Source organism: Pseudophryne corroboree, chromosome 3 (genome assembly GCF_028390025.1).
Source record: "Pseudophryne corroboree isolate aPseCor3 chromosome 3, aPseCor3.hap2, whole genome shotgun sequence".
Taxonomy (NCBI): Eukaryota; Metazoa; Chordata; class Amphibia; order Anura; family Myobatrachidae; genus Pseudophryne; species Pseudophryne corroboree.
The window spans coordinates 718,236,020-718,308,108 of NC_086446.1; the positions used below are offsets into that span (position 1 = coordinate 718,236,020).

Sequence of the window (72,089 nt, forward strand, 5' to 3'; positions counted from 1 at the left end):
TCCACTGCACTTGAGACAGGTGCATTCCACCTCCTATATCGTGCTCAATTGTATAGGCTTGAATGGCCTTTTGCTGCTCCTCCAACCTCTGAAGCATATATAGGGTTGAATTCCACCTCGTTACCACTTCTTGCTTCAGATGATGGCAGGGCAGGTTCAGTAGTTTTTGGTGGTGCTCCAGTCTTCTGTACGTGGTGCCTGTACGCCGAAAGTGTCCCGCAATTCTTCTGGCCACCGACAGCATCTCTTGCACGCCCCTGTCGTTTTTTAAAAAATTCTGCACCACCAAATTCAAGGTATGTGCAAAACATGGGACGTGCTGGAATTTGCCCATATTTAATGCACACACAATATTGCTGGCGTTGTCCGATGCCACAAATCCACAGGAGAGTCCAATTGGGGTAAGCCATTCCGCGATGATCTTCCTCAGTTGCCGTAAGAGGTTTTCAGCTGTGTGCGTATTCTGGAAAGCGGTGATACAAAGCGTAGCCTGCCTAGGAAAGAGTTGGCGTTTGCGAGATGCTGCTACTGGTGCCGCCGCTGCTGTTCTTGCGGCGGGAGTCCATACATCTACCCAGTGGGCTGTCACAGTCATATAGTCCTGACCCTGCCCTGCTCCACTTGTCCACATGTCCGTGGTTAAGTGGACATTGGGTACAACTGCATTTTTTAGGACACTGGTGAGTCTTTTTCTGACGTCCGTGTACATTCTCGGTATCGCCTGCCTAGAGAAGTGGAACCTAGATGGTATTTGGTAACGGGGGCACACTGCCTCAATAAATTGTCTAGTTCCCTGTGAACTAACGGCGGATACCGGACGCACGTCTAACACCAACATAGTTGTCAAGGCCTCAGTTATCCGCTTTGCAGCAGGATGACTGCTGTGATATTTCATCTTCCTCGCAAAGGACTGTTGGACAGTCAATTGCTTACTGGAAGTAGTACAAGTGGGCTTACGACTTCCCCTCTGGGATGACCATCGACTCCCAGCAGCAACAACAGCAGCGCCAGCAGCAGTAGGCGTTACACGCAAGGATGCATCGGAGGAATCCCAGGCAGGAGAGGACTCGTCAGAATTGCCAGTGACATGGCCTGCAGGACTATTGGCATTCCTGGGGAAGGAGGAAATTGACACTGAGGGAGTTGGTGGGGTGGTTTGCGTGAGCTTGGTTACAAGAGGAAGGGATTTACTGGTCAGTGGACTGCTTCCGCTGTCGGCCAAAGTTTTTGAACTTGTCACTGACTTATTATGAATGCGCTGCAGGTGACGTATAAGGGAGGATGTTCCGAGGTGGTTAACGTCCTTACCCCTACTTATTACAGCTTGACAAAGGGAACACACGGCTTGACAAATGTTGTCCGCATTTCTGGTGAAATACTTCCACACCGAAGAGCTGATTTTTTTGGTATTTTCACCAGGCATGTCAACGGCCATATTCCTCCCACGGACAACAGGTGTCTCCCCGGGTGCCTGACTTAAACAAACCACCTCACCATCAGAATCCTCCTTGTCAATTTCCTCCCCAGCGCCAGCAACACCCATATCCTCCTCATCCTGGTGTACTTCAACACTGACATCTTCAATCTGACTATCAGGAACTGGACTGCGGGTGCTCCTTCCAGCACTTGCAGGGGGCGTGCAAATGGTGGAAGGCGCATGCTCTTCACGTCCAGTGTTGGGAAGGTCAGGCATCGCAACCGACACAATTGGACTCTCCTTGTGGATTTGGGATTTCGAAGAACGCACAGTTCTTTGCGGTGCTTTTGCCAGCTTGAGTCTTTTCAGTTTTCTAGCGAGAGGCTGAGTGCTTCCATCCTCATGTGAAGCTGAACCACGAGCCATGAACATAGGCCAGGGCCTCAGCCGTTCCTTGCCACTCCGTGTGGTAAATGGCATATTGGCAAGTTTACGCTTCTCCTCCGACAATTTTATTTTAGGTTTTGGAGTCCTTTTTTTACTGATATTTGGTGTTTTGGATTTGACATGCTCTGTACTATGACATTGGGCATCGGCCTTGGCAGACGACGTTGCTGGCATTTCATCGTCTCGGCCATGACTAGTGGCAGCAGCTTCAGCACGAGGTGGAAGTGGATCTTGATCTTTCCCTAATTTTGGAACCTCAACATTTTTGTTCTCCATATTTTAATAGGCACAACTAAAAGGCACCTCAGGTAAACAATGGAGATGGATGGATACTAGTATACAATTATGGATGGACTGCCGAGTGCCGACACAGAGGTAGCTACAGCCGTGGACTACCGTACTGTACTGTGTCTGCTGCTAATATAGACTGGTTGATAATGAGATGTAGTATGTATAAAGAAGAAAGAAAAAAAAACCACGGGTAGGTGGTATACAATTATGGATGGACTGCCGAGTGCCGACACAGAGGTAGCTACAGCCGTGGACTACCGTACTGTACTGTGTCTGCTGCTAATATAGACTGGATGATAATGAGATGTAGTATGTATAAAGAAGAAAGAAAAAAAAAAACACGGGTAGGTGGTATACAATTATGGACGGACTGCCGAGTGCCTACACAGAGGTAGCTACAGCCGTGGACTACCGTACTGTACTGTGTCTGCTGCTAATATAGACTGGTTGATAATGAGATGTAGTATGTATAAAGAAGAAAGAAAAAAAAACCACGGGTAGGTGGTATACAATTATGGATGGACTGCCGAGTGCCGACACAGAGGTAGCTACAGCCGTGGACTACCGTACTGTACTGTGTCTGCTGCTAATATAGACTGGATGATAATGAGATGTAGTATGTATAAAGAAGAAAAAAAAAACCGCGGGTAGGTGGTATACAATTATGGATGGACTGCCGAGTGCCGACACAGAGGTAGTTACAGCCGTGGACTACCGTACTGTACTGTGTCTGCTGCTAATATAGACTGGATGATAATGAGATGTAGTATGTATAAAGAAGAAAGAAAAAAAACCCACGGGTAGGTGGTATACAATTATGGACGGACTGCCGAGTGCCGACACAGAGGTAGCTACAGCCGTGGACTACCATACTGTACTGTGTCTGCTGCTAATATAGACTGGTTGATAATGAGATGTAGTATGTATAAAGAAGAAAGAAAAAAAAAACACGGGTAGGTGGTATACAATTATGGATGGACTGCCGAGTGCCGACACAGAGGTAGCTACAGCCGTGGACTACCGTACTGTACTGTGTCTGCTGCTAATATAGACTGGATGATAATGAGATGTAGTATGTATAAAGAAGAAAGAAAAAAAAAACACGGGTAGGTGGTATACAATTATGGATGGACTGCCGAGTGCCGACACAGAGGTAGCTACAGCCGTGGACTACCGTACTGTACTGTGTCTGCTGCTAATATAGACTGGATGATAATGAGATGTAGTATGTATAAAGAAGAAAGAAAAAAAAACCACGGGTAGGTGGTATACAATTATGGACGGACTGCCGAGTGCCGACACAGAGGTAGCTACAGCCGTGGACTACCGTACTGTACTGTGTCTGCTGCTAATATAGACTGGTTGATAATGAGATGTAGTATGTATAAAGAAGAAAGAAAAAAAAACCACGGGTAGGTGGTATACAATTATGGATGGACTGCCGAGTGCCGACACAGAGGTAGCTACAGCCGTGGACTACCGTACTGTACTGTGTCTGCTGCTAATATAGACTGGATGATAATGAGATGTAGTATGTATAAAGAAGAAAAAAAAAACCACGGGTAGGTGGTATACAATTATGGATGGACTGCCGAGTGCCGACACAGAGGTAGCTACAGCCGTGGACTACCGTACTGTACTGTGTCTGCTGCTAATATAGACTGGATGATAATGAGATGTAGTATGTATAAAGAAGAAAGAAAAAAAAAACCACGGGTAGGTGGTATACAATTATGGATGGACTGCCGAGTGCCGACACAGAGGTAGCTACAGCCGTGAACTACCGTACTGTGTCTGCTGCGACTGGATGATAAATAATGATATAAAAAATATATATATATCACTACTGCAGCCGGACAGGTATATATTATATAATGACGGACCTGCTGGACACTGTCTGTCAGCAGAATGAGTTTTTTATAGAATAAAAAAACACCACACAAGTCACACGACGAGTGTTTAACTTTTTCAGGCAATCACAATATAGTATACTATACTGGTGGTCAGTGTGGTCAGGTCACTGGTCAGTCACACTGGCAGTGGCACTCCTGCAGCAAAAGTGTGCACTGTTTAATTGTAATAATATGTATGTACTCCTGGCTCCTGCTATAACCTATAACTGCTCCCCAGTCTCCCCCACAATTAAGCTGTGTGAGCACAGTCAGATATTATACATAGATGATGCAGCACACTGGGCTGAGCACAGATATGGTATGTGACTGAGTCACTGTGTATCGTTTTTTTCAGGCAGAGAACGGATTATATTAAATAAAACTGCACTTGTGGTCACTGGTCAGTGGTCAGTCACTAGTAAACTCTGCACTCTCTCTCTAGTACTCCTAAGCTCCAGTAAATCAAGTGTCTCTGTCTCAATCTCACTCTCTCTCTTCTAATCTAAATGGAGAGGACGCCAGCCACGTCCTCTCCCTATCAATCTCAATGCACGTGTGAAAATGGCGGCGACGCGCGGCTCCTTATATAGAATCCGAGTCTCGCGATAGAATCCGAGCCTCGCGAGAATCCGACAGCGTCATGATGACGTTCGGGCGCGCTCGGGTTAACCGAGCAAGGCGGGAAGATCCGAGTCGCTCGGATCCGTGTAAAAAAAGCTGAAGTTCGGGCGGGTTCGGATTCCAAGGAACCGAACCCGCTCATCTCTACTAATAACTAGTGATGAGCACCGGAAATTTTTCGGGTTTTGTGTTTTGGTTTTGGGTTCGGTTCCGCGGCCGTGTTTTGGGTTCGAACGCGTTTTGGCAAAACCTCACCGAATTTTTTTTGTCGGATTCGGGTGTTTTTTTCAAAAAACCCTAAAAAACAGCTTAAATCATAGAATTTGGGGGTCATTTTGATCCCAAAGTATTATTACCCTCAATAACCATAATTTCCACTCATTTTCAGTCTATTCTGAACACCTCACACCTCACAATATTATTTTTAGTCCTAAAATTTGCACCGAGGTCGCTGGATGACTAAGCTCAGCGACCCAAGTGGCCGACACAAACACCTGGCCCATCTAGGAGTGGCACTGCAGTGTCACGCAGGATGGCCCTTCCAAAAAACACCCCCCAAACAGCACATGACGCAAAGAAGAAAAAAAAGAGGCGCAATGAGGTAGCTGTGTGAGTAAGCTAAGCGACCATAGTGGCCGACACAAACACCTGGCCCATCTAGGAGTGGCACTGCAGTGTCACGCAGGATGGCCCTTCTAAAAAACACCCCCCAAACAGCACATGACGCAAAGAAAAAAAGAGGCGCAATGAGGTAGCTGTGTGACTAAGATAAGCGACCCAAGTGGCCGACACAAACACCTGGCCCATCTAGGAGTGGCACTGCAGTGTCACGCAGGATGGCCCTTCCAAAAACTACTCCCCAAACAGCACATGACGCAAAGAAAAATGAAAGAAAAAAGAGGTGCAAGATGGAATTGTCCTTGGGCCCTCCCACCCACCCTTATGTTGTATAAACAGGACATGCACACTTTAACCAACCCATCATTTCAGTGACAGGGTCTGCCACACGACTGTGACTGAAATGACGGGTTGGTTTGGACCCCCACCAAAAAAGAAGCAATTAATCTCTCCTTGCACAAACTGGCCCTACAGAGGCAAGATGTCCACCTCATCATCATCCTCCGATATATCACCGTGTACATCCCCCTCCTCACAGATTATCAATTCGTCCCCACTGGAATCCACCATCTCAGCTCCCTGTGTACTTTGTGGAGGCAATTGCTGCTGGTGAATGTCTCCACGGAGGAATTGATTATAATTCATTTTAATGAACATCATCTTCTCCACATTTTCTGGATGTAACCTCGTACGCCGATTGCTGACAAGGTGAGCGGCGGCACTAAACACTCTTTCGGAGTACACACTTGTGAGGGGGCAACTTAGGTAGAATAAAGCCAGTTTGTGCAAGGGCCTCCAAATTGCCTCTTTTTCCTGCCAGTATAAGTACGGACTGTCTGACGTGCCTACTTGGATGCGGTCACTCATATAATCCTCCACCATTCTTTCAATGGGGAGAGAATCATATGCAGTGACAGTAGACGACATGTCCGTAATCGTTGTCAGGTCCTTCAGTCCGGACCAGATGTCAGCATCAGCAGTCGCTCCAGACTGCCCTGCATCACCGCCAGCGGGTGGGCTCGGAATTCTGAGCCTTTTCCTCGCACCCCCAGTTGCGGGAGAATGTGAAGGAGGAGATGTTGACAGGTCGCGTTCCGCTTGACTTGACAATTTTCTCACCAGCAGTTCTTTGAACCCCAGCAAACTTGTGTCTGCCGGAAAGAGAGATCCAAGGTAGGTTTTAAATCTAGGATCGAGCACGGTGGCCAAAATGTAGTGCTCTGATTTCAACAGATTGACCACCCGTGAATCCTTGTTAAGCGAATTAAGGGCTCCATCCACAAGTCCCACATGCCTAGCGGAATCGCTCTGTGTTAGCTCCTCCTTCAATGTCTCCAGCTTCTTCTGCAAAAGCCTGATGAGGGGAATGACCTGACTCAGGCTGGCAGTGTCTGAACTGACTTCACGTGTGGCAAGTTCAAAAGGTTGCAGAACCTTGCACAACGTTGAAATCATTCTCCACTGCGCTTGAGACAGGTGCATTCCACCTCCTATATCGTGCTCAGTTGTATAGGCTTGAATGGCCTTTTGCTGCTCCTCCAACCTCTGAAGCATATAGAGGGTTGAATTCCACCTCGTTACCACTTCTTGCTTCAGATGATGGCAGGGCAGGTTCAGGCGTTTTTGGTGGTGCTCCAGTCTTCTGTACGTGGTGCCTGTACGCCGAAAGTGTGCCGCAATTCTTCTGGCCACCGACAGCATCTCTTGCACGCCCCTCTCGTTTTTTAAATAATTCTGCACCACCAAATTCAAGGTATGTGCAAAACATGGGACGTGCTGGAATTTGCCCAGATTTAATGCACACACAATATTGCTGGCGTTGTCCGATGCCACAAATCCACAGGAGAGTCCAATTGGGGTAAGCCATTCTGCGATGATCTTCCTCAGTTGCCGTAAGAGGTTTTCAGCTGTGTGCGTATTCTGGAAAGCGGTGATACAAAGCGTAGCCTGCCTAGGAAAGAGTTGGCGTTTGCGAGATGCTGCTACTGGTGCCGCCGCTGCTGTTCTTGCGGCGGGAGTCAATACATCTACCCAGTGGGCTGTCACAGTCATATAGTCCTGAGTCTGCCCTGCTCCACTTGTCCACATGTCCGTGGTTAAGTGGACATTGGGTACAACTGCATTTTTTAGGACACTGGTGAGTCTTTTTCTGAGGTCTGTGTACATTTTCGGTATCGCCTGCCTAGAGAAATGGAACCTAGATGGTATTTGGTACCGGGGACACAGTACCTCCAACAAGTCTCTAGTTGGCTCTGCAGTAATGATGGATACCGGAACCACGTTTCTCACCGCCCAGGATGCCAAGGCCTCAGTTATCCGCTTTGCAGCAGGATGACTGCTGTGATATTTCATCTTCCTCGCAAAGGACTGTTGGACAGCCAATTGCTTGGTGGAAGTAGTAAAAGTGGTCTTACGACTTCCCCTCTGGGATGACGATCGACTCCCAGCAGCAACAACAGCAGCGCCAGCAGCAGTAGGCGTTACACGCAAGGATGCATCGGAGGAATCCCAGGCAGGAAAGGACTCGTCAGCATTGCCAGTGACATGGCCTGCAGGACTATTGGCATTCCTGGGGAAGGAGGAAATTGACACTGAGGGGTGGGGTGGGGTGGTTTGCGTGAGCTTGGTTACAAGAGGAAGGGATTTACTGGTCAGTGGACTGCTTCCGCTGTCGCCCAAAGTTTTTGAACTTGTCACTGACTTATGATGAATGCGCTGCAGGTGACGTATAAGGGAGGATGTTCCGAGGTGGTTAACGTCCTTACCCCTACTTATTACAGCTTGACAAAGGCAACACACGGCTTGACAAATGTTGTTCGCATTTCTGTTGAAATACTTCCACACTGAAGAGCTGATTTTTTTGGTATTTTCACCAGGCATGTCAATGGCCATATTCCTCCCACGGACAACAGGTGTCTCCCCGGGTGCCTGACTTAAACAAACCACCTCACCATCAGAATCCTCCTGGTCAATTTCCTCCCCAGCGCCAGCAACACCCATATCCTCCTCATCCTGGTGTACTTCAACACTGACATCTTCAATCTGACTATCAGGAACTGGACTGCGGGTGCTCCTTCCAGCACTTGCAGGGGGCGTGCAAATGGTGGAAGGCGCATGCTCTTCACGTCCAGTGTTGGGAAGGTCAGGCATCGCAACCGACACAATTGGACTCTCCTTGTGGATTTGTGATTTCGAAGAACGCACAGTTCTTTGCTGTGCTTTTGCCAGCTTAAGTCTTTTCATTTTTCTAGCGAGAGGCTGAGTGCTTCCATCCTCATGTGAAGCTGAACCACTAGCCATGAACATAGGCCAGGGCCTCAGCCGTTCCTTGCCACTCCGTGTGGTAAATGGCATATTGGCAAGTTTACGCTTCTCCTCCGACGATTTTATTTTAGATTTTTGAGTCCTTTTTTTACTGATATTTGGTGTTTTGGATTTTACATGCTCTGTACTATGACATTGGGCATCGGCCTTGGCAGACGACGTTGATGGCATTTCATCGTCTCGGCCATGACTAGTGGCAGCAGCTTCAGCACGAGGTGGAAGTGGATCTTGATCTTTCCCTATTTTTGGAACCTCAACATTTTTGTTCTCCATATTTTAATAGGCACAACTAAAAGGCACCTCAGGTAAACAATGGAGATGGATGGATACTAGTATACTTATGGACGAGCGACTGCCAGTGCCGACACAGAGGTAGCTACAGCCGTGGACTACCGTACTGCGTCTGCTAGTATAGACTGGATGATAATGATATAAAAAATATATAATATCACTACTGCAGGACAGGTATATATTATATAATTACGGACCTGCTGGACACTGTCAGCACTGCAGACTCCTAAACTACTAGTATGAAGAAGATAGAAAAACAAACAAACACCACAGGTAGGTATACAATTATGGACGAGCGACTGCCAGTGCCGACACAGAGGTAGCTACAGCCGTGGACTACCGTACTGCGTCTGCTAGTATAGACTGGATGATAATGATATAAAAAATATATATATATCACTACTGCAGGACAGGTATATATTGTATAATGACGGACCTGCTGGACACTGTCAGCACTGCAGACTCCTAAACTACTAGTATGAAGAAGATAGAAAAAAAAAACCCACCACAGGTAGGTATACAATTATGGACGAGCGACTGCCAGTGCCGACACAGAGGTAGCTACAGCCGTGGACTACCGTACTGCGTCTGCTAGTATAGACTGGATGATAATGATATAAAAAATATATATATATCACTACTGCAGGACAGGTATATATTATATAATGACGGACCTGCTGGACACTGTCAGCACTGCAGACTCCTAAACTACTAGTATGAAGAAGATAGAAAAAAAAAACACCACAGGTAGGTATACAATTATGGACGAGCGACTGCCAGTGCCGACACAGAGGTAGCTACAGCCGTGGACTACCGTACTGCGTCTGCTAGTATAGACTGGATGATAATGATATAAAATATATATATATATCACTACTGCAGGACAGGTATATATTGTATAATGACGGACCTGCTGGACACTGTCAGCACTGCAGACTCCTAAACTACTAGTATGAAGAAGATAGAAAAAAAAAAAAACCACCACAGGTAGGTATACAATTATGGACGAGCGACTGCCAGTGCCGACACAGAGGTAGCTACAGCCGTGGACTACCGTACTGCGTCTGCTAGTATAGACTGGATGATAATGATATAAAAAATATATATATATCACTACTGCAGGACAGGTATATATTATATAATGACGGACCTGCTGGACACTGTCAGCACTGCAGACTCCTAAACTACTAGTATGAAGAAGATAGAAAAAAAAAACCCACCACAGGTAGGTATACAATTATGGACGAGCGACTGCCAGTGCCGACACAGAGGTAGCTACAGCCGTGGACTACCGTACTGCGTCTGCTAGTATAGACTGGATGATAATGATATAAAAAATATATATATATCACTACTGCAGGACAGGTATATATTATATAATGACGGACCTGCTGGACACTGTCAGCACTGCAGACTCCTAAACTACTAGTATGAAGAAGATAGAAAAAAAAAAAACACCACAGGTAGGTATACAATTATGGACGAGCGACTGCCGACACAGAGGTAGCTACAGCCGTGGACTACCGTACTGCGTCTGCTAGTATAGACTGGATGATAATGATATAAAAAATATATATATATCACTACTGCAGGACAGGTATATATTATATAATGACTAGAGATGAGCGGGTTCGGTTTCTCTGAATCCGAACCCGCACGAACTTCATGTTTTTTCACGGGTCCGAGCAGACTCGGATCCTCCCGCCTTGCTCGGTTAACCCGAGCGCGCCCGAACGTCATCATGACGCTGTCGGATTCTCGCGAGACTCGGATTCTATATAAGGAGCCGCGCGTCGCCGCCATTTTCACACGTGCATTGAGATTGATAGGGAGAGGACGTGGCTGGCGTCCTCTCCATTTAGATTAGGGTTGAGAGAGAGAGAGAGAGATTGACCTGAGGCTGTGATACTGTAGAAGAGAGTGCAGAGTTTAGTGACTGACGACCACAGTGACCACCAGACAGTGCAGTTGTTTGTTTTATTTAATATATCCGTTCTCTGCCTGAAAAAAACGATACACACAGTGACTCAGTCACATACCATATCTGTGTGCACTGCTCAGCCCAGTGTGCTGCATCAATGTATATATATATCTGACTGTGCTCAGCTCACACAGCTTATAATTGTGGGGGAGACTGGGGAGCACTGCAGTGCCAGTTATAGGTTATAGCAGGAGCCAGGAGTACATAATATTATATTAAAATTAAACAGTGCACACTTTTGCTGCAGGAGTGCCACTGCCAGTGTGACTAGTGACCAGTGACCTGACCACCAGTATATATAATATTAGTAGTATACTATCTCTTTATCAACCAGTCTATATTAGCAGCAGACACAGTACAGTGCGGTAGTTCACGGCTGTGGCTACCTCTGTGTCGGCACTCGGCAGCCCGTCCATAATTGTATATACCACCTAACCGTGGTTTTTTTTTCTTTCTTTATAGTCATACTAGTTACGAGTATACTATCTCTTTATCAACCAGTCTATATTAGCAGCAGACACAGTACAGTGCGGTAGTTCACGGCTGTGGCTACCTCTGTGTCGGCACTCGGCAGCCCGTCCATAATTGTATATACCACCTAACCGTGGTTTTTTTTTCTTTCTTTATACATACATACTAGTTACGAGTATACTATCTCTTTATCAACCAGTCTATATTAGCAGCAGACACAGTACAGTGCGGTAGTTCACGGCTGTGGCTACCTCTGTGTCGGCACTCGGCAGCCCGTCCATAATTGTATATACCACCTAACCGTGGTTTTTCTTTCTTTCTTTATACATACATACTAGTTACGAGTATACTATCTCTTTATCAACCAGTCTATATATTAGCAGCAGACACAGTACAGTGCGGTAGTTCACGGCTGTGGCTACCTCTGTGTCGGCACTCGGCAGCCCGTCCATAATTGTATATACCACCTAACCGTGGTTTTTTTTTCTTTCTTTATACATACATACTAGTTACGAGTATACTATCTCTTTATCAACCAGTCTATATATTAGCAGCAGACACAGTACAGTGCGGTAGTTCACGGCTGTGGCTACCTCTGTGTCGGCACTCGGCAGCCCGTCCATAATTGTATATACCACCTAACCGTGGTTTTTTTTTCTTTCTTTATACATACATACTAGTTACGAGTATACTATCTCTTTATCAACCAGTCTATATTAGCAGCAGACACAGTACAGTGCGGTAGTTCACGGCTGTGGCTACCTCTGTGTCGGCACTCGGCAGCCCGTCCATAATTGTATATACTACCTAACCGTGTTTTTTTTTTCTTTCTTTATACATACATACTAGTTACGAGTATACTATCTCTTTATCAACCAGTCTATATATTAGCAGCAGACACAGTACAGTGCGGTAGTTCACGGCTGTGGCTACCTCTGTGTCGGCACTCGGCAGCCCGTCCATAATTGTATATACCACCTAACCGTGGTTTTTTTTCCTTTCTTTATACATACATACTAGTTACGAGTATACTATCTCTTTATCAACCAGTCTATATTAGCAGCAGACACAGTACAGTGCGGTAGTTCACGGCTGTGGCTACCTCTGTGTCGGCACTCGGCAGCCCGTCCATAATTGTATATACCACCTAACCGTGGTTTTTTTTTCTTTCTTTATACATACATACTAGTTACGAGTATACTATCTCTTTATCAACCAGTCTATATATTAGCAGCAGACACAGTACAGTGCGGTAGTTCACGGCTGTGGCTACCTCTGTGTCGGCACTCGGCAGCCCGTCCATAATTGTATATACCACCTAACCGTGGTTTTTCTTTCTTTCTTTATACATACATACTAGTTACGAGTATACTATCTCTTTATCAACCAGTCTATATTAGCAGCAGACACAGTACAGTACGGTAGTTCACGGCTGTGGCTACCTCTGTGTCTGCACTCGGCAGGCAGTCCATAATTGTATACTAGTATCCATCTCCATTGTTTACCTGAGGTGCCTTTTAGTTGTGCCTATTAAAATATGGAGAACAAAAATGTTGAGGTTCCAAAATTAGGGAAAGATCAAGATCCACTTCCACCTCGTGCTGAAGCTGCTGCCACTAGTCATGGCCGAGACGATGAAATGCCAGCAACGTCGTCTGCCAAGGCCGATGCCCAATGTCATAGTACAGAGCATGTCAAATCCAAAACACCAAATATCAGAAAAAAAAGGACTCCAAAACCTAAAATAAAATTGTCGGAGGAGAAGCGTAAACTTGCCAATATGCCATTTACGACACGGAGTGGCAAGGAACGGCTGAGGCCCTGGCCTATGTTCATGGCTAGTGGTTCAGCTTCACATGAGGATGGAAGCACTCAGCCTCTCGCTAGAAAAATGAAAAGACTCAAGCTGGCAAAAGCAGCACAGCAAAGAACTGTGCATTCTTCGAAATCCCAAATCCACAAGGAGAGTCCAATTGTGTCGGTTGCGATGCCTGACCTTCCCAACACTGGACGTGAAGAGCATGCGCCTTCCACCATTTGCACGCCCCCTGCAAGTGCTGGAAGGAGCACCCGCAGTCCAGTTCCTGATAGTCAGATTGAAGATGTCAGTGTTGAAGTACACCAGGATGAGGAGGATATGGGTGTTGCTGGCGCTGGGGAGGAAATTGACCAGGAGGATTCTGATGGTGAGGTGGTTTGTTTAAGTCAGGCACCCGGGGAGACACCTGTTGTCCGTGGGAGGAATATGGCCGTTGACATGCCAGGTGAAAATACCAAAAAAATCAGCTCTTCGGTGTGGAGGTATTTCACCAGAAATGCGGACAACAGGTGTCAAGCCGTGTGTTCCCTTTGTCAAGCTGTAATAAGTAGGGGTAAGGACGTTAACCATCTCGGAACATCCTCCCTTATACGTCACCTGCAGCGCATTCATAATAAGTCAGTGACAAGTTCAAAAACTTTGGGTGACAGCGGAAGCAGTCCACTGACCAGTAAATCCCTTCCTCTTGTAACCAAGCTCACGCAAACCACCCCACCAACTCCCTCAGTGTCAATTTCCTCCTTCCCCAGGAATGCCAATAGTCCTGCAGGCCATGTCACTGGCAATTCTGACGAGTCCTCTCCTGCCTGGGATTCCTCCGATGCATCCTTGCGTGTAACACCTACTGCTGCTGGCGCTGCTGTTGTTGCCGCTGGGAGTCGATGGTCATCCCAGAGGGGAAGTCGTAAGCCCACTTGTACTACTTCCAGTAAGCAATTGACTGTTCAACAGTCCTTTGCGAGGAAGATGAAATATCACAGCAGTCATCCTACTGCAAAGCGGATAACTGAGGCCTTGACAACTATGTTGGTGTTAGACGTGCGTCCGGTATCCGCCGTTAGTTCACAGGGAACTAGACAATTTATTGAGGCAGTGTGCCCCCGTTACCAAATACCATCTAGGTTCCACTTCTCTAGGCAGGCGATACCGAGAATGTACACGGACGTCAGAAAAAGACTCACCAGTGTCCTAAAAAATGCAGTTGTACCCAATGTCCACTTAACCACGGACATGTGGACAAGTGGAGCAGGGCAGGGTCAGGACTATATGACTGTGACAGCCCACTGGGTAGATGTATGGACTCCCGCCGCAAGAACAGCAGCGGCGGCACCAGTAGCAGCATCTCGCAAACGCCAACTCTTTCCTAGGCAGGCTACGCTTTGTATCACCGCTTTCCAGAATACGCACACAGCTGAAAACCTCTTACGGCAACTGAGGAAGATCATCGCGGAATGGCTTACCCCAATTGGACTCTCCTGTGGATTTGTGGCATCGGACAACGCCAGCAATATTGTGTGTGCATTAAATATGGGCAAATTCCAGCACGTCCCATGTTTTGCACATACCTTGAATTTGGTGGTGCAGAATTTTTTAAAAAACGACAGGGGCGTGCAAGAGATGCTGTCGGTGGCCAGAAGAATTGCGGGACACTTTCGGCGTACAGGCACCACGTACAGAAGACTGGAGCACCACCAAAAACTACTGAACCTGCCCTGCCATCATCTGAAGCAAGAAGTGGTAACGAGGTGGAATTCAACCCTCTATATGCTTCAGAGGTTGGAGGAGCAGCAAAAGGCCATTCAAGCCTATACAATTGAGCACGATATAGTAGGTGGAATGCACCTGTCTCAAGCGCAGTGGAGAATGATTTCAACGTTGTGCAAGGTTCTGATGCCCTTTGAACTTGCCACACGTGAAGTCAGTTCAGACACTGCCAGCCTGAGTCAGGTCATTCCCCTCATCAGGCTTTTGCAGAAGAAGCTGGAGACATTGAAGGAGGAGCTAACACGGAGCGATTCCGCTAGGCATGTGGGACTTGTGGATGGAGCCCTTAATTCGCTTAACAAGGATTCACGGGTGGTCAATCTGTTGAAATCAGAGCACTACATTTTGGCCACCGTGCTCGATCCTAGATTTAAAGCCTACCTTGGATCTCTCTTTCCGGCAGACACAAGTCTGCTGGGGTTGAAAGACCTGCTGGTGACAAAATTGTCAAGTCAAGCGGAACGCGACCTGTCAACATCTCCTCCTTCACATTCTCCCGCAACTGGGGGTGCGAGGAAAAGGCTCAGAATTCCGAGCCCACCCGCTGGCGGTGATGCAGGGCAGTCTGGAGCGACTGCTGATGCTGACATCTGGTCCGGACTGAAGGACCTGACAACGATTACGGACATGTCGTCTACTGTCACTGCATATGATTCTCTCAACATTGATAGAATGGTGGAGGATTATATGAGTGACCGCATCCAAGTAGGCACGTCACACAGTCCGTACTTATACTGGCAGGAAAAAGAGGCAATTTGGAGGCCCTTGCACAAACTGGCTTTATTCTACCTAAGTTGCCCTCCCACAAGTGTGTACTCCGAAAGAGTGTTTAGTGCCGCCGCTCACCTTGTCAGCAATCGGCGTACGAGGTTACATCCAGAAAATGTGGAGAAGATGATGTTCATTAAAATGAATTATAATCAATTCCTCCGCGGAGACATTGACCAGCAGCAATTGCCTCCACAAAGTACACAGGGAGCTGAGATGGTGGATTCCAGTGGGGACGAATTGATAATCTGTGAGGAGGGGGATGTACACGGTGATATATCGGAGGGTGATGATGAGGTGGACATCTTGCCTCTGTAGAGCCAGTTTGTGCAAGGAGAGATTAATTGCTTCTTTTTTGGGGGGGTCCAAACCAACCCGTCATATCAGTCACAGTCGTGTGGCAGACCCTGTCACTGAAATGATGGGTTGGTTAAAGTGTGCATGTCCTGTTTTGTTTATACAACATAAGGGTGGGTGGGAGGGCCCAAGGACAATTCCATCTTGCACCTCTTTTTTCTTTTCTTTTTCTTTGCATCATGTGCTGATTGGGGAGGGTTTTTTGGAAGGGACATCCTGCGTGACACTGCAGTGCCACTCCTAAATGGGCCCGGTGTTTGTGTCGGCCACTAGGGTCGCTAATCTTACTCACACAGTCAGCTACCTCATTGCGCCTCTTTTTTTCTTTGCGTCATGTGCTGTTTGGGGAGGGTTTTTTGGAAGGGACATCCTGCGTGACACTGCAGTGCCACTCCTAGATGGGCCCGGTGTTTGTGTCGGCCACTAGGGTCGCTAATCTTACTCACACAGCTACCTCATTGCGCCTCTTTTTTTCTTTGCGTCATGTGCTGTTTGGGGAGGGTTTTTTGGAAGGGACATCCTGCGTGACACTGCAGTGCCACTCCTAGATGGGCCCGGTGTTTGTGTCGGCCACTAGGGTCGCTAATCTTACTCACACAGCTACCTCATTGCGCCTCTTTTTTTCTTTGCGTCATGTGCTGTTTGGGGAGGGTTTTTTGGAAGGGCCATCCTGCGTGACACTGCAGTGCCACTCCTAGATGGGCCCGGTGTTTGTGTCGGCCACTAGGGTCGCTAATCTTACTCACACAGCTACCTCATTGCGCCTCTTTTTTTCTTTGCGTCATGTGCTGTTTGGGGAGGGTTTTTTGGAAGGGACATCCTGCGTGACACTGCAGTGCCACTCCTAGATGGGCCCGGTGTTTGTGTCGGCCACTAGGGTCGCTTATCTTACTCACACAGCGACCTCGGTGCAAATTTTAGGACTAAAAATAATATTGTGAGGTGTGAGGTATTCAGAATAGACTGAAAATGAGTGGAAATTATGGTTTTTGAGGTTAATAATACTTTGGGATCAAAATGACCCCCAAATTCTATGATTTAAGCTGTTTTTTAGTGTTTTTTGAAAAAAATACCCGAATCCAAAACACACCCGAATCCGACAAAAAAAATTCGGTGAGGTTTTGCCAAAACGCGTTCGAACCCAAAACACGGCCGCGGAACCGAACCCAAAACCAAAACACAAAACCCGAAAAATTTCAGGCGCTCATCTCTAATAATGACGGACCTGCTGGACACTGTCAGCACTGCAGACTCCTAAACTACTAGTATGAAGAAGATAGAAATATAATGAATGACGGACCTGCTGGACACTGTCAGCAGAATGCGTTTATAGAATAAAAAAAAAAAACACCACACGAGTGTTTAACTTTTTCAGGCAGACAATATACTGGTGGTCACTGCTGGTCAGTCACACTGGCACTCTGGCAGCAAAAGTGTGCACTGTTAAATATGTACTCCTGCTATAACTGCTCCCCAGTCTCCCCCACAATTAAGCTGTGTGAGCAGTGAGCACTACTCAGCACAGTCAGATATACATAGATGATATTATCATGCAGCACACTGAGGCTGAGCACAGATATGGTATGTGACTGTGTATCGTTTTTTTTCAGGCAGAGAACGGATTATATTAAATAATAAATAAAACTGGTGGTCACTAGTATAACTATCAGCAAAACTCTGCACTCTCTGAGTACTCCTAATGCTCCAGTAAATCAAGTGTCTCACTCTCTATCTAAACGGAGAGGACGCCAGCCACGTCCTCTCCCTATCAATCTCAATGCTCGTGTGAAAATGGCGGCGACGCGCGGCTCCTTATATAGAATCCGAGTCTCGCGATAGAATACGAGCCTCGCGAGAATCCGACAGCGGGATGATGACGTTCGGGCGCGCTCGGGTTAGCCGAGCAAGGCGGGAAGATCCGAGTCTGCCTCGGACCCGTGTAAAAAGCGTGAAGTTAGGGGGGGTTCGGTTTCCGAGAAACCGAACCCGCTCATCACTACTAATAACTCCCTCCATGAGTCCAGCACTGATCTGCCAGCACTGGCAACTCACTGATTCATGTGCAGTCTCTGCAACACATTCCAGTACAAATGAGTCATGACTCATGTGCCGAGACACTGACTCGAGACACTTCACTGAACTGAGTCATGTGTCTCAAATCAGTTCAGTGAATCACTTTGCCCATCACTAGTGGGCTGTACTAATTAGTTACCCAATCAATGAGCTTGAAATTGGTGACATCATCATGGAACAAAACGGCTGCACCCTTGTGAGTAGGTGACAGACATGTACACTCTAAACGAGTGAGAGAAAATGGTAACTGGGGACTGGCGGCAAAAATGCAGACATGTCGCCACCACATTGGGGGCGTGTCTCAGCCTGCGACTGTGATCCTGTACGCAGCTGCACCACCTTAGGGCTAAGCAGAAATTTCATAATTGACTGATCTGTGGTGGACGCTGCGTCTGTGTACGCAACCGCTGGGATTTGCACAGCCGCCACCGGGCGTCTCAATATTCATCCAGACGTATTTGCACATTTTTGCACAGCTGCTGCATACTAATTCACAGCTGAGGATGCATTAGTGTATATCTCTGAATCAAGCCTATGGGGCACAGATTGACTTTCATGTGGGTTTTTCCAAAGGGCATAATATGATGGGCCACCATCTATGAATGTGCAATAAATAGGTGTACTGTGCGAAATGTAAAGCTGTGAAAGCCCCAGTATTTAGAACTTTTGCAAATATTCTGTTGTGGGTAAATGTTGGGTTTATAATGGAGGGAAAAGGAGTGCACACTCAGATAGGTCTGTAAAAATATTCTTTTGAAAGAAAAATATATATTTTGGAATTTTTCTACATTTTCTTTCTCAGAAATGTGCAAGTTTTATCTGATAATGATTACATTAGGTGTCAGGGCCTAATTCAGAGATGGATGGTGGTTTAACTGTGCATGACCAGATCCGTACCGAGCATGTGCAGTCCCGGTTCTGCATCGTCACATGCAGTGCCCATAAGCAGCAGCAAGTTTGCTTGCGCAAACTGAGGATTACTCAGATAGCCAATCACTGGCATATCTATAATGGGTGCAGTTTGTGCGGTGCACATGGACCCCCAGGGTCTAGGGGGGCCCACACCAGACACCCTGCACCATACTTGCCTACCCTCCCGGAATGGCCGGGAGGCTCCCGAAAATCGGGTGACCCTCCCGGTCCCCCGGAAAGGTGGGCAAGCCTCCCGCTTTCCCCTCGGCCGCCCGCAGCAGAGAATAAGTGGGCGGCCCGAGGGGGTCCGATGACGCGATTCGCGCTGAATCGCGTCATCGTAGCTCCGCCCCCCGCTATGCAGCTCCTCGTTTCTTGGCACAGCGGGGGGTGGAGTCACGATAACGCGACCCTGATGCCACGCCCCGGACCGCCCATCCTGCTGCCGACCACGCCCCTGAACCGCCCATCCTGCTGACGGCCACGCCCCCATGCACCTACAACGCTGCCTCCTCCCGGAGGAGGAGGCAGCAAAGTAGGTAAGTATGCCCTGCACCCATTTTTTCAATACTTACTTTCCGGAGGCCCACGACGTCGGCAGCAGCAGCGCTGCAGAAACCATCGGGAAAATGGCACAGTGGCCAGTTTCCTGGCGTTTTGTGCATGCACAGTGGGAAACTACCAGGAAAATGATCGCCGCATAATTTTTCCGGAGACCTGCACATGCACACTAGACTCTGGTACAGCGCTAGGCTCCCCTAGTGACCCTAGTGCCCAGAGTCTATTGCTCTGCCGGGTAGAGAGGAGGGGGCTCAGATGGAGACTGCACGCGGGCCTCTTCCTCTATTGATGCGCCCCTGTAACCAATGTTCATGCAGAGTGATACGATGCTGCCAGGGCCGGTTCTGTGATCTGTGGCGCCCCGGGCAAAATATGGGGGGCGTGGCTTCGATTGGGGGCGTGGTCAGCTCGCTGAAAGAAAAAATAAAAATAAATAAAAACTATACTTACCATCCCCGTTCCTGATCCAGACCCCCTCCGCCGGCGGCGCCGCTCTTCTCCTCTCCTCTGTTCTCTTCGATCTATGGGAGAGACGTTATTACGTCTCTCCCATAGAACAGCATAGACACTAGAGGTCAATTATGACCCCTAGTGTCTGTGCCACTATGCTGTGCGGTGCGCGATGACGTCATCGCGCATCGCACAGCAGAGGTCCTCAAGACGAAGGGAAACTAGACCGTAGCGTCTAGTTTCCCTTCATGGAGAGGACCTTTGCTGTGCGGTGCGCGATGACGTCATCGCGCACCGCACAACTAAGGTCCTCTCCATGAAGGGAAACTAGACGCTACGCGTCTGGTTCCCTTCAAAGCGGGGGGGGCACAGCAGGGCACTACGGGGGGCACAGTGGCGGATCTTGCCCTGGTGCGGCGCCCTCCGGATGGCGCCGGCGCCCTCCGGAAGGCGGCGCCCCGGGCAAAAGTACCGCTTGCCCGTGGCAAGAACCGCCACTGGATGCTGCAGCGGATCACACAAGCATGCAGGATGCCTCCTGATGCAGCTGCTGCGCTTACTGCATCCGTCTCTGAATCAGGTACACACAGCAGGTACACAGGGCAACCATCAGGGGGGGTCTGCAGGGACTGGAGTCCCGGGCCCTTACAGAGAGGGGCGCTCACACCCAGGGCCGGCGACAGGGGGGGTCAAAGGGGACACCTGTACCGGGCCCCAAGGATCAGAGGGGCCCCAAGTATATGCCACTTAGTGTCCAGCAGGGAATCATCATGGAGTTATTGGGGAGAGACAGACCGTGGTGTGTGTGGGGGAGGAAGGAGAGATATACATATTTATATCTCTGTATACTGTAGATAAATAAAAATAGATATATTTATTTAATAACAGTTTATTATATAGCGCAGCAAATTCCGTTGCTCTGAGGGGGCCCCAGAGATATCACTGTACCGGACCCCAAGATGTCTGTTGCCGGCCCTGCTCACACCTGGCTCCTACCGCCCATACGTGGATAGCTGTACCAGGCTGCGCAACAACAGCGGCCTGATGCCCAGGAAGGACTCCTTAAAACAAGCCTTCCCTGTGCATCAGCTCTATGTAATTCATTCCTGCAGGTCCACAACGCTCCACTGTATGTAACGTCATAATGTGTGACATCACATAGGGGTGGAGTGGTGCGGAAGAAACTTTTTTTTTTTTTGGGGGGGGGGGGGGAGGGGGACCACTGTCTGTTTTGTCAGTCCCGGGCCCCACGATTTCTGATGGCAGCCCTGCAAGTACATATCCTTTCCCTGTTTGTATACTGTGCCTCCGTCCTATGCGCATCAGTATTCTTGAGACTAGACTGCACAGCCAGCGCACTTCCCACAGAGTATCATTCCAGTACTGTATGTGCACTTTCCAGAAGACAGAGTTCCAAAAACTGTCTGAAAACGTCTCTTCTTCTTGCTCACATTCATATTGTCTTTTCACTTAATTCTACACTGACACCTGCTGGCTAACGCTTGCAGAGCGCAGAGGGGCAAATGCAGGAGCTTCACTGACCTTTACACACAAATATACTGTATAATCTCCAAACCTGCAGAAAATATCTCACATCTATAATAGAGCCAGAAACCTTAAGGGCTCGGACACAACTACAGTTCCCACTTTTTTGTTGCTTTTAATAAATGCATGAAATCAATATTAAAATTATATCAGATCAGTTTTACATACACAGAGCAGTGCCTCTTACAGACTAGTAACCATAGGAAAAATTTGAACAAATAATTTTAAACCAAAACAATTAAAAGCACAAAACACTTCCAATAGGACTGTTTGGGGGATATTCAATTGTTTGAGAAGTCAGTTGGGTGTTTTGTTTTTCCTATCTAATAGACACGAAAAAACAGACACCCAATCGACTTTTCAAACATTTGAATTCCCCCCTTTGAATTCATTCATTCACATTTTCAATTTCTTTAAGTGTAAATAAGTTTATTTTTTAAATAACATTCAAAAATATCCAGAGCTAGAGTATTTTTCTTTTGGGTAGGTACTTAAAAGAGTGCCAAGTACTTCCATAGAGGATTCCTAAGTCCTCATCTTCATTGGTAACATTGAGGAGAAGATTAATGTACCATGATCTCTTTGGTGACACGGACCGACCTACTGTTATGTAGTGTTATTTTGGGATCCGATTAGGATCCTGGCGGTTGGGATCCTGTTAGTCGAAATAACGAGACTGGAATCCTAAAATTACTTGGAATGCCGGCGCCGGAATCCCGGCATTGATCGCTATCCCGGCGCCAGGTTCCCGACCACTAATACCATCCCAAATTTTATGTGATGCCATTCAAAATAGGATAATGTTAAACTTGCAGAGGCCAAAATTGGGGCTCATAAAATTGGGAGAACATGATTAACCATTTATATACTGTTTAAGTATTTAAAGGAGAACTCTTACCAGATTTTGATCTCTGGAACTTCACAATTACCAAGTTGCATCAGGGATTTTTGTAGTATCCTGGTGTCCATGCCTGAAGCATCTTGGAAGGTAACAGGTAGTAATGATTGGGGAATAACAAATCTAGGTGAGGGAGCCCTAGTATACAGGAGGGAGGATTTCTGGTAAAATGTCCCAATTATTAACACATGGTGAAAATATTGTGTAAAATCATTTGCATTTATATCTACAATTGTTGCAAAAATGCCTTTGCGTATAGAGTGAACTTATTTATGTTTGGTACAATCACTTAAAGGGCCAATTTTGAGCACGCAAATTACTGCAGGCAGCGTGGAAGCCATATTTGCTACCTTATGCTAAAGCTCCGGGAATCCATAGGGTTAATGCAGGGGATTGTGCGCCTAGAAGCGGTAAGCAGTGCCACCTACTGATAATATGCCAGCCGCTTCTACCACTTTCATTAGTATCAGCCGTTGCACCATACTTGTTTAACGCTATGGTGGTCATTCCGAGTTGTTCGCTCGTTGCCGATTTTCGCTATATTGCGATTAGTCGCTTACTGCGCATGCGCAAGGTTCGCAGAGTGCATGCGCTTAGTTATTTTACACAAAAGTTAGGTATTTTACTCACGGCATAACGAGGATTTTTCATCGTTCTGGTGATCGTACTGTGATTGACAGGAAGTGGGTGTTTCTGGGCGGAAACTTGCCGTTTTCTGGGCGTGTGCGAAAAAACGCGGGAGTGTCTGACGAAACGGGGGAGTGTCTGGGCGAACGCTGGGTGTGTTTGTGATGTCAAACCAGGAACGAAACTGACTGAACTGATCGCAATGGCTGAGTAAGTCTGGAGCTACTCAGAAACTGCTAAGAAATTTCTATTCGCAATTCTGCTAATCTTTCGTTTGCAATTCTGCTAAGCTAAGATACACTCCCAGAGGGCGGCGGCTTAGCGTGTGCAATGCTGCTAAAAGCAGCTAGCGAGCGAACAACTCGGAATGAGGGCCTATATCCATTATCAGCTGGATATAAATTTATGCTTGTGCACACATTCTAAAATTTCTTTACGATGCAATCTTATACAGTCTATGCAGTACATTTTTTTCTGCTCATGGACTCTCACCAGTGATCCGGAGGGACAGCAAGGGCTGAGATTTGGCTAGTGGCCACAGTGCCGTAACTAGCCATTTTAGCACTGTGTGCAAGAAACGACAGTGGCGCCCCCCCCATATAAGACAGGGGCAGTGCGCGCCGCAGGCGCGCAAAAAATTTATAGGGCGTGGCTTCACGGGAAGGGGCGTGGCCACAAAATAACAGCAATTCATACTACGGTGCACAGTAGTCTACATTATTCAAATTACGCTGCACAGTAGCGCCACTACAGCAGGTAGAGCCCCTTTTATACATTAGAGCAGACAGCGTCCCCCTTTTTACACATTACGGCAGCCAGTCCCCCTCTTTACACATTGCGGCAGCCAGGCCCCCTCTTTACACATTGCGGCAGCCAGGCACCCTTTTTACACATTGCGGCAGCCAGACCCCCTTTTTATACATTGTGGCAGCCAGTCCCCCTTTTTACACATTGCGGCAGCCAGGACCCCATTTTACACATTGCGGCAGCCAGTCCCCCTTTTTACACATTGCGGTAGCCAGGACCCCATTTTACACATTGCGGCAGCCAGGCCCCCTTTTTACACATTGCGGCAGCCAGACCCCCTTTTTATACATTGCGGCAGCCAAGACCCCTTTTTACACATTGCGGCAGACGGTGTCCCCCTGAGAGAGAGAGAGAAAGAGAGAAAGAGAAAGAGAGAGAGAGAGAGAGACATACTTACCTTGTCCCCGCTGACAGGCTCCTCGTGCAGCTCCCTCTCGGTGCAGGCTGTGTGAGGTGAGAAGGAGGAGGAGGGAGGGGGAGCAGGGAGCCGCAGCAGCGCTATTTGATTGGTAGTAAGCGCCGCTGCAGCATCCCCCTCTCCTTCTGTATTGGTTGCCTGGCGCTGCTGTGGATGCTGGGATGAAGGAACCGCATCCCAGCATCCATAGCAGCGCCGGGCAGCCAATACAGAAGGAGAGGGGGATGCTGCAGCGGCGCTTACTACCAATCAAATAGCGCTGCTGCGGCTCCCTGCTCCCCCTCCCTCCTCCTCCTTGAACCCGGCGCTGGTCTCTCTCCTCCAGCGCGGCGCACACAGAGGCGGCATGTAATGAGTCCATTTGACTCATTACATGCCGCTGGCCGTTGCGCCCCCAGGGCAACTGCGCTGTGTGCCAAGCCCCCTTGGCACACACGTAGTTACGGCCCTGAGTGGCCATATCACCTCTGCCTAACACTGGCAGAGCATATCCATCTATATGTTCCTTCCTACTTTCATCTATTGCATTCTCCTCTGAGTGATCTCTCATCAGTGATTCAGGGAGTCATTGCTTTCTTATCTAAACTACTATCATACCACACTGAAAACGCCCAATGCCATTCAATCTTGGAAGCTAAACAGTGTTGGGCTTGGTTAGTACCTGATGGGAGACTACCTGGGAATACCATGTATAGTAGAATCTTTCAATCACTTGTGAGACTCCGCGTCTAAAGGCCCATACACACTTGACGATGCACACATCGTTAACGACCGTCGTTAACGACTTCCCTTGAACTTCCCTTGAACAGCTGAGCAAACCACATGAGCATACACACTACCAACGACGAAAGATGAAAGACCAAAGACGAAAGATGAAAGACCAAAGACGAAAGATGAAAGACCAAAGACGAAAGACCATTCATCGTTAAAGCATCCAAGCTGAACAGTTTATTAAAATAATGAGCTGGTGAACAGTGGCTTGGTCGTTGGTCGTTGGTCTTTCACACCATACACATTCAACGTCGTCTCTGGTCGGTAACGACCATAGTGGAAATTGAGCATACATGCTCCACAGATGAACGATGGACGTTAACGTCCCGCGGGGCCGCGCATCGTTGGTCGTTGGATGCATACACACTTGACGATATAATGAACGACATCGTTCATGAGGGCTGAAATGAACGACATCGTTCATTTTATCGTCAAGTGTGTATGGGCCTTAACACTGACAGCAGAATCACATTGCTTTATTTTTTTCCATACTAGTTTTCATGATTTGTCGCAATCTCAGCTATTATACTTGATTCTGTCAATTAGACCATGTGACCTTACCAGGAGCTTTTTTCAGTCGGCCATTAAGGCACAAAAAGAATATCAGTGTACAGGTGCAGCGGCTTTGGTTCTTATTACCTCTAATAGGTCTCATTGAGATATTAATATAAGAATTCTGTTACTTACACCAAATATTTTTTATTTATTTTGAATGTTGTTTGTCTTTAATCTTGGATACCTGACCTTTTAATGATACCTAATAAATGTACGTTTTAAATCATTCCCCATATCCTTATCATTGTATATTTTTTCTCAAGAGTGAACCCATCAAGAGTCTTGCTTCTTTTCCACTTTGTTCAAATAGTTGCACCATACTTGTCTACTCTCGCATAAGTTTTCGGGTAGTCCTCCAGTCTCCCAGAAGAGTAGGCGGAGCTCCTGCCGGCTTCCCACTGAAGCGGGCAGGATTAAGAGACGATCACTTAAAACCCTGGCTCTGTATTGAAGGGGCAGGGCTTAATGTTGTGTCATTAAGCCCCGTCCCCTTAACGTGGACCAGTGAATCACAGTGTCTTGTCACTTTGGAGGGTGGGACATATTGAAATGAGAGGCTAAATCCCCCAAAGTGGCCAGCAGCGGAGAGGAGACATTGAAAGTCGATAAGTGTGTCTTGCACAAGCTACATAGTAGGTGCAAGAGATCCGGCAGAAATAGGCTTCCCTTACCCATATGCACCACTCAGAAGTGCACAGAGAATTACACACATGCTCAAGACACTCCCACAAATCGGGGCAGTTCGGCACATTTGCATTTGTAGCTGCCCTGAAACGCCCAATTTCATAGACAGACAGTGGGGTAAATTTACTAAGATGGGAGTTCTATTTAAGATGGGATGTTTCCCATAGCAACCAATCAGATTCTACTTCTCATTTAGCTAGCACCTTCTAGAAGATAATACCTGGAATTTGATTGGTCGCTATGGACAGCATCCCCTTTTAAATAGAACTCCCATCTTAGTAAATTTACCCCAGTATCTTAGTAAATTTACTCCAGTAAATTCTGACTCATCTGATGGAGATGGCAAAATTGTGTAAATCCTCAGCTGAACCAGTGCTGTATGCAAAAGCTCAGCATTTGCGTCCGGGCACAGAGATTCATCCAACTCAGAATCAGCCCCTAAATGTTTGCTGACAAGAGACTCTATCACTGCATAAACTCTAGTAAACCTTTCTACAAAGCCTCCCTTTCTGCACACGTAATAGATGGGAGATACTGTAACTGTTGCCTGAGAACCAGATGATAAAAGTTTAGTACGGAAGTGTTTCTGAATGAGTTAAAAAATAAAACCACATAAAATAAAGTCTCCGCCTACTGGAAAAAATGATGCAACAACTGCTCTGTGTACAAATACTGTCATCTTCAGCCCTCCTTCCCTTGTGTTCGCATTCATTCAGTCACATATAGTAAATCTGTGACTGTGATCTTATAGTTGTGAAACAGGCAATTGTGCATCGGCCTCTGAGTGCTGCTCTCTGCCAGAGATTATAGTGTGGTTGATACAATGTTTCGGACAACAAAATAACTTTTGCTTCTGGAGAATTTACTGATGGCCACATAAATCTTATCACCATTCTTGTTACTAGAAGAGTCTAGAGCAGGGGTGGGGGACCTTTTTTCTACCGAGGGCCATTTGGATATTTATAAAATCCTTCGGGGGCCATACAAAAATTCTCAACTTAAAAAATTACCCTGCCCCCCAGTAGGTCTGCCCCTTAGAGGTACTGTGTGTGCGTGCCGGAGGCGCGCACGTGCCAAAAAAATGGGTGTGGCCAGTTAAAATGGGACGTGATACACATATGCCCCCAATAGTGCGGTGCCAGATCCACAATTGCCCCCACAGTGCCAGGTATACAGATGCCCCCACAGTGCCAGGTATACAAATGCCCCTCACAGTGCCAGTTATACAAATGCCCCTCACAGTGCCAGGTATACAGATGCCCCCACAGTGCCACGTATACAAATGCCCCTCACAGTGCCAGGTATACAGATGTCCCCACAGTGCCAGGTATACAGATGCCCCCACAGTGCCAGGTATACAGATGTCCCCACAGTGCCAGGTATACAGATGCCCCCACAGTGCCAGGTATACAAATGCCCCTCACAGTGCCAGTTATACAGATGCCCCCACAGTGCCATGTATACAAATGCCCCCCACAGTGCCAGGTATACAAATGCCCCTCACAGTGCCAGGTATACAAATGCCCCTCACAGTGCCAGGTATACAGATGTCCCCACAGTGCCAGGTATACAGATGCCCCCACAGTGCCAGGTATACAGATGCCCTCCCCCCTCCCCTCCGTGCTGCTTACCGTGGGACACGGAGGAGAGCGCGGCTGTCGGGTGGGAGTGGCGGCGTGTAGTACTTCAAACCAGCCGCCGGTTCGAGAGCCAATCAGAGCTCGCGGACCGGCAGCCGCGGCTCCTGATTGGCTGCCGGTCCGCGAGCTCTGATTGGCTCACGGACTGGCGGCTGGTTTGCAGTACTACACGCCGCCGCTCCCACTCGATAGTCGCGCTCTCCTCCCTGTCTCCCTGTTCTGACAGCTGAGACACGCTGCCGCCGGACTGAGCGGCAGCGTGTCTCACTGACACAAGCTGGTGGGCCGGACCAAACGGCATACGGCCCGCGGGCCGGAGGTTCCCCACCCCTGGTCTAGAGGAGGAGTCTATGGGGGTAATTCAATTGTTTGAAAAGTCAGTTGGGTGTCTGTTCCTATCTAATAGACAGGGAAAAAACAGACATCCAACCGACTTTTCAAACAATTGAATTCCCCCCTATGTACTAAAACTTGGAGAGAGATAAGTACCAACCATGCAGCTTCTAACTGTCATTTTTCAAACACAGCCTGTAATCAGGGGCGTAAAGAGCCACGCCAGGCCCTGGTAATGTGTGTGTGTGTGTGTGTGTGTGTGTGTGTGTGTGTGTGTGTGGGGAGGGGGTGGAGTGGGGTGTCTTAATTAGGGTGTGTGTCCATACCCCTTAAAAATAATAGACTGCAAAAACCTAATAATTGTGGCTTCATTGTAATGCATGGGGTAGGCGCAGGAGAGGCGCGGGGTAGGCCGGCTAGCACAATCTTCCCAGTGATATTTGGAAAGATGGCGCATGTGGACTAGAAAGTTAAGACTTTGGCACAGAGTCTTTGCTTTTAATGCGTGGACGCCATCTTCCGAAGATATCACTGGGAAGCAGGGGCGTCGGAATGGGGGTGGCAAGGGGGCAGCTCTCTCCCCCTAAACATGAGAGAGGTGCCATCCACCCGGATCAATCCCCTGTGTGTTCATGCCGCCACCAGTTGCAGCTGAACCCTCTGTACTGGTCAGCAGAGTCTGCAAAGCAGGGAGGCACTCTCCCCGCTCTGCAACTCTACTGTATTCCGCATCTACTGCTAGACGCTGACAGCGCCGTTGCCTGTCATACCATTTGACAAGCGCTGCGCCTGTCAAATGGTATGACAGGCAGTGGCGCTGTCAGCTTCTACCATGGCTTCCCAGCCCCAGCAGTGTCCCTGTTCAGGACAACAATTGATACACGCTAGCCGCGGCGGGAGAGAACGCATGCGCACAGGGGGGTGAATATCCAGCAAACCCCGACCCGCCACGATTGCTGCCTACAGCGGCACAGTCAGTGATGATTGCCGCACAATGGGAGACAGACGTTACACTCTGACTGGCGCTGTGACGTGTTGATGCCACACTGCACGTCTGCCCTGCCAGTGCGCTCCAATCCACGTGTGCCCTGCCACTGCTGCCACGCTAACACCACAGGCCCAGCCAAGGTAACCAGAAAAGTGCATATAGAGGTTTTTTAAAGACATCTAACTTCTTTACCTAAATGGGGGATGCGGTCAGGATCCCGCTGGACGGAATCCAGGCGGTCGAAATACAGACGCCGGAACCCCGACCGGCACAATCCCGACATATTCTCCCTCCGTGGGTGTCCACGACACCCATAGAGGGAGACTAAATTAGTGTGCCGAGCGTGGCGAGCCCACAAGGGGCTGCGTTCCGCTCGCCACCCCTGTCGGGATTGTGTGGTCGGGATTCCGGCATCGGTATTTCGATCGCTGGGATCCCGTCCGGCGGGATTTAGTACTGATCCCCTACATGGTACTGTATATATTTGTCTGCAGTATCAATTGCTTGGAATCTGTTTAGGGTTATAAACCACTGAGAAATCTTGTGGAACATAGTAGTTTAATTAAAATTAATAGAATGCAAGTTATGTAAATGTCATACGGTTCTACAAATTTAATGAGGCCATTTTACCTTCATCTAGACTATCAGTGATCCTGTTAGGTCAGTAATAACATTGCTTTTCCTGAAAAATATGGACAATCTTTCCTTTCACATCCGTACTGTAGCCTAGAGCTCCTTCTGACTAGTCAAGAGGTTGAACTGCACAGTAATATGAGACACATTCAGTGGTATCACTACCCAGGTGTCACCCGCAAAGGGGTGACGCCAAAATGCCAGCTCCTTTTCAGTGACAGGAGCCGGTACTGACAGTCTCTGCGGGGCAGCTCAGCATCTTCAGTACACTTGGAGTAATGAAAAGTGATGATACTCATACTGTGTGGCGTAATGTGAATTTCAGCACATACTATGTTTTCGTAATGTGAATTTTGTCTCATACCGTGTGCTGTAATGTGAATTTCAGATCATACTGTGTGGCGTAATGTGAATTTCGGCTCATACTGTGACGTAATGTGAATTTTGGCTCATACTGTGTGGCGTAATGTGAATTTTGGCTTATACTGTGTGGCGTAATGTGAATTTCGGCTCATATTGTGGCGTAATGTGAATTTTGGCTCATACTGTGTGGCGTAATGTGAATTTTGGATCATACTGTGTGGGGTAATGTGAATTTTGGCTCATACTGTGTGGCGTAATGTGAATTTCAGATCATACTGTGTGGCGTAATGTGAATTTTGGCTCATACTGTGTGGTGTAATGTGAATTTTGGATCATACTGTGTGGCGTAATGTGAATTTCGGCTTATACTGTGTGGTGTAATGTGAATTTCGGCTCATACTGTGTGGTGTAATGTGACCTTCGGCTCATACTGTGTGGTGTAATGTGAATTTCGGCTCATACTGTGTGGTGTAATGTGAATTTTGGCTCACACTGTGTGGCGCAATATACATTTCTGCCCATATTGTGTGGCATAATATGCATTTTGGCTCATTCTGTGTGGCGTAATGTGAATAAGGAGCGCTACTGTCAGTAGCTGGTGATCATGGGGTCATGTGACAAATGCTGGTGTCCTGCGGAGGAGTCTGATGGTATAGAAAGAGGCAGATATGGCTTTGATGACACATGTGTACATTTTAAACTTTAGTTGTGTTATATTAAAACTCAAATGTTTTGCCCGCTAAATCTCCATACTTTTTTAGAGTGGCCCACCCAAAATAGGCTGTAGGTGCTGGCGGGTGCAAGGGGTATGGGGGAGGGGGAGGGGAATGCATATGCACCTAGGCCCACCACTCTCTAGTTCCGTCACTAGGTCAGGGATAGGTTGGGGAAGTGTAAGCAGCGATAGGGTGCAGCGGCAACTAGGACTCAGGGTTATGCAGTACCGGCCGGTGGTCGCACCATTATGTATAATTTTATTTCTCTCGGGTGTATTATATCTAGTTTATTATTAGGAACATGGGAGAAATTAGATTAAGCCATGTGATTTTACTGAGAGAATGTAAAATAGTGCGAGACATGTACCTGAGCGGTGCTAGACACGTCCAAAAGGCGGTGCGAGACACGCCCAGGTGATGCTAGACACGCCCCTCCTGCAGTGCACCCCCTAATAAAATTAGCTGTGCACGCCTATGGAAAGGAGCTACAGCCGCGTCTAGTACTGCAGCCGTGCCTATTCACCGCCTGCTCCTGGTAAGTGGAAGTTGGGCACCCTTCGATCCCAAAATGGGGGGGTGTTTGAGTGTTGGGAATAGTGAGCAGCTGCTGAATGTTTTCACACTAGACCACCAGGGAAAACAGAGTTATTGGAAAATCTAAATTAACTGTACTGATTTTAAAAGCAATTTAATAGGAATCAGTATCAATGTGAATAAGTATGTACTGAATAAAGGTAGGAGGGTGGGTTTGGTTGCAGGTAGGAGGTGTTTGGGCTGTACCTGGCATTACATGTATAAGGTGCTCTACTGTAGCATAATGTGTATAAGGGGCTCTGCTGTGGTGTAATGATGTATAAGCGGTTCTTCTGTGTGGTGTGACGTGTATAAGGAGCTTTACTGTGTGTTGTACTGTGTATAAGGGTACTACTGTGCGTTATACTGTGACTAACGGATGCCACTGTGTGTTGTAATGTGACTAACGGACGCTACTGTCCACTGAAAAGTGATGTATGCTACTATGCACTGTAATGTGACTAAAGAATGCTACTGTGCAGTGTAATGTGACTAACGGATGCCACTGTGCACTGTAATGTGACTAACAGACGCTACTGTGCACTGAAAAGTGATTAGCGGATGCTACTATGCACTGCAATGTGACTAATGGACGCTACTGTGCAGTGTAATGTGACTAACGGACGCTACTGTGCACTGAAAAGTGATTAACGGATGCTACTGTGCACTGTAATGTGACTAACGAATGCTACTGTTCACTGCAATGTGACTAACGAATGCTACTGTGCACTGTAATGTGACTAACGAATGCTACTGTGCACTGTAATGTGACTAACGGATGCTACCGTGTAGTGTAATATGAGTAACAGGCGCCACTGTGTGCTGTAATGTGACTAACGAATGCTACTGTGCACTGTAATGTGACTAACGAATGCTACTGTGCGCTGTAATGTGACTAACGAATGCTACTGTGCACTGTAATGTGACTAACGAATGCTACTGTGTAGTGTAATATGAGTAACAGACGCCACTGTGTGCTGTAATGTGACTAACGAATGCTACTGTGCACTGTAATGTGACTAACGAATGCTACTGTGCAGTGTAATGTGACTAACGGACGCTACCGTGTAGTGTAATATGAGTAACAGACGCCACTGTGTGCTGTAATGTGACTAACGAATGCTACTGTGCACTGTAATGTGACTAACGAATGCTACTGTGCAGTGTAATGTGACTAACGGACGCTACTGTGCACTGAAAAGTGATTAACGGATGCTACTGTGCACTGTAATGTGACTAACGAATGCTACTGTTCACTGCAATGTGACTAACAAATGCTACTGTGCACTGTAATGTGACTAACGGACGCTACTGTGCACTGAAAAGTGATTAACGGATGCTACTGTGCACTGTAATGTGACTAACGAATGCTACTGTGTAGTGTAATATGAGTAACAGGCGCCACTGTGTGCTGTAATGTGACTAACGAATGCTACTGTGCACTGTAATGTGACTAATGGATGCTACTGTGCTGTGTAATGTGAGTAATGGACGCTACTGTGCGGTGTAATGTGAGTAATGGACGCTACTGTGCGGTGTAATATGAGTAGTGGACGCTACTGTGCGGTGTAATGTGAGTAATGGACGCTACTGTGCGGTGTAATATGAGTAATGGACGCTACTGTGCGGTGTAATGTGAGTAATGGACGCTACTGTGCGGTGTAATGTGAGTAAAGGACATAGAGTTCCGTACAGGTACAAGTGACCTGTCTAAGGTGGCCAGAAGTTAGGGGCGCCAAACTGAGATTTTATCTTGCCCCCCCAACCAAAAAACATTCTGACACCCCTGCTGGGAAGATGGTGCAGGCCTTAAGTATAGGTATACCGGGAGGGGCAGCAGGCCTTCCAGCAACCAAGGCCCGGCTAATTAGTACCCCCCTCTGCACCACTGCATATAACATGGCAGTTAGGAGCTGGTTGTCTGATACTTTATCTCCATCCACTTTATCTCTCTCCAAAGCTTAGTACCTTGAATATTTGTGAGGTTTGTAAATGAAAATCCATTGCTGAAGGTCTCGTCAACCAAAATATTGGCAATCAAATGTGTTCTTCTTGGCAGTGGTGGATTTTCAACTAGGTGCGTGAGGCGCTTGCCTAGGGGCGGCACTTTCTGGGGGGTGGTGCACCAACCTGATGAGGCCGGATGATTCTTTTTTTTATATCATTATAAATTATATAAACAATGTCGGCGTCTACAGTGCCGTATAGAGAAGGGGCCCCATCAGGAGGTGCACACCGGCCCCCTTCTCTGTTGAAATGCCCCTGATCAGGACGCTCCCAGCACTGCTGCACATCCTGGTACTTAACAGCCCCGCCTTTTCTGCGCAACGTTGTGATGTCTTGCTCGTAAGACATACTTGCCTACTTTTGAAAAAACATTTCAGGGATATTGTGAAAGCAACATCCATCAGCGCAAACGTATAGTTCTACATCGGAGAGGCGTGTCATGAAAATGACTTAAATGAAAATGAGCCCCAAAGTTAATACAATCTAATTGTTGTAGAAAAGGCACTGATATTTTGCAAGGTTTGTTTGTGTATTGTGCTTTACATGAGGTTACATATACTGTAAGTGGCCACAAGAAATCTTGTTAAAAATGCATGTAGCCATAGTGCCTTATAACCAATGCAGGGAAATGGCACAGATGATCTCATTTGCATGTATATATCTCTGATTTCTCTTTTTTCCCCACAAGAATGCAACAGCTGCATAATAGGGGTAAGCGGCAATAAGGGAGATTGCTGATCTATTCAGGGAGTGAGGGAGATTGCTACTATTTCAAGGAGACTCCTGCAGAATGAGGGAGGGTAGGCAGCTATGGCTTAAGGGGTAGGACTGGCATGGAGTGGCATAGGAACCTGTTACCACAATGAACAGGTAACTCCCTTCCTCATAACCAGCTTGGTCATCACCTGAAATACGCTGTGCTGCTGGACTTACGCTATTTGTCTGATTCACTACTGATTATCTTCCTTGCTTTTCAAAAGTGGGACACACTCATGAGCAGGAAATGACTGAAAGGCGCTCGGACCACTGTCAGATACACCACAATAAATGTGACCAGTTGCAGAAGAATACCTACTACATTAAACAGCTTTAATGTATCTGAAATATGGTCCATCTGAAAGTCCACTGCAGCTTTGCAGACTGACGTTTTCATTAGAGATGAGCGGGTTCGGTTCCTCGGAATCCGAACCCGCCCGAACTTCAGGGTTTTTTACACGGGTCCGAGCGACTCGGATCTTCCCGCCTTGCTCGGTTAACCCGAGCGCGCCCGAACGTCATCATCCCGCTGTCGGATTCTCGCGAGGCTCGGATTCTATCGCGAGACTCGGATTCTATATAAGGAGCCGCGCGTCGCCGCCATTTTCACACGTGCATTGAGATTGATAGGGAGAGGACGTGGCTGGCGTCCTCTCCGTTTATAGAGAAGAGAGTGAGACTAGAGTAGAGAGAGACACAGTATTTACTTTAGTAATTTTGGGGAGCATTAGGAGGAGTACTACTACTTGCTGAAGTGATAGTGTGACTGTATATCTGACTTGTGGGGGAGACAGTGGGGAGCAGTTAGAGTCTGAGAGCAGGAGTACATATTTTAACGTACAGTGCACACTTTTGCTGCCAGAGTGCCACACTGCCATTGTGACCACACTGACCACCAGTATATATTGTGATTGTCTGCTTAGGACTCGAGTACTACTTGCAAGTTGCTGATAGTGTGACCAGTGACCTGACCACCAGTTTAATTAATCACCACCAGTTTAATATATATATATATATATATATATATATATATATAATTGTATATAATATATATATAATTGTATACCACCTACCCGTGTTTTTTTTTTTTTCTTTCTTCTTGATACATACTACTATAGTAGCTTACTGTAGCAGTCTGCGGTGCTGCTGAGCTGACAGTGTCCAGCAGGTCCGTCATCAGTCATTACATAATAAATATATATACCTGTCCGGCTGCAGTACTAGTGATATTATATATATATATATATTAATTTCATCTCATTATCATCCAGTCTATATTAGCAGCAGACACAGTACGGTAGTCCACGGCTGTAGCTACCTCTGTGTCGGCAGTCGCTGGTCCATCCATAATTGTATACCACCTACCCGTGTTTTTTTTTTTTCTTTCTTCTTGATACATACTACTATAGTAGCTTACTGTAGCAGTCTGCGGTGCTGCTGAGCTGACAGTGTCCAGCAGGTCTGTCATCAGTCATTACATAATAAATATATATACCTGTCCGGCTGCAGTACTAGTGATATTATATATATATATATTAATTTCATCTCATTATCATCCAGTCTATATTAGCAGCAGACACAGTACGGTAGTCCACGGCTGTAGCTACCTCTGTGTCGGCAGTCGCTGGTCCATCCATAATTGTATACCACCTACCCGTGTTTTTTTTTTTCTTTCTTCTTGATACATACTACTATAGTAGCTTACTGTAGCAGTCTGCGGTGCTGCTGAGCTGACAGTGTCCAGCAGGTCCGTCATCAGTCATTACATAATAAATATATATACCTGTCCGGCTGCAGTACTAGTGATATTATATATATATATATTAATTTCATCTCATTATCATCCAGTCTATATTAGCAGCAGACACAGTACGGTAGTCCACGGCTGTAGCTACCTCTGTGTCGGCAGTCGCTGGTCCATCCATAATTGTATACCACCTACCCGTGTTTTTTTTTTTTCTTTCTTCTTGATACATACTACTATAGTAGCTTACTGTAGCAGTCTGCGGTGCTGCTGAGCTGACAGTGTCCAGCAGGTCCGTCATCAGTCATTACATAATAAATATATATACCTGTCCGGCTGCAGTACTAGTGATATTATATATATATATATATATTAATTTCATCTCATTATCATCCAGTCTATATTAGCAGCAGACACAGTACGGTAGTCCACGGCTGTAGCTACCTCTGTGTCGGCAGTCGCTGGTCCATCCATAATTGTATACCACCTACCCGTGGTTTTTTTTCTTTCTTTCTTCTTGATACATACTACTATAGTAGCTTACTGTAGCAGTCTGCGGTGCTGCTGAGCTGACAGTGTCCAGCAGGTCCATCATCAGTCATTACATAATAAATATATATACCTGTCCGGCTGCAGTACTAGTGATATTATATATATATATATTAATTTCATCTCATTATCATCCAGTCTATATTAGCAGCAGACACAGTACGGTAGTCCACGGCTGTAGCTACCTCTGTGTCGGCAGTCGCTGGTCCATCCATAATTGTATACCACCTACCCGTGTTTTTTTTTTTCTTTCTTCTTGATACATACTACTATAGTAGCTTACTGTAGCAGTCTGCGGTGCTGCTGAGCTGACAGTGTCCAGCAGGTCCGTCATCAGTCATTACATAATAAATATATATACCTGTCCGGCTGCAGTACTAGTGATATTCATCTCATTATCATCCAGTCTATATGAGCAGCAGACACAGTACGGTAGTCCACGGCTGTAGCTACCTCTGTGTCAGCAGTCGCTGGTCCATCCATAATTGTATACCACCTACCCGTGTTTTTTTTTTTTTCTTTCTTCTTGATACATACTACTATAGTAGCTTACTGTAGCAGTCTGCGGTGCTGCTGAGCTGACAGTGTCCATCAGGTCCGTCATCAGTCATTACATAATAAATATATATACCTGTCCGACTGCAGTACTAGTGATATTATATATATATATATTAATTTCATCTCATTATCATCCAGTCTATATTAACAGCAGACACAGTACGGTAGTCCACGGCTGTAGCTACCTCTGTGTCGGCAGTCGCTGGTCCATCCATAAGTATACTAGTATCCATCCATCTCCATTGTTTACCTGAGGTGCCTTTTAGTTGTGCCTATTAAAATATGGAGAACAAAAATGTTGAAGTTCCAAAATTAGGGAAAGATCAAGATCCACTTCCACCTCGTGCTGAAGCTGCTGCCACTAGTCATGGCCGAGACGATGAAATGCCAGCAACGTCGTCTGCCAAGGCCGATGCCCAATGTCATAGTACAGAGCATGTAAAATCCAAAACACCAAATATCAGTAAAAAAAGGACTCCAAAATCTAAAATAAAATTGTCGGAGGAGAAGCGTAAACTTGCCAATATGCCATTTACCACACGGAGTGGCAAGGAACGGCTGAGGCCCTGGCCTATGTTCATGGCTAGTGGTTCAGCTTCACATGAGGATGGAAGCACTCAGCCTCTCGCTAGAAAAATGAAAAGACTCAAGCTGGCAAAAGCACCGCAAAGAACTGTGCGTTCTTCGAAATCCCAAATCCACAAGGAGAGTCCAATTGTGTCGGTTGCGATGCCTGACCTTCCCAACACTGGACGTGAAGAGCATGCGCCTTCCACCATTTGCACGCCCCCTGCAAGTGCTGGAAGGAGCACCCGCAGTCCAGTTCCTGATAGTCAGATTGAAGATGTCAGTGTTGAAGTACACCAGGATGAGGAGGATATGGGTGTTGCTGGCGCTGGGGAGGAAATTGACAAGGAGGATTCTGATGGTGAGGTGGTTTGTTTAAGTCAGGCACCCGGGAAGACACCTGTTGTCCGTGGGAGGAATAGGGCCGTTGACATGCCTGGTGAAAATACAAAAAAAAACAGCTCTTCGGTGTGAAAGTATTTCACCAGAAATGCTGACAACATTTGTCAAGCCGTGTGTTGCCTTTGTCAAGCTGTAATAAGTAGGGGTAAGGACGTTAACCACCTCGGAACATCCTCCCTTATACGTCACCTGCAGCGCATTCATAATAAGTCAGTGACAAGTTAAAAAACTTTGGGCGACAGCGGAAGCAGTCCACTGACCAGTAAATCCCTTCCTCTTGTAACCAAGCTCACCCAAACCACCCCACCAACTCCCTCAGTGTCAATTTCCTCCTTCCCCAGGAATGCCAATAGTCCTGCAGGCCATGTCACTGGCAATTCTGACGAGTCCTCTCCTGCCTGGGATTCCTCCGATGCATCCTTGCGTGTAACGCCTACTGCTGCTGGCGCTGCTGTTGTTGCTGCTGGGAGTCGATGGTCATCCCAGAGGGGAAGTCGTAAGCCCACTTTTACTACTTCCACCAAGCAATTGACTGTCCAACAGTCCTTTGCGAGGAAGATGAAATATCACAGCAGTCATCCTGTTGCAAAGCGGACAACTGAGGCCTTGACAACTATGTTGGTGTTAGACGTGCGTCCGGTATCCGCCGTTAGTTCACAGGGAACTAGACAATTTCTTGAGGTAGTGTGCCACCGTTACCAAATACCATCTAGGTTCCACTTCTCTAGGCAGGCGATACCGAGAATGTACACGAACGTCAGAAAAAGACTCACCAGTGTCCTAAAAAATGCAGTTGTACCCAATGTCCACTTAACCACGGACATGTGGACAAGTGGAGCAGGGCAGGGTCAGGACTATATGACTGTGACAGCCCACTGGGTAGATGTATGGACTCCCGCCACAAGAACAGCAGCGGCGGCACCAGTAGCAGCATCTCGCAAATGCCAACTCTTTCCTAGGCAGGCTACGCTTTGTATCACCGGTTTCCAGAATACGCACACAGCTGAAAACCTCTTACGGCAACTGAGGAAGATCATCGCGGAATGGCTTACCCCAATTGGACTCTCCTGTGGATTTGTGGCATCGGACAACGCCAGCAATATTGTGTGTGCATTAATTATGGGCAAATTCCAGCACGTCCCATGTTTTGCACATACCTTGAATTTGGTGGTGCAGAATTTTTAAAAAAACGACAGGGGCGTGCAAGAGATGCTGTCGGTGGCCAGAAGAATTGGGGGACACTTTCGGCGTACAGGCACCACGTACAGAAGACTGGAGCACCACCAAAAACGCCTGAACCTGCCCTGCCATCATCTGAAGCAAGAAGTGGTAACGAGGTGGAATTCAACCCTATATATGCTTCAGAGGTTGGAGGAGCAGCAAAAGGCCATTCAAGCCTATACAATTGAGCACGATATAGGAGGTGGAATGTACCTGTCTCAAGCGCAGTGGAGAATGATTTCAACGTTGTGGAAGGTTCTGCAACCTTTTGAACTTGCCACACGTGAAGTCAGTTCAGACACTGCCAGCCTGAGTCAGGTCATTCCCCTCATCAGGCTTTTGCAGAAGAAGCTGGAGGCATTGAAGGAGGAGCTAAAAGGGAGCGATTCCGCTAGGCATGTGGGACTTGTGGATGGAGCCCTTAATTCGCTTAACAAGGATTCACGGGTGGTCAATCTGTTGAAATCAGAGCACTACATTTTGGCCACCGTGCTCGATCCTAGATTTAAAACCTACCTTGGATCTCTCTTTCCGGCAGACACAAGTCTGCTGGGGTTCAAAGACCTGCTGGTGACAAAATTGTCAAGTCAAGCGGAACGCGACCTGTCAACATCTCCTCCTTCACATTCTCCCGCAACTGGGGGTGCGAGGAAAAGGCTCAGAATTCCGAGCCCACCCGCTGGCGGTGATGCAGGGCAGTCTGGAGCGACTGCTGATGCTGACATCTGGTCCGGACTGAAGGACCTGACAACGATTACGGACATGTCGTCTACTGTCACTGCATATGATTCTCTCCCCATTGAAAGAATGGTGGAGGATTATATGAGTGACCGCATCCAAGTAGGCACGTCAGACAGTCCGTACTTATACTGGCAGGAAAAAGAGGCAATTTGGAGGCCCTTGCACAAACTGGCTTTATTCTACCTAAGTTGCCCTCCCACAAGTGTGTACTCCGAAAGAGTGTTTAGTGCCGCCGCTCACCTTGTCAGCAATCGGCGTACGAGGTTACTTCCAGAAAATGTGGAGAAGATGATGTTCATTAAAATGAATTATAATCAATTCCACCGTGGAGACATTGACCAGCAGCAATTGCCTCCACAAAGTACACAGGGAGCTGAGATGGTGGATTCCAGTGGGGACGAATTGATAATCTGTGAGGAGCGGGATGTACACGGTGATATATCGGAGGATGATGATGAGGTGGACATCTTGCCTCTGTAGAGCCAGTTTGTGCAAGGAGAGATTAATTGCTTCTTTTTCGGTGGGGGTCCAAACCAACCCGTCATTTCAGTCACAGTCGTGTGGCAGACCCTGTCACTGAAATGATGGGTTGGTTAAAGTGTGCATGTCCTGTTTATACAACATAAGGGTGGGTGGGAGGGCCCAAGGACAATTCCATCTTGCACCTCTTTTTTCTTTCATTTTTCTTTGCGTCATGTGCTGTTTGGGGAGTGTTTTTTGGAAGGGCCATCCTGCGTGACACTGCAGTGCCACTCCTAGATGGGCCAGGTGTTTGTGTCGGCCACTAGGGTCGCTTAGCTTACTCACACAGCTACCTCATTGCGCCTCTTTTTTTCTTCTTTGCGTCATGTGCTGTTTGGGGAGTGTTTTTTGGAAGGGCCATCCTGCGTGACACTGCAGTGCCACTCCTAGATGGGCCAGGTGTTTGTGTCGGCCACTAGGGTCGCTTAGCTTACTCACACAGCTACCTCATTGCGCCTCTTTTTTTCTTTGCGTCATATGCTGTTTGGGGAGTGTTTTTTGGAAGGGCCATCCTGCGTGACACTGCAGTGCCACTCCTAGATGGGCCAGGTGTTTGTTTCGGCCACTAGGGTCGCTTAGCTTACTCACACAGCTACCTCATTGCGCCTCTTTTTTTCTTTGCGTCATGTGCTGTTTGGGGAGTGTTTTTTGGAAGGGCCATCCTGCGTGACACTGCAGTGCCACTCCTAGATGGGCCAGGTGTTTGTGTCGGCCACTAGGGTCGCTTATCTTACTCACACAGCTACCTCATTGCGCCTCTTTTTTTCTTTGCGTCATGTGCTGTTTGGGGAGTGTTTTTTGGAAGGGCCATCCTGCGTGACACTGCAGTGCCACTCCTAGATGGGCCAGGTGTTTGTGTCGGCCACTAGGGTCGCTTATCTTACTCACATAGCTACCTCATTGCGCCTCTTTTTTTCTTTGCGTCATGTGCTGTTTGGGGAGTGTTTTTTGGAAGGGCCATCCTGCGTGACACTGCAGTGCCACTCCTAGATGGGCCAGGTGTTTGTGTCGGCCACTAGGGTCGCTTATCTTACTCACACAGCTACCTCATTGCGCCTCTTTTTTTCTTTGCGTCATGTGCTGTTTGGGGAGTGTTTTTTGGAAGGGCCATCCTGCGTGACACTGCAGTGCCACTCCTAGATGGGCCAGGTGTTTGTGTCGGCCACTAGGGTCGCTTATCTTACTCACACAGCTACCTCATTGCGCCTCTTTTTTTCTTTGCGTCATGTGCTGTTTGGGGAGTGTTTTTTGGAAGGGCCATCCTGCGTGACACTGCAGTGCCACTCCTAGATGGGCCAGGTGTTTGTGTCGGCCACTAGGGTCGCTTAGCTTAGTCATCCAGCGACCTCAGTGCAAATTTTAGGACTAAAAATAATATTGTGAGGTGTGAGGTATTCAGAATAGACTGAAAATGAGTGGAAATTATGGTTTTTGAGGTTAATAATACTTTGGGATCAAAATGACCCCCAAATTCTATGATTTAAGCTGTTTTTTAGTGTTTTTTGAAAAAAACACCAGAATCCAAAACACACCCGAATCCGACAAAAAAAATTCGGTGAGGTTTTGCCAAAACGCGGTCGAACCCAAAACACGTCCGCGGAACCGAACCTAAAACCAAAACACAAAACCGAAAAATTTCAAGTGCACATCTCTAGTTTTCATATTCTTTCTGAATGATGCAAGTTCCAATCACCTCACTTGGAAAACTCTCAACAGCTCATAGTGAAGAGATTAAAAATGACAATCAGCAATGCATTCATTGATTTAATACAGTATTTTCTTTTTACCTAAGCCCCTGGAGGTGCAGCGCTGCATTCAAGTATCCCTGGACAAGCCACTGTGGTGTCTGCCAAGTAAAAGTTTAAGAGTGATTGTCAATCAATAGTATATCGCTATCTATTATTTAAGAAAAGCCTTATTGCTAAAGAGATAACGCAGTCAGTGAGTGATCTTTATAGTGTGATTATATAGGTAAATATATAATTAAGCATACACTATATATACTGTATATTAATTGAGTGTCAGACCACATAAAATACTATTTCTCTCTTTAGAAGAGATATGAAAGCTGCATTATGGGCACCTAAGAGCTGGCCACTGGCAGTGTAAGGAACAGTGGGGCAGATGTATTACGCCTGAAGAAGTAATAACAACAAAGTAATGAAGAAGTGATAAGTGCCAGGTGATAACGCACCAGCCAATCATTACAGATTTGAAAAAAATGACAGTTAGGAGCTGATTGGCTGGGGCGTTATCACCTTCCACTTGTCACTGCTTTATAACTTCCTTATCCCTTCTCCAGGCTTAATACATCTGCCCCAGTGTATTTACACTCCTGTGATGGGCCAATAAATTGATTAGGAACAACTTTCATTCTGTGTATCACTGTTCTGAGAGGCATATATGGTATCAGTAGCTGGAGGGAATGCTGATCCTTGTAGTGTTATACAGGAGGATCCTGGCAGGGAAATTGAATATTAGGTGCCCATGAAGTAGCTCTGTTGAAATGGTATGGCCAGCCAACAGAGAAGGTGAGGTATGGTCAGCCACTGGAGGGGATATCTGCCCACGCAAGAAATGGTTATTGCTATAGTGTAGTGTATATAAAAATATATCCTTTGCAAATAAAGCCATCCTATTATATCATAAACATGCCATTCCTATCTTATACACCAGTAATAGCAGAACTTTTTCCTGATTCTTTTTGATTTGATAAATCTACCTTTGTGCATGCTATATATTCAATAAAAAAATCCATGGCCGTCTGGGTCCCTATAACCCATTATTGCGAGTGCGAATGGGGTTTTGAGCTTGTTGAATGGGATTCATAATATACAGCTTACTATACAGTTGCTCAACAAGAACAATTAAAATCAAAAGCTTTTACTTAGCAGACATCCTTAGACTCAGTTCTGTGGCAATGGGTACAGATGTTTGCAGGGCCAGGGCTGTACTACGTCTAGTAGGTGCCCCAGGGCAACAAATGTGTGTGTGTGTGTGTGTGTGTGGGGGGGGGGGGGGGCACCCACCAATAAAATGTACTCTGTACCCCACTGCTGTCACTACTTTGCCATTTAGGGGAGCATGAGAGAGAGTGAGGGGAGTGGGTGAGAGAGAGACAAAGAGGGTGTCACGGAGAGAGAGCGGAGAATGAGAGAGTTGGTATCAGGGAGAAAGAGAGAAGAGCTAGATAGAGAAAGAAGGTTCGGAGAGAGAAAGGGTGTCAGGGAGAGAGAGGGGAGAATGAGAGAGTTGGTATCAGGGAGAAAGAGAGAAGAGCTAGATAGAGAAAGAAGGATTGGAAAGAGAAAGGGTGTCAGCGAGAGAGAGAGGAGCAAGAAAGAGAGTGGATGTCAGCAAGAGAGAGAGGGTCAGGGAGAAAGAGAGAGGGTGTAAGAGAGCAACAGTGTCAGGGAAAGAGAATGAAAGAGAGAAAGAGAGGAAAGAGCGAGAGAGAGACCTGGTGTCAGGGAGAGAGAGAGAGATGCAAGAGAGAGGGTGTCAAGGAGAGAGAGAAGGAAAAAGGAGCAAAAGAGAGAGAGGGCGATGAAAATAAATTCTTAAATAACCTACCCTCGATCCACACACTCTCTCCAACTATCGACCTATCTCTCTCCTTTCTTTTTGCCTCCAAACTCCTTGAGCGTATTGTATATAACCGCCTTACTGCCTGTCGAAGTCAGAAAAATGTCTTAATGCACACTGCCATATTTGCACCGCACACTGGTCCGTGCTGCGCATGCGTACGCTCTCCCGTGGAAGCGCATACCCGCAATAGCGTGCACTCGCACGCGCAGTATGCGCATTTACGGTAGAGTTTATGTGATCGTAGCGTGCGACTCATTCGTTACAAAAGTTCACAATTAATGTCGTTTATAGATCATGTTCCCCTCAATAGTTTCTGTAAGTTTGGTTTAGATAGGATGTCCCTGAGCGGAGGAATCCCTCTTTGTATTGCACGAAGGGTCTAACAGGAGTCATACAGCAGTGTTTGGTACCCATCGGAAGAGTATTTAATTAGCAATATTCCGGTGTTGGTTTGGAGCGTATTAATCGCTCGTGCGAATAGTTATGGACATAAGAAGTTTATGTCCATTTCTATGATTTGCACATACTCAGGTATGCGGCGGGAAACCCAGTTTCCCACCCACCTGAGCTGTTGGAAATCAGCACAGCCCACCTGTATGAATCAACCTATGACCTTTGGTTACAGTACAGGGCCGAATTCCTGTGTCCAATAAACTGTAGGATTGTAGGGACTAGGAGATTGCATTGTGTGTGGGGCATAAATAGGCAGGCCGACCACATCCAGCTCTCACTCTCTCATCAACGGTTATCTGCTGATAATCGGGAGCTGGATATCGAGGCGCAGGCGATCATACCCTTTGTGCGTAAGTTCTCTCCGTAATCATTGTCTTTCTGTGAGCCAATATCTCTCTCTCTCTCTATTTTCTCTTTTCTCTCATATCTCCCCTAGACTAAACTTTATAGTATTGTATTGTATTGTGTTAGACCAGGATAGTATTGTAGTTTATCCCTTAGTTAGGTGTTTGGTTAGGAAGTCTTTGTTATATTGTAGTGTATCATTTGTACTGTGTTACTCTTTTACAAGTATACTAGATATAATACAGATAATAGGCTTTGGAACCCTAAATCAGTATTTGTGTATTTACTATAGTGTTAAGTGTTCACTTGAGCGTCGGTGACGCTCAAACAGCTTTGTAGATAGTCAGGTTACACAAGGTTGCATTTACACCCTGTACTCACATTAAGGTATTCTGTGTGTTTCATCGGTATAAGGTTTAACATAAAGGTATAGTGTTGTGAGCGTCTGCATCGCTGGTGACCTCCTCGTGGTCTCTAGCGTACGCTACGTTACAGCGAATCTTTCCCCTAGACATAACCAATAACGTGTCCTGTGATCACTGGGCCGTGAGCGAACGTGACGCTTGAGCGTCTCGCCTACGGCTGAGCGATCGTCACGCAAATAGCGTATCATTACGGTATTTCTTAAATAAACAGCGTACAGTGTTCTTAGCTTCATAAGGGTTGTTTACACGACAAGGAATTTAGCATTGTCAATTGCGGGCTCGCCCGGTCCTTTTCACATCTGCACTAAGTAGATCAGCAGACTTTATCCCCCAGCAAAAGGGTGGGAGGTTGTCTCGCAGTTGCTGACGGGATAAGCGTCTGCTTCGCTTAGGCAAAGAGTGCTGAAGGAACCCGGTAACCGGAAGTAAGAACAAAACGCTTGTGTCTTTTTAAAACTGTTTATTTTTTTCTTTTGTCTTGCATACGCACGCATATATACCTGCATTTCTTTTCACTTGTGTATTTCATTTTTCGTATATCACTATTCCTGTTTGCCACATTTTTATAGTTGATAGAAAGGGCTAAAAGGAGATTTGCTGTTATTTAATAATAGAGGTAATAGTTAAAGTATAGAACAACACACGGCTTGTCCGAGAGACGAGGCAGCCAGTGTGCAGTGTGGATTGCGGTAGATGATCAGGGATCATCTACATTGATAAAATATATATTGTGTTACGGTGGATCCTTTGCATTGCGTACACGTGTCGCTAACAAAGACTAGCGTACGCAATCCAAAAGGCAGACGCACGCAGCGTACATTACGCAACGTAGCGTCTGGTTACGCCCACGTAGCTCAAGTTGTGATAAAGTTGGATTTTAGCGCAAAGCGATAATTAACGCACAGCGATAAATAACGCGAAGCGGTAAATAACGCAAATCTATTTTTGGAAAATCTGAAATTTAGTTTAACAGATCCTGCTCCTAATTGGTAACACACTTGGCCTGAAGACAATTTCTGCGCAGAAATAGATATAGAAACAAAAGTGTACATGTGTTGAGTGAGTGTGTTTTGTATACAAAAGTTTATACAATTTTAAAGGTGGAACCAAAAGGAAAGTCGGGTACTCGTTAAGGAACATACGTGTAAGTGACATATACGGTGGCCAGGGAGGCATCTCTGGTTAAATAATATTTGAGCATTAGAGTATAGCGGACCATAAGGTAACAAGACCAGGAGGTCATAAGGAACAAGACCAGGAGGTCGTAAGGTAAAAGGTCCGCTATAAAAGTCCAGTGGCACAACGCCTGGGGTGTTGGTGCAGAACCCATATAGGCCATACAAGCTCTGGTTGAAGGAATCGCAGCCGAAAACATCGATTCCATTGATCTTTCAGTACATGACAAGTAGTGCTCGTATACTGAACGATTGGACCGCACGTTATTGTGTGCAGTAGTTAGTAATCTGACCTCATACCATTAGAGAAAAGTGGTCACAAACGCTACTTGTACATTCTGACGTGATTTGTGTAATTTTTTATTTTTGGAAGGGAAGTTCGCTGGTCACTCAGGAACTATCTAACAACCCCAACTTTACTGGAAAGAGTAAGTGTCCTGCGGGTAACCCTCATATGTTCCAGTAAACTAAAGGTTCACAGGGGCCCTGGGTTGGGTACCACAGCTCTGGTTTACAGTGATTGCGGCACAGGCCAACGTGGGCGAGAAGTAAGTGGGGTACTTGATAAACCACCACCGCCGGCCTGCCCAAGGACATCTTGGTTTGTTTGTAAGGGTTCGCTGAAAACCTTGAGATAAAAGATCCAAGGAGGAATAAGCAACGCCTACAGATTATGGGGGCCATTTGTTCCGGTAGGGGGCGATCAACCCAGGTTCAGGTTGATTCGGAGGACCGACCAGTTGGGTCGGCAAGATACATTATGTGTGAAAAATACGGTAGTCACACAGAAGTTTTTTGTGATGAATGGGAGAGAATGACTGTACAAGACAGGGACAAGTTCCCAAGAATAGGTAGCTTCAGTCCAGAGGTGTTACAAAATTTAAGGAGGAGGATAAGTCTCGTTGAACTAACGAAGAGACAAAATAAACATTATGAATATTTACAGTTATGGCAACAGGAAAGTGAATTACAAAGAGAGTCTATTGACTTTTCTGACTCTTATCTTGAGAGGAGAGACATGGCATCGGGAGAGGAGTTGATTGCGGAGAGAAAAGCACAAGGGTGGAACAATAAAAATGCACTTAGTAACTGTATTAAGAATGAAAGTGTTAAATGTAATAATGTTTATGAAAATGAAAGTGTAAAAATTACAAATGTTAACCTGTGCAAGTCGCACCCCATGTTAAACTTCCCTCAGGATTACCAACAAGAAAGTGAGCCCAGAACGATGTCGGCACCTCTTCCAGAAGCCATCCTACAAGACATCCAGGTGGACACGACCAAATTGGTAAAGGCAATAATCAAACCCCCTAACGGAGGGTCAGGTGAGGTCGTGTCCACAGGTACGTACAATGTTTTATATCACGCACAAACAAATGTACCCCATATTGTAAGACCAAAACAAGGTGATGTAATTGAGTTTAGTCCTGTCAGGGTGATCACAGTCCCCAATGGGAAGACTGATGATCAGGGAACCATTCCCGTCAAGGACAGTGCAATGCGCTGTCTCTTGTCCCGGACCGAATTGAGATCAATTGTGTCTGAATTTCCTGATCCTAGGAAAAATCTAGCCAAATGTCAAAGGTTTATAAAAGAACTAGGAAACGCCACAGAACCCACCAACAAAGAGTGGCGGACAGTGCTGAGGGCATGTTTGCCCTCCAGGGTTGACCCTGAAGAGTTCATTGCTGATTGTAAATTAAACACAGAGGTACCTAGTACGGAGGAACACAATCAGGAATGTATTAGGCAGATTAACCGACAGTTAGGAATATATTTCCCAGCTGCTGTCAAGTGGAATGAAATTTTCTCCATAAGACAAAACGAAAGGGAAAATGTTTCTAATTATTTCAATCGAGCACTGCAAATAATGGCTGGAAACACTGGGATCACGGACATCAAGACAAATGCACAACATAGAAGAATAGCGGTTAAGGTATTAATGAATGGTTTAAAAGATGAATTAAAAACAAGGGTACAGACCACCAACCCAAACTGGAGAGATATCTCGGTGACTGCACTAAGAGAGGCCGTCATCAATCAGGATCAGAATATCACCAGATACAGAGGGTCACAAAGAGATAAGTTAATGGCAGCAAAAATACAGGCCCAAACCACAAGACCACCCCAACAAAAGCCCCACACCCCTGCGAGAAATCCAGATATGGTAGTCTGTTACCATTGTCATAGAAAGGGACACATTGCAAGAGATTGTAGATCACGAGAAAGACAACACCATAATCATAAAAACCAAGGAACCAGGGAAGCACAGGGGAAACGATTGATGATGATGAGCATCCGAGCGTTTGAGGAGGCATCAAATCAGCCAAGACCCCATTTCACTGACACTTGGAGGAAGCCCAGGGTTTGTTATCATTGTAGAAGAGAAGGGCATTATGCCAGTAACTGTAATAACCCACATAAAGTTAGACCCCCTAGACATGAAAATGAGCATGAATATGACACACCAAATTATAATCAAGAATCACATAGGCAGGAAAGGTGATTGTTAGGAATGGAGGCAAGCCTGAGGTAACGGTTAATGAAGTGGGAGGTCATTCACTGAAGACACGGGAATGACCAGGTTAAACGTTGTAAATGTATTTGTGAAAAAATGTTTTTCTCTTTTCTCACTCTCTATCCCCATCTCTGATGATTATTGGTAAGAATTCAAACATTGCATATTCGCCTGGTCCTTGCAGAAGTCTACCAAACCCCAGCATGACCTCCGCCACAATGTATTTCTGGCCAGATACAGACAGTGGAGTAATGCAGGTGCTGGTGGGGAGGGACTGCTCAAGGAGACCAGTAGACACGTAGATACGACAGCCTAATAAGTCTGACAATGTTTTTCTAATGCTAACAATGTTTTCTTAATGTAGACAATGTTTAAAAATGTTTTGTTTCTCTTTTCTCATTGGTGGTTATTGTCGAGTTATGTAATGTATATATACACATGAATTGTTCTCTATCTCTTTTGTTTTTTTTTATTTTCTCTCTCTTCTCACTCATGTTTCCATGGTTTAAAGATGGTATGTCACCCCTCAGTTGGACCAATGGTAATGCCAGATTTTTTTTTTTTTTTCTCCTTACAGAAAGATCGCCGGTTAGGAAGGAATATTGCATCACCAGAATGTTCGTTTGGAAGACTGAGAGACAGCACCTTTTGAGAGGACAGCAGAACAAGAAGAACAACAAAACGAGAGAACTTATTATCGTAACGAGTTCTCTCCCCCTCAAACTGATTTTCTTATACCCCCTTTACAAATTTCTTCTTTTCTCCTCCTGTAAGATGGACTTGCCCCAAGAGACTGTGATATGGATTTTCCTGTTGACCATGATGTTGACCAGAGCAGTCTGTTTCGGTGAGAGTACCAGTGAGGTCGAGAAAGGATCCAGAAAGGTCCTGATGACTGAGACGGAGGTGTAAATTTCCAATAGCAACCCAATCACCAAGCAAAGGCGAGTACCGGGCACGATCTAACAACCATGTTATTTGTAAACAACTGTGAAGGAATGTTAGTTCAAAAAAAGAAAGTTGTATCTGTAGGCTCTGTAACAAAGTAATGCCAATCCAGTTTTAATATCCATATGGACCGGCATCCATTGAGTGACTATCACTCTCTAGTGGGTAACGTGTTAAACCAAACAGATTGTTGGGTATGCTCTCAAGTACCTCAGGGTCACAGTAAATCAGGGCTAGTACCATTTCCTTTAACGTTAGGGGAGGTACTTGAGCTAAGTGGTGGGAGACCGGTGGACCGGAGGTTTAACATCTCCAGCCCTCCTAGTTTGAAGCTCCACCAATACCATGTGGATAGGTCCCTCTTATGTTTTAACATCTCCAATCCTAGAAAACCGGGAAATTGGGAAGTGTCATGGAGCAACCAAACCATGACCTTTTCACACAGAGCAGATAGAATGCCTACAGATACAGAGCTCGTACGCCACATAGCCAGTAGAGGAAAATCTTTTCGGTATCGATATACCTTAGGAAATAGGATTACTAAAGTTGGAGAGGTATCACCAGGATACTGTGCACATATCGTACAAACTGATACGTGCATTAGACAGATGGAAGAATTAGGGTCAGGAGATTTCACCTGGAAGGTTTGTAACATGGTCATGTCCTTCTCCGTCCCTTATGTTCTCCCCGATGATGCATATTTCATATGCGGGAGAAAGGCGTACAAGTGGCTTGCCCCAAACTCTGAAGGATTGTGTTATATTGGAAAAGTATTGCCTGAAGTGATGACTGTTACACATGACAAAATGAAGGACATACACCGTGGTGCCCAAGCTCCTTATACTCACACTCATTACGAACACCGAGTTAAAAGACACCTGTCAGAAAGGTTAGAGCATCCGGCCTCTGATCTTATCCATGAATCCACCGGGATTCAGGTTCTGGTAGCGTTAGATTTCACTCGTACCGCTCGAGGAGTGATGAATTATAAATACATTTCCGCACTCGCCAATTTGTTAGATAATATCACTGAAATGTATGATGACACGTTTAGATACACCGGAAGAGAACTCCAAGCTTACAAAACGGAACTAGTTCAGCATAGGATGGTTCTTAATTACCTTACAGCAGTAACAGGCGGATATTGTGTTACATTGGCAACACAGTACGGCATAAAGTGTTGCACGTACATCACAAATAGTACCGAGGATCCGGTAGAGGTCATAGACCAAAAGATGGATGATATTCTGCAATTAAAATGGGAATTTCGTCGAAAACACAATCTCACCCTTGCTGCTGTAGGTAATGAGCTGACTGGTTGGGTGTCATGGTTGAACCCGCGAAATTGGTTCTCCGGTTTGGGAGAGTGGGCTCAAGGAGTCATAATGGATGTTGGAAAGTTTCTACTGTGTATCTTGGGTGTCGTTATATCGATTGGATTGATATTTAGATGCGGGCAGGCTTTGACGAAGTGTAAACAAAGTACGAAAGTGATGAGCTTGAGGAGTGAGGAAACTGTAATTAACCTGGATTTGATTTATGACCCAATGCTAGAAACCATGACGTAATGATGTAATGAGTATACGGTCCGTCTTTCACCCATTTCTATGTTTTCCTCCGAGGTACAAAGACCCACGTAGACGAAGGATTTGATGAGCCAAGGGGCCGACAACGGAAAGATGGAAAGAGGAAGAGCAGACGACCTGATATACAAGATTTTGATGGACAATGCCATGGGTACCCCAGTTTCCCTAGGAACTTTAAAATCACGCTAGCCCAACATTTTTTTTGTAAATCCATGGACGTTGATTGCTTTACTCACGATTTATGAGCAAAAGCACAAAGAAGAAGACTCCAAGCAAATGACACCAATCAAGACCTCAATCGACGAATGTACATTTCCCTGACATAGAATATCATTGCATTTTCCATAAGTGTTCTTTATCTTCATCTCTACAACCCTCAGGTAATGACACACATAGTCGATAGGGAATACAGGCACAGATATCAGCAACCACATACCTCCCCCATTCATGTATCATCAACTAAAATGTGCATCCCCATTTTGTTGCAACCACAGCCGAAATGAGCTCGGTAGAGTTTGACAGCCCATCCACAGACCCTTAGTACGGGATAAGAAGGAATTCAAATGTATACTTCGCAATACCTCGAAGCTTGATTTACCACACGTACGGCACGATGATACATGACCCCCCCAAACATGGACTCATACACACATGCTTCTACTTTCTCACTAGGTCATACCCTCTTCACACCTTCTCCTCTCTCCTCCCCTACCCAACCATGGAAATCAATTAACCCCTGACTTACATTTTTCTCCTTAAATGTTTTGTGGCAGTTATTATTGACTGCCAAAGGGTGGACTGTCGAAGTCAGAAAAATGTCTTAATGCACACTGCCATATTTGCACCGCACACTGGTCCGTGCTGCGCATGCGTACGCTCTCCCGTGGAAGCGCATACCCGCAATAGCGTGCACTCGCACGCGCAGTATGCGCATTTACGGTAGAGTTTATGTGATCGTAGCGTGCGACTCATTCGTTACAAAAGTTCACAATTAATGTCGTTTATAGATCATGTTCCCCTCAATAGTTTCTGTAAGTTTGGTTTAGATAGGATGTCCCTGAGCGGAGGAATCCCTCTTTGTATTGCACGAAGGGTCTAACAGGAGTCATACAGCAGTGTTTGGTACCCATCGGAAGAGTATTTAATTAGCAATATTCCGGTGTTGGTTTGGAGCGTATTAATCGCTCGTGCGAATAGTTATGGACATAAGAAGTTTATGTCCATTTCTATGATTTGCACATACTCAGGTATGCGGCGGGAAACCCAGTTTCCCACCCACCTGAGCTGTTGGAAATCAGCACAGCCCACCTGTATGAATCAACCTATGACCTTTGGTTACAGTACAGGGCCGAATTCCTGTGTCCAATAAACTGTAGGATTGTAGGGACTAGGAGATTGCATTGTGTGTGGGGCATAAATAGGCAGGCCGACCACATCCAGCTCTCACTCTCTCATCAACGGTTATCTGCTGATAATCGGGAGCTGGATATCGAGGCGCAGGCGATCATACCCTTTGTGCGTAAGTTCTCTCCGTAATCATTGTCTTTCTGTGAGCCAATATCTCTCTCTCTCTCTATTTTCTCTTTTCTCTCATATCTCCCCTAGACTAAACTTTATAGTATTGTATTGTATTGTGTTAGACCAGGATAGTATTGTAGTTTATCCCTTAGTTAGGTGTTTGGTTAGGAAGTCTTTGTTATATTGTAGTGTATCATTTGTACTGTGTTACTCTTTTACAAGTATACTAGATATAATACAGATAATAGGCTTTGGAACCCTAAATCAGTATTTGTGTATTTACTATAGTGTTAAGTGTTCACTTGAGCGTCGGTGACGCTCAAACAGCTTTGTAGATAGTCAGGTTACACAAGGTTGCATTTACACCCTGTACTCACATTAAGGTATTCTGTGTGTTTCATCGGTATAAGGTTTAACATAAAGGTATAGTGTTGTGAGCGTCTGCATCGCTGGTGACCTCCTCGTGGTCTCTAGCGTACGCTACGTTACAGCGAATCTTTCCCCTAGACATAACCAATAACGTGTCCTGTGATCACTGGGCCGTGAGCGAACGTGACGCTTGAGCGTCTCGCCTACGGCTGAGCGATCGTCACGCAAATAGCGTATCATTACGGTATTTCTTAAATAAACAGCGTACAGTGTTCTTAGCTTCATAAGGGTTGTTTACACGACAAGGAATTTAGCATTGTCATGCCTTTCTTTTCTCTCACTCACTGCTTGACCCATTCCAGTCTGGCTTCCATCCTCTCCACTCCACTGAAACGGCCCTCACTTACGTCTCTCACTAAACCTATCTTCTTTTCAATACTCCATTTGACAGCACCAAATCACGCCCTGATACTTATTTAAATGCTGTTTACTGATGCAGCTCTGTTAATACACCCTGTACTTATCCTATATTGTACTGAACTGTAAGTCACTGTCTTAATGTTTTGCTTATTTGTTTACTATGTAATAGAGCGCTGTAGATCCCATGTGGCACCATATAAATAAAGGATAATAATAATAATAATGAGATCTGAGAAGAAGAGAGTGTGTCAGGGAGAGAGAGAGAGAGAGGGAAAGAGAGAGGTGGGAGAACGATACGGAGAGAGACGGTGTCAGGGAGTGAGAGAGGGGAGGCAAGTGGTAGGGAGACAGAGGGTGAGGAGTGAAAGTGAGGGGGAGTGAGCAGGGGAGCGAGAGGGTGTCAGGGAAAAAGAGAAAAGAGCATGCACGAGAGAGAGGGCCATGGAGAGAGGAGCAAGAGAGAGATTGTCAGGGAAAGAGAGAGAGAGAGAGAAGAAAAGAGGGGAGAGAGACAGAGAAGGAGGAGCAAAATAGAAAGGGGGGGGGGGGCTGGAAAGAGACTGAAGGTGTCAGGTAGAAAGAGAGGGGAGCAAAAGAGTGTGTGTCAGGGAGAGAGAGAGAGTGAGAGTAGAGACAGTGAGAGGGAGTGAGCAAGACAGAGAGAGGGTGTCAGGGAGGGAGAGAGAGTATGCCAGGGAGAGAAAGAGAGACAAATCAAGGGGGGTGAGCAGGGGAAAGAGAGAAAGGGTGTCAGGAGGGAAGGAGACAGAGAGAGAGAGAGGGGAGTAAGAGAGGGAGAGAGTGCCAGGGAGAGAATGAGGGACAGACAAAGAGAGGGAGAGGGGTGCAAGAGAGAGAGGGAGAGACAAAGAGAGGGAGAGAGAGAAAAGGGTACAAGAGAGAGGGGAGAGAGATAGAGGGAGGAAAGTAGAATGAGTGGAAGAGACACTACCTGTTACAGCCTGGCTAGGCTTCAGCACAGGTCTCTGATGTGGGAGGGCACTTCACAGCATTAGGCTGCCCCCTTCCCAACCAACAAATCGCAGCACTGCAGTGACCTGCTGCCGGGAACTGGCCAGGTAGGGGTAGAGTGGGTCGGGGCAATATTTGCCACAGTGTGGGGGCCAACAATTTGTTGGGGGACCTGGACGTCCACCCCGTCTATAATCCGTCCCTGCACAGAGCTGTACAGGCGTGGAGTCAGAGGCAATTTTGGATGGAGTCAGAGTTGGTAGAAATGTGTTGACTGTGGATTAGCCACATTTAGGGCCGCAACTAGGGGTGTGTGAACGAGCACAGTCGCAGCCCCATAGCCCCAGCATCTGGCTGGCAGGGTGCTTGCAATGATGAGTTAAGAGATAGCATAACTCGCAACTGTCCCGATTTTGGCAGAACAGTCCCATTTTTCTTGGACTGTCCCGCTGTTCCATCTACGGGTCTGTTCACTGGTAGAGAGGGACAGGCGGCATGCCAGCAGCTCACAGAGCGCTTGGCATGCGACCCACAGCCGCGAAAAGAGGGCGTGACCCGCGATCGCTGCACTCCAGTAAGGCCATGGTCCTATCCACGAGGCCACACCTCCTATTTTTCGGGTGCGTGCCGAAGACGCGCGTCTGTGTCCCTTCTCCCAACTTTCTAAAGTTGAGAGGTGTGGACTAGTCCACAGGTTCTCAAACTCAGTCCTCAGGACCCAGTTCATGTTTTCCAGGTCACCTGTGGATTTTTTAAATGTGACAGTTGGTGATACACAGTGCAGCTGCCAGGTGCTCCTTGAGTACTGAGTTTGAGAACCACTGGACTAGTCGTTCAGAGAGTGATCATAGTAAGTAACACATAATACAGATGTGTCCTCATACATCATTGCTACAGTTGTGCCAAACAGCCCCTCTCGGCGCACCAGGTTTTGTGAAACTCTGCTAGCACCGGACTGTATTTTGGGGGTCATTCCGAGTTGTTCGCTCGTTGCCGATTTTCGCAACGGAGCGATTAAGGCAAAAATGCGCATGCGGTTAGTATTTTAGCACAAAACTTAGTAGATTTACTCACGTCCAAACAAAGAATTTTCATCATTGAAGTGATCGTAGTGTGATTGACAGGAAGTGGGTGTTTCTGGGCGGAAACTGGCCATTTTCAGGGAGTGTGCGGAAAAACGCAGGCGTGTCAGGGAAAAACGCGGGAGTGTCTGGAGAAACAGGGGAGTGGCTGGCCGAACGCTGGGCGTGTGTGTGACGTCAAACCAGGAACGAAACGGCCTGAGCTGATCGCAATCTGTGAGTAGGTCTGGAGCTGCTCAGAAACTGCTAAGAATTTTCTATTCGCAATTCTGCTAATCTTTCGTTCGCTATTCTGCTAAGCTAAGATACACTCCCAGAGGGCGGCGGCTTAGCGTGTGCAATGTTCCTAAAATCTGCTAGCGAGCGATCAACTCGGAATCACCCCCTTTGACAATAATGCATCTTAGCCACAACGTAATGCGACTTGGACGCACCAGGAGACTGTGCTAATTAATTTGATATATACACTTAAGTGTGCAACTAGGGCCCTCATTCCGAGTTGTTCGCTCGCAAGGCGATTTTAGCAGTATTGCACACGCTAAGCCGCCGCCTACTGGGAGTGAATCTTAGCATCTTAAAATTGCGAACGAAAGATTCGCAATATTGCGATTACACATCTCGTAGCAGTTTCAGAGTAGCTTCAGACTTACTCGGCATCTGCGATCAGTTCAGTGCTTATCGTTCCTGGTTTGACGTCACAAACACACCCAGCGTTCGCCCAGACACTCCTCCGTTTCTCCAGCCACTCCCGCGTTTTTTCCGGAAACGGTAGCGTTTTTTCCCACACGCCCATAAAACGGCCTGTTTCCGCCCAGTAACACCCATTTCCTGTCAATCACACTACGATCACCTGAGCGAAGAAAAAGCCGTGAGTAAAAATCCAAACTTCATAGCAAATTTACTTGGCGCAGTCGCAGTGCGGACATTGCGCATGCGCACTAAGCGGAAAAACGCTGCGATGCGAAGAAATTTTCCGAGCGAACGACTCGGAATTACCTCCTAAGTCTCTGAATCTGCACATGAAGTGCTACAATGTAGCAGCTGCAGCTTTTCTTCTAATAAGAGGTTCTGCTGTTCTCCGTATACAGACTCTGTCACACGCGATATACAAGTGTCGAATCATGTTGCGTCTAAGATGCATTTTTTGCAGAAAACTCAGCAATGCAGTACGTTTTCGTAGTTATCTTTACTGTAAGCTTAGAAGAAAAGATGAGGCACAGTGACTGCGGCCAGGCCGTGCCTCAAACCATCATCATATGGCAGGGCCCTCAGACAGCAATGTCTCAGTCAGGCCACTCCTACACTGATTTTGGTTCCATTTTTAGAAAAGTATACGTGAAAAAAGAAACAATAGTTAATATAAATGTATTTTCCTAATTTAAGCGGTGTTACTCCGCATGTGTAAGGCAAAGCTAAAAGCAGAAGCATCAACGGGTGTGGAGACACCCGATGCGCACACTGCACTAAACCCCTCCCCCTCCCCAGCCACCTGAAAATGGGGTGTGGCCTAACAAAAGGAGATGTAGCCTCGCGGGGAACTCTGTAGACTGGGCTATGGCCCTCATTCCGAGTTGATCGCTCGCTAGCTGCTTTTAGCAGCAGTGCAAACGCTAAGCCGCCTCCCTCTGGGAGTGTATCTTAGCTTAGCAGAAGTGCGAACGAAAGGATCGCAGTGCTGCTACAAAAAAAGATTGTGCAGTTTCAGAGTAGCTCGAGACCTACTCCTAGCTAGCGATCACTTCAGTCTGTTTAGTTCCTGTTTTGACGTCACAAACACGTCCTGCGTTCGGCCAGCCTCTCCCCCATTTCCCCAGGCACGCCTGCGTTTGTATCTGACACGTCTGCGTTTTTCTGCACACTCCCGGAAAACGGTCAGTTACCTCCCAGAAACGCCCCATTCCTGTCAATCACTCACCGATCAGCAGTGCGACTGAAAGCGTCGCTAGACCTTGTGTGAAACTGCATCGGCTTTTGTGAAAGTACATCGCGCGTGCGCACTGCGCGCCATACGCATGCGCAGAAATGCTGATTTTTAGCCTGATCGCTGCGCTGCGAACGGCAGCTAGCGATCAACTCAGAATGACCCCCAATGTGCGTGCCGGCTCTTCATGTATGGCAGGAGCCGAGTGCTGCAGGGGAGCCGGCACTTTGGTGTCACCCCTTCCGATGGTGACACCGGGGTGCAGGCTCCACCCCCCACACCCGGCTTGTGACACCACTGGCTAAAAGTACAATCTTTTTAAGTATTAATAAAAGGTAGTGTTTCTATTCTGGTTTGTATGTAGCTCATAGCTATCCAGCTGTCTCCATAACACAGACAGGGTAATCATCATAGTCTATACAGTATATTAAGGCTGAATACACAGATCAAACAGTGCCTGCAAATACCGCCGTAAATAGACGCTAATGGTTAAATGTTGTACTTGCAAGAGACAAGTAGACAAAAGGTATTATAATCATTTTGTATAGTCCCTCTACCTCTTCTAATGCTATACACCACACAAAGCAATCCTGCCTTTTGAAGTAGGAAACTAGGACACTTACATGACATAAATGTGCTCATTGATTTGTTTTCTTCGTTTTATGGGGGTGATTCTGAGTTGTTCGCTCGCTAGCAGATTTTAGCAGCAGTGCACACGCTAGGCCGCCGCCCTCTGGGAGTGTATCTTAGCTTAGCAGAATTGCGAATGAAAGATTAGCAGAATTGCAAATGAAAGATTAGCAGAATTGCGAATAGAAATTTCTTAGCAGTTTCTGAGTAGCTCGAGACTAATGGGCCCTACACACTTGGCGATATTCTGAAAGATATGAACGATCTCGTTCATAAATGAACGAGAACTCGTTCATATCTTTCAGTGTGGAGACTTAAGCGATGAACGATGCGCGTCCCCGCGCTCGTTCATCGCTGGTCTCCCGTCGGCTATGCATGCAGGCCAATATGGACGATCTCGTCCATATTTGCCTGCACTTCAATGCAGCCGGGTGACGGGGGGAGTGAAGAAACTTCACTCCCCCCGTCACTGCCCCCCCGCCGCCGGGTCGCTCGTCGGCCGTATCGGCCGTCGGGCACCTCGGCGGCGCATCGCCAAGTGAGTAGGGCCCATTACTCCTACATTGCGATCAGCTCACCCCTTTTCGTTTCTGGTTTGACGTCACAAACACGCCCTGTGTTCGGCCAGCCACTCCCCCGTTTCTCCAGACACTCCCGCGTTTTATCCTGGCACGCCTGCGTTTTTCTGCACACTCCCAGAAAACGGTCAGTTTCCGCCCAGAAACACCCACTTCCTGTCTATCACACTCCGATCACTTCAAGGATGGAAATTCTTCGTTCGGACGTGAGTAAATCTACTAAGTTTTGAGCTAAAATACTTAGCGCATGCGTACTGCGTACCATGCGCATGCGCATTTTCGCCTTAATCGCTCCGTTGCGAAAATCGGCAACGAGCGAACAACTCGGAATGAACCCCTATGTTTCCAATGCAGTAAATAGCAATACAAAGGAATCTAGGCCCACTGATCTACATTCATTAGGTAACAACCAGAAGGATAAGGGGCAGAAGAGGGTGCTAACAGTAAACGTTTTATTAAATTATTGTTTACTAGTTTATTGGACCCATCCAGTGGCGGATTTAGCGGGGAGCGATTAGGGCGAACGCCCCCCCTAGATATACCGCCACCGGGATGGAGGCCGGGTCCCGCCGCGGTATTGGGAACTGGTGGAGAGCGGTGCAGCGCGGCGGGGGATGAGGAGAGAGCGTCCTCACGCGCGTACAGCAGCTTCTGTTCTGACCACGCCCCCTCCTCCCTGTACGCGCGTTAGGACGCTCTCTCTCTCCTCGTCCCCCGCCGCGCTGCACCGCTCTCCACCAGTTCCCAATAACGCGGCGGGACCCGGCCTCCAGTGTGTGCCATCTATGAGTAGGTGTCTCGTGTGTGTGTGTGTCTGTGTGGTGGTGGGGGGGGGTGTCCCCTGTGTCCCATTTCTCCCCCCTCTTCTCCCTGCATTATGTCCCTGCATTATTTTGCCTAATTCAGCGTGCTATAATGTGAATTTTGGCTCATTCTGCTTGCTATAATGTGAATTTCGGCTCATTCAGCGTGCTATAATGTGAATTTTGGCTCATTCTGCGTGCTATAATGTGAATTTTGGCTCATTCAGCGTGCTATAATGTGAATTTTGGCTCATTCTGCTTGCTATAATGTGAATTTCGGCTCATTCAGCGTGCTATAATGTGAATTTCGGCTCATTCAGTGTGCTACAATGTGAATTTCAGCTCATTCAGTGTGCTACAATGTGAATTTCAGCTCATTCAGTGTGCTACGATGTGAATTTCGGCTCATTCAGTGTGCTATGATGTGAATTTCGGCTCATTCACTGTGCTATAATGTGAATTTCGGCTCATTCAGTGTGCTATAATGTGAATTTCGCCTCATTCAGTGTGCTATAATGTGAATTACGGCTCATTCAGTGTGCTATAATGTGAATTTCGGCTCAATCTGTGTGCTGTTGAAACAGTATTTGTCGGCAGATAAGAACCACTTGGCCCATCTAGTCTGCCCCTTTTTTTTTTTTTTACATTATTTTTATCTCTAACCTTATGTGATCCTTATTTCTTTGTAAGAATATCCTTATGTCTATCCCACGCATATTTAAATTGCCCTAGTGTCTTAGCCTCTACCACCTCTGATGGAAGGAATGGCGATTCGCCAGTCTGTATCACCAGTGCGCAGGGTTCTCTCCACTAACTGGCAACATTTTATTAGTAATGGCAACAATAGGACATTTTAGAAGCGAACGGGAAGGGTATTACTAAGTGGGAGGGGCTATGATTAGGGGGAGGAGTTATAATTCTTAAACCGCCCCCCCCTAAAAGTTAAGTCTAGATCCGCCACTGGACCCATCCCACCATCAACTCTGTCCACCCGCTCTGTTCTGACTGCCGCTGCTGCGTCCCGTACTCCCACCTTGCATAGTGCCCATCTGACCCGCCAGAGTTGGGCACTAGGGGGTGGGTTAGGGTTAGGCTGCAGGGGGTGGGGGAGGTTAGCGTTAGGCTGAGGGAGGGGTGTGTTAGGGTTAAAATACTGGGTTCCTTTGAGATTCTGTCCATTGTGATTCCGCTATCAGTCTTCTGGCTGTTGGGTTCCCGACTCCCAGGATTTCGTACCCAACCCCTATACACACAGAAGGTAGCTTCCTCATTCCCCTGTACCATTAAATACACTTTCGTGATTCCATAATTTGTCCTGGGTATGGGAACCTTTTGCTATTAGTGTGTTGGCAATAGATAGGCAGGCAGACAGACAGATAGATAGATAGATAGATAGATAGATAGATAGATAGATATTGGTTCCATACTTTCCTACTCCAGGAAGTGTGGGCAAGTCTCCTGGTGTCCACCCGCTGGCCTTCCACTTCCCTGGTACAGTGGGATGTCCGGGTGGTAAATTACGTGATTTGTGACGTTCTTTGTTCGCCACTATTCCTTTTCCCTCCTTTTAATAATTAATTAAAGCTGACCCTTTACCCTGCCATTATGTCTCTGTGTTTTTATTATAAATATGTTTTTTTTCTCCCCCACTCACCTGGTTGGTGTAGAAACGTAGGCTGACATCAGCTGACAGGAGGTTTATAATTACCTGCGCGGGAGTGAGCGAGTGTGCACATGGTAAGTCACTGACATTACTGTAAAGAATTTCTTGTTAATATCCCTCCCCTAACAGATATCGGTAGAGATGTACCAAACTTTCTAAAGAAGACGTGGAGAAGCTGCCCATAGCAACCAATAATCTTTCAGCAATCATTTTACAGAATGTACTTGATTATAGCTAGAAGGGGTCTGGGACTCAAGTTCGACACCAATTAGGCCAACACCAATTGGTCCACACACCTTAGGTCGACGTGGACAAAAGGTCGACATGGAAAAGGGTCGATGTGCGGTTTTTATTTTTTTGGGTGTCGTTTTCTCCGTAATGTGACCGGGAACCCCAATTAGTGAACAGTGTCGGGCAAGGTGTCTTGATCTGCTACCGCTGCATTCGGCACAGGTTACCGTTCCCAATTGCAGTCCACGTGGATCGTAAAGTATGAAAAAGTTAAAAAAATTTACTTTTATTTTTAAAAAACCTCATGTTGACCTTTTTCCACGTTGACCTTGTTCATGTCGACCTTTTGTCCATGTCGACCTAAGGTGTGTCAACCTTTTTGGTGTCGATCTGGAGTCCGGATACCAGCTACAAGCTGATTTGTTTGCGATGAACAACTTCACTTATCCTCTGTAGAAGTTTTGAGGCATGTCACCCATTATGTCATCTGAGAATAACTACTACACTCTAGCTGTGCATCCAGGTAATAAGGCCCAGATTTACCAAGCCTTGGAGAATGATAAATAGCATGGTGATAAAGTACCAACCAATCAGCTCCTAGCTTTCATTTTTTAAACACAGCCTGTAACATGGCATTTAGGTGGTGATTGGCTGGTACTTTATCTCCATACTATTTATCACTCACCAAGGCTTGATAAATCTGGGCCTTAAGTAACTATCAGGCAGTGGCGTAGCTACCATAGGTGCAGGGGATGCAAATGCTACGGGGCCCGAGAAGCCTGCAGGGCCCGTTGCTCCCCTGCACCCTGTCATGCTACAGCACAAAGCAGCCAGGTTGCGGAAGAGAGACTGGTCACTGCTTGATGCGGTGCTGCTGTTCTGTTGAGAGACGTCTGTGGGAGGAGGCAAAGACGTGACATCCCAGCAGGGCAGGCAGCACCGCAGCAGCTGACTGTTCCACTAGTCCCAATCTCCCCCCGCCTCGCGGGGCTCCCGAGCGTGCATTTGGCAGTTTTCTGGGTGTGCAGTGTCGCTGGCGGGTAAGTGCCGGCCGTGGGCGCCGCTTCTGCTGTTCAGTGCAGGGGATGGGGGATGGAGGGGGGCGCTGGGGGCCCCATGGAAATTGTGCTATGGGGCCCCCACAGGTGTAGCTACGCCCCTGCTATCAGGTCTTTTGGGGTATCCATGGAGATCCCACATGCTGCTATTCTACCTGCCAATTAGTTTGTTTTATAGTATACCTATCTGCTCAATAATTGCAGTATGTTCTGGCGTTATGTTAACTCTGACCTCCATCCAGGGTCGGACTGGCCCACGGGGGTACCAGGGAAACCACCGGTAGGCCCCACTACCTGAGTGCCAACTCCTTCCTCTAGGGATCAGGTTCCAGACTATGCACTTGTATTATACAAGACCCATTTCTTTACCAAACCCAGCCAAATCTCATCCTAACCCCCTGTTCCATGCTCTCTATGTACCCCATCTGTGTCACCCCTATCTGTCTACCCCTCCCCCTAGAATGTAAGCTCTCACGAGTAGGGCCCTCTTCCCTCATGTGCTCACCCTTTTCTTCTTTAATAATTCTCAACTGCCCAAATCACAGTTTTTGGGCCACCTGGAACTTATCTCTGTCATTTACTGGTGTAGTTATGCTTAGTTACCCTGTACTTGTCCAAAATTTGATTTCAACTGTAAGTCACTGTTTTGATTATGTGCATATGTACTCTGTAATTGGGCGCTGCGGAACCCTTGTGGCGCCATATAAATAAATGATAATAATAATAATAATAATAAAATACATGGTAGATATGTTGCATTACACTGCATTAAACTATTGTGTATTTCAAGCCTCTGTGGAGGCTGGCCACACCCCCTTTGTGGGCTGGCCACACCCCTAAGTATGGGCCCCTATAACTGCATTCCCCCGGTGGGCCCTTCATGTCCCAGTCCGACACTGCCTCCATCAACATCTGATTGGCATTCTTAGATGCTTTTCAAAGCCACTGGAAGAAGTGCCGTGACAATGGGCACTATTTGACATTCACTGCACTGTAGGGGTTGTCCATTTGGCCTGTACACTAAGCTCCTGTCGTCCTAACCTTTCTTATTCGGCCACATATCAAACTTAAGGCCCATACACACGGTGAGATTCGGGCCATGCCTGATTCTCACTATGCGACAGGGGCTAGGTCGGCACAGGGGCTAGGTAGTCAGTATCGCAAGCACACTCATTATGTGCTTGCGATACTGACTATGTGCGATTTTGGCTAAGTGTCAATTTTGACTATCTGTTCTATAGAGATAGTCAAAAGTGACTTGCCTGCACAGTCTATCTATTCTTGCGATCACGACTGCGCGGCACCGCGCATCGGCATCGAATCGGGATCGCAAGGTGACTTTCACCTTGCGATCTGCACTAACTTTTCTTACGATTTTGACTATATAGTCAAAATCGTAAGAAAAAATCTCACTGTGTGTACACACCATTCTAGTTTTGACACCGTAAGGCATTCAGGCAAAACAATAGACGAACACTGGCACAAAGGATCCATGGTAACAACAAAAGTGAATCAATACTACAACATAGCAGAGCACATCTGTATAACTAGTACGATGATCAGGTGCAGTGCCAGGGAAGAGACAGGACGCATGGATGAAGCTGCCAAACAGTACACCAGTGGAATATCAGCGCGCCCCACAGGGATCCGGTCAGGATTACGGCATTCAGGAACCCAGCAGTCAGAATATTGACGCCGAATCCCGACACTGTTCAGAATGCCAACGCTGGCATCCCAACATGGAATGTAATGCTGGCACTGGGATCCCGAATGCCAGAATCCTGACTGACATCTGCCACAACTTTATACTAGTAATGGGTGGGGGTATGGGAGGTTAGGTTTCAGCTGTGGAGGGAGGTGACGGGAGAAGGGGGGGGGGGGAGGTTAGGGTTAGGTTACAGGGATGGAGGATTAGGGTTAGGCACCACTGGAGAGGATTAGGGTTAGGCTGTGGGGGTGGGCTAGGTTTAGGCTGCCAGGAAGGAGAGTTAGGCACCACCACGGAGGGTTAGGGCTAGTCTACTTACCACCCTGGTGTCTGGATCTTGAGCGTTGGCATGCCGCTGTCTGTATTTTGACTGCCAGAAGCCCAAGGCCAGGCTCCCGATACAATTCTGCCCCACATGACAGCAGACCAAATTCAGGAACAGGATGGGAGCAGGTGACTGAAGTGTAGAAGTATCATACCTTCTAAGGAGGAGGTGTTGCCATGGCAACCAATCAGCTTATTAAGGTTTCATACCTCCCAACATTCTGAACTTGCAAGGCAGGACTCTTTACGCAGCGAAGCCGTGTAGTGCCGAAATGGGGCGTGACCTAATGGAAATGGGGGGTGGCTTCACGTGAATGACGCAATCGTGAGCCACGCCTCCAATGTTCATCACAGTGGGGGCACGGCCAGTGCTCTGTGAGCTGCTGACCATGCCCCCAGTCCCTCTGGCGTCTATTGGGGCTCATTCCAAGTTGTTCGCTCGCTATCAGTTTTTAGCAGCCGTGCAAACGCTAAGCCTCCGCCCTCTGGGAGTGTATTTTAGCTTAGCAGAAGTGCGACCGAAAGGATCGCAGAGCGACTACGAAAAAAAATTTGTGCAGTTTCAGAGTAGCTCCAGACCTACTCCTAGCTTGCGATCACTTCAGACTGTTCAGTTCCGGATTTGACATCACAAACACACCCTGCGTTCTCCCAGCCACGCCTGTGTTTTTCCTGGCACGCCTGCGTTTTTTTCGAACACTCCCTGAAAACGGTCAGTTGACACCCAGAAACGCCCCTTTTCTGTCAATCACTCTGAGACTGCCATTGCGACTGAAAAGCTTTGCTAGACCTTGTGTAAAAATACTTTGGCCCTTGTGAAAGTACGTTGCGCGTGCCACTTTTTCACTTAATCGCGGCGCAGCGAACATTTTTATCTAGCGATCAACTCGGAATGACCCCCATTCACCGCTGCTCTGCTCTGAACAGCGATGTGATAGAGAGCCTCCCAACTGGCCCCCCCACCCCCACACCGCGGGACAGTGGGGCCCGCAGGAAGGACAGCGGGACAGACCCAAAAAAAACGGGACTGTCCCGCGAGAATCAGGACAGTTGGGAGGTATGCAGTTTGATACATCTCACCCTGAATCAGAGTCACTGTCAAATGTACAACTGTGCTGTCTGTAATGGCCTCTGTCAAAGTCACAGGGAAGCGTTCTACTTTATATCCAAGGAATAGTGTATCTCTTTGATTCACCATTATTGTTTGCTGGCGAGGGGCAGTGGCTTTCATTATGTGCTGTGAAAATGATCAGTGAACTGGAAGACATATTGAGGTCAATGTACAAAAATGGTTTAGACTATAACATAACATGAAAGAGAAAATGCTCCCAGGCCACATTCAAGGGACATTGGTGACACCATGACACTTTTGGTGATTTTGCATTTTTTACACTTACGTAAGTGACGGGATGCGATTTGATATGTTTATTAATATCAGAACAGCAGCAACAGAATATGGGTCACATTGCATGAGAAAAATGATTTACAGCAGCAGAAGCACAATGCTGGGGCAACGTATCAAACAGACAGTAAGTGCAAAGCTATAGTATTTTCTGGAAAATGCAGGAGCAGATAGAATCTCAGTGAATCCACCGAGAAAGCCTGAGCCAGTGCCGGTCCTGACCACTTTGGTGCCCTAAGGGCCCTACACATTTAACGATCCACCGCCGAGCTGCCCGACGGTGGATACGGCCAACTGGCGACCCGGCGGCGGGAAGGCAGTAACGGGGGGAGTGAAGTTTCTTCACTTTTCCCGTCACCCGGCTCCATAGAAGTGCAGGCAAATATGGACGAGATCATCCATATTGGCCTGCATTCACAGCCGATGGGGCACCAGCGATGAACGAGCGCGGGCCGTGCATCGTTCATCGCTGGTGACTCCACACTCAAAGATATGAACGTTATCTCATTCAATAATGAACGAGATCGTTCATATCTTTGAGGATTGTTGGCCAGTGTGTAGGGCCTATTAGACATGAGCTTATCTGATGCCCTCCCCCAGGGGCATAGCTAGAACTTTGTGGGCCCCATATCAACATTTTGAAGAGGCCCCTGCCCCATTGCATCTAGAGAAACACCTCTCTCCACAGCAGTTGTTAATTTTATGCCCCATAGTAGTGTCCTAATTCAGATTATACCTTACATTGGGCCTGATTCAGATTATACCTTACATTGGGCCTAGTTCAGATTATACCTTACATTGGGCCTGATACATTGTTGGAGTTGCTATCATGGAAGTAGCAGCGATAGCACTAATATGTTAATGCAGCAGGGGGCGTCACACCTCCTGCATGAATTAGGGATCTGAGCTGAGTCCTAGGATGCAGCATTGAATCATCTGTGACACCATTGGCCGGCTGCGTGACCCATGGAGTCGCGCAAGATGGCAGGGCTGTATTAACCCAAAGCCAGGCCCCTAGGCTTTCAGGTATTTCGGGTCCACTCCGACACTTCAATCCTCGATCCCAGCTCACTTCACAAAGGCTGTAATCAGGGTCAGTCGTCTGGTCCACAGTGGAGCAGGGGAAATCCTGCTGGGCTCCACTGCCTTCATATCCTAGTCCAACACTGGCTGTAATCACCGAGAAGCCTTCTCTATGACAGTGCCAGGCTCACTGGTTAGCTCAGCGGTGCACGTGAGGCTGAAACAGGAGTGCAGAAGATGCATCATCTCAGTATGGAGCTTTATTAAGTGGAAGAGTCCGAACCGCCATTTACTGTATATGATCGAGTCCCCTTTTCAGACTGGGCAAGGGACCAGATCCAATTGCTTAGCAGGCAATAGGGACCTTAGTAAACAATGACCTTGGTATGGGGTCCCCTAAGCATTTGGCACCAGATAAACCTATGGGTGTCCCACTGGGACCTTACCCATTCTGCTGACCTTGGTGAGCAAGAGTGGCACCTTCTACGTTGGCCCTTTCCCACAGAGGTCAGAGGATCTCCTCAGCCTGTTTACTCTCTTTACACTGGCTTGACCACTGGCTATATTACTCTCGCTGGACTTCAGCAAGGGGCCAATACAAGCACTTTTCCATGATCCCCCTTGCTACCAACACCAAGACTTACGCAACCTGTAGTCTTCTGGCTTGACCCAACACCTTCTGTCTTCCTTCTTCTGCCTCTTCCAATCTTCTGTCTTCCAACGCCTTTGAACTTCTCTCTGCTAGGTCGCCTCTCCTATGCAGCATATATGACATATATGCAGTGTATATGACTAACCTGAGTTCTAAAGAGACACCTATGAAATGTAGAAGTGCACCTAGATATGCAAGAATGTGACAAAGAGACAAAGTGTGCAAAAGTTTAAAAGCCACATCAAATATCCAACTATCTGACTTTTTACTACCATCCATCAGTAAAATAAAATGTTCAGTTTTTCAGCTACAATACTGCTTGGTCTTGTCTAATTTATGACTTACTGTACATAATCATGAGAGTTGGGGGGTAGCCTTCGACTCTATACAGAGCCGGATTTAGGCCTCATGAGACACTAGGCAAGATACCGGTTTATGGCCCCCCTCCCTCAAACAATCCATAGCACTATATTTTCCCTAATACAACAATCCAAAACCCCTAAGCTAACCCTAATACTCAATCCATAATACCCTAACCAAAACAACTAAACCTAACCCCTAACCAAAACCACTACCCCAACCCTAATACCCTATCCCTATTATCCTAACCCAAACCCCTAAATGAATCCAAATACACTATCCATAAGTTTTTTCCTCTTAGTACTACAGTATAAAGGCGAGAGGGCATCTTCCCATTACGCCATACATACAACACACAATCCTGATCTGAAAGAGTGCTAGTGATTAGAAGGTTGCTGCAACATGGCATCTACAGTGGGGGCTGTGGTGTGGACACAAAGAGTTGGTGGTGTGGTGGGTTAGGATACATGCAGAGTAATGTGTGTGATTTTGCCCACCTTAGTGACTAAATCTAGAGATGAGCGCCTGAAATTTTTCGGGTTTTGTGTTTTGGTTTTGGGTTCGGTTCCGCGGCCGTGTTTTGGGTTCGACCGCGTTTTGGCAAAACCTCACCGAATTTTTTTTGTCGGATTCGGGTGTGTTTTGGATTCGGGTGTTTTTTTCAAAAAACCCTAAAAAACAGCTTAAATCATAGAATTTGGGGGTCATTTTGATCCCATATTATTATTAACCTCAAAAACCATAATTTCCACTCATTTTCAGTCTATTCTGAATACCTCACACCTCACAATATTATTTTTAGTCCTAAAATTTGCACCGAGGTCGCTGGATGACTAAGCTAAGCGACCCTAGTGGCCGACACAAACACCTGGCCCATCTAGGAGTGGCACTGCAGTGTCACGCAGGATGTCCCTTCCAAAAAACCCTCCCCAAACAGCACATGACGCAAAGAAAAAAAGAGGCGCAATGAGGTAGCTGTGTGAGTAAGATTAGCGACCCTAGTGGCCGACACAAACACCGGGCCCATTTAGGAGTGGCACTGCAGTGTCACGCAGGATGTCCCTTCCAAAAAACCCTCCCCAAACAGCACATGACGCAAAGAAAAAAAGAGGCGCAATGAGGTAGCTGTGTGAGTAAGATTAGCGACCCTAGTGGCCGACACAAACACCGGGCCCATCTAGGAGTGGCACTGCAGTGTCACGCAGGATGGCCCTTCCAAAAAACACTCCCCAAACAGCACATGACGCAAAGAAAAAAAGAGGCGCAATGAGGTAGCTGACTGTGTGAGTAAGATAAGCGACCCTAGTGGCAGACACAAACACCGGGCCCATTTAGGAGTGGCACTGCAGTGTCACGCAGGATGTCCCTTCCAAAAAACCCTCCCCAAACAGCACATGACGCAAAGAAAAAAAGAGGCGCAATGAGGTAGCTGACTGTGTGAGTAAGATAAGCGACCCTAGTGGCCGACACAAACACCGGGCCCATTTAGGAGTGGCACTGCAGTGTCACGCAGGATGTCCCTTCCAAAAAACCCTCCCCAAACAGCACATGACGCAAAGAAAAATAAAAGAAAAAAGAGGTGCAAGATGGAATTGTCCTTGGGCCCTCCCACCCACCCTTATGTTGTATAAACAAAACAGGACATGCACACTTTAACCAACCCATCATTTCAGTGACAGGGTCTGCCACACGACTGTGACTGATATGACGGGTTGGTTTGGACCCCCCCCAAAAAAGAAGCAATTAATCTCTCCTTGCACAAACTGGCTCTACAGAGGCAAGATGTCCACCTCATCATCATCCTCCGATATATCACCGTGTACATCCCCCTCCTCACAGATTATCAATTCGTCCCCACTGGAATCCACCATCTCAGCTCCCTGTGTACTTTGTGGAGGCAATTGCTGCTGGTCAATGTCTCCGCGGAGGAATTGATTATAATTCATTTTAATGAACATCATCTTCTCCACATTTTCTGGATGTAACCTCGTACGCCGATTGCTGACAAGGTGAGCGGCGGCACTAAACACTCTTTCGGAGTACACACTTGTGGGAGGGCAACTTAGGTAGAATAAAGCCAGTTTGTGCAAGGGCCTCCAAATTGCCTCTTTTTCCTGCCAGTATAAGTACGGACTGTGTGACGTGCCTACTTGGATGCGGTCACTCATATAATCCTCCACCATTCTTTCAATGTTGAGAGAATCATATGCAGTGACAGTAGACGACATGTCCGTAATCGTTGTCAGGTCCTTCAGTCCGGACCAGATGTCAGCATCAGCTGTCGCTCCAGACTGCCCTGCATCACCGCCAGCGGGTGGGCTCGGAATTCTGAGCCTTTTCCTCGCACCCCCAGTTGCGGGAGAATGTGAAGGAGGAGATGTTGACAGGTCGCGTTCCGCTTGACTTGACAATTTTCTCACCAGCAGGTCTTTCAACCCCAGCAGACTTGTGTCTGCCGGAAAGAGAGATCCAAGGTAGGTTTTAAATCTAGGATCGAGCACGGTGGCCAAAATGTAGTGCTCTGATTTCAACAGATTGACCACCCGTGAATCCTTGTTAAGCGAATTAAGGGCTCCATCCACAAGTCCCACATGCCTAGCGGAATCGCTCCGTGTTAGCTCCTCCTTCAATGTCTCCAGCTTCTTCTGCAAAAGCCTGATGAGGGGAATGACCTGACTCAGGCTGGCAGTGTCTGAACTGACTTCACGTGTGGCAAGTTCAAAGGGCATCAGAACCTTGCACAACGTTGAAATCATTCTCCACTGCACTTGAGACAGGTGCATTCCACCTCCTATATCGTGCTCAATTGTATAGGCTTGAATGGCCTTTTGCTGCTCCTCCAACCTCTGAAGCATATAGAGGGTTGAATTCCACCTCGTTACCACTTCTTGCTTCAGATGATGGCAGGGCAGGTTCAGTAGTTTTTGGTGGTGCTCCAGTCTTCTGTACGTGGTGCCTGTACGCCGAAAGTGTCCCGCAATTCTTCTGGCCACCGACAGCATCTCTTGCACGCCCCTGTCGTTTTTTAAAAAATTCTGCACCACCAAATTCAAGGTATGTGCAAAACATGGGACGTGCTGGAATTTGCCCATATTTAATGCACACACAATATTGCTGGCGTTGTCCGATGCCACAAATCCACAGGAGAGTCCAATTGGGGTAAGCCATTCTGCGATGATCTTCCTCAGTTGCCGTAAGAGGTTTTCAGCTGTGTGCGTATTCTGGAAAGCGGTGATACAAAGCGTAGCCTGCCTAGGAAAGAGTTGGCGTTTGCGAGATGCTGCTACTGGTGCCGCCGCTGCTGTTCTTGCGGCGGGAGTCCATACATCTACCCAGTGGGCTGTCACAGTCATATAGTCCTGACCCTGCCCTGCTCCACTTGTCCACATGTCCGTGGTTAAGTGGACATTGGGTACAACTGCATTTTTTAGGACACTGGTGAGTCTTTTTCTGACGTCCGTGTACATTCTCGGTATCGCCTGCCTACAGAAGTGGAACCTAGATGGTATTTGGTAACGGGGGCACACTGCCTCAATAAATTGTCTAGTTCCCTGTGAACTAACGGCGGATACCGGACGCACGTCTAACACCAACATAGTTGTCAAGGACTCAGTTATCCGCTTTGCAACAGGATGACTGCTGTGATATTTCATCTTCCTCGC

General features: G+C 46.9%; 1 pseudogene; it reads left to right on the top strand.

The window, feature by feature from the left end:
* Nucleotides 1-24,935: 24,935 nt before the first annotated feature.
* Nucleotides 24,936-25,053, top strand: LOC134895463 (5S ribosomal RNA; annotated as a pseudogene).
* Nucleotides 25,054-72,089: the final 47,036 nt, after the last annotated feature.